We start from the raw sequence: 72,089 nt of genomic DNA on the forward strand, positions 1-72,089 counted from the left end.
ATATGGACTATGTATATATGTTTACTTCTCTTCTGTCATGTTCTCATCACATGAAAAATAATAATCATTATCATCAAGAATCAATAAGCTACATGTCATAGCCATTGCCATTCTTGGTTTTTTAAAGACAATTATTTCTAAGAAATTCCTTTTCATATTTTCAACTTTTGCATAGTGAAACTATTTAATATACTATTTAATTGTAATACATCTTTAAAACAGGGCCAATGTAAATAGAAATGTGTAAAATCTGTGAAATTCATTATGTATCAATGAAACTCTTTGGATTTCTTTAAATTCCTCAGACAACAGTCAGAAGAAAAAGTGGACAAATCTACTTTTGTCAATATCATGTTTATGTGCCTCAAGGAGGAAGGAGGAAGTGAGGCCTCTGCCATTGACAGATGGAAAAGACTCTAAGTTTTATGGAAACTGATGGTAATATCTGAGAAAACAGCTTTGTTCTTCTTCCAGGCTGAAAGTGAAATTTCCACTAAAACTAACTTAGTCAAGGAAAAGCTCATCCTATTTCATAGCTCAAGGCAGACTGTAGCTGGGAGGTCTCACTAAGAAAATTTAATGCAGATAGTCTCATGAAGAGAACAAAAAAGACCAGAACCAAAGATGAAAGCAGAAAGTCAATGAGCCGATGCCAGATATCAGAGAAAATAGATGAAACCAACATTCAATAAAGCAGTCAGAATAGCAATATGCAATTCCAAATATTGAGGAATCAAACATAAAAGAAACTAGAGCGGATTAATGACATTATTGTAAGTGTTTCAAAGTCTACACATTAAACTATTATTATTCAACCAAATTTTTCCCATAACAACTCATCCTGAACTCCTTGTTTATTTTCCATTGAAATCATTGTGACTTGAAATTCTCTACATTTCAAAGCTATTTTAGAGAATCTGAGATGGTCAGGGGTTTTTATTTATTTGCCATTCTCACCATTACCACCATGACTCCCACCCCCACCATACGCAGACTACAATAGCACCAACAGGAATGCCATTTTTCCTTTATCTTGTGCACAAAAAATAATATGCATCTTGTTCAAAACAATATATTTGATATATTGTTGTACCAAATTAGAAATAAATTTTAAACTTAGATGCTGACAATAAATAGTTTTCGTTAGGTAACATATAAGCCCATCTTTAGTTCTTCTACATGGCCACAGAGACATTTTTGAGCCTAGAGAGCAACATTGCATTGCTTGTGAGGATTTCACATATGCAAAGCTCAACAATATATGTAGGCTATACTGTATCCCACAATTCATCATACATTCTTCCTTTTCATTGGTAGAAAAGCAATTCATTTTGCGGTGGAGAATAAAATTGACAAATTCATAACTGACAATGGGCCTGGACTGTCTGGACAGAAGGGGTGGGTTACTGCTGGCATTACTGCCAGTTTGCAACCCACACACAATGTGTGTGCACTGTGGGTGTGCAAGCTGTACAATGTAAATTGTTTTGCGTGCATGCGCAGAACAATTTACAGTGAACTGCGCACACTCAGACACTAAAATCCAAAATAGTGGTGACCAAGCGGCTGCAAGGGAACCAGTTCGGGAGTGTGGCAGGCCCGGGTCACTGCTGGTTCTGCAACCCAGGCCTGAATTCCACTACCAGTTCAGCTACTGGGCTGAACTGGCAACAGCCCACCTCTGCTGGGCAGCTATAATTTTAGGCAGATTATCCCAAGACCTTAGTTTTCATCCCTGCTTTCAGCTTTGCTCAGTCTATTAAAGATAGACTGGCAAACAAACAATAAGCAAACAACTTACCAATCAAGTGAATGGCATAGGGACACAACAGAACTGTTGTGACATTAAAGAGCAAAGCAGAGGGTACATAAAACCTGGTACTGATGCCACAAATGGGTGATTCTTCTGCAATTCTACATTGGTCTAAATGTGAAAGCATCTTTGGTACCAGTTGTAATATCTGTGGATTGCTTAGTTTTGCATATTATTATTGGCAGAGGTCCCATAGTAACCAGAGGATCAAATTAAATCAAATCAAATCAAGTGTATTACAATCAGAGACCAGAACAAATAAAAACACTCAAGGAATATAATAAATATATAACAAACTCAAGGAATATCCAGTTAAAAATTCTAGAATAAAATAATAAATAACAGATAAAATCTATATTAAAATCACAATTTGCCATCAATTTGTCAGTTACACATGGCCTAATTATACTATAATATCAATCCTTAAACTGCGAGGTCCATAGTAATTGAATACTAAAATGCAAAAGAGTAGTCATGCAAAAAAGTTTCCAATGACTCCTCAGCTCTGTTGCACAGAATATAGCCACCTGCACTGTAATCATAGTCTGTTCGTCTTTAAACAGCCACTGGAGATAAGCAGTGTCAGAACAGCCAGGATACCTATCAATTATTGGAAGAATATGGGTTTTTTCAATTATCTCTGTAGAAAGAGCATCAAAGGAGTATGTGTCCAATGGTCTCCATGTCTTCTAAGCCAGAGGAGCAATCTTTCAATCAATGGTATCTTTTAATACTTGCCATACTGGTGTTGTGGCCTGTCAGAGTCAACATCAAGGCAACCTGAAAGCTCTGAGAGAGAAGAAGGAATGGAGGTAGCAGAGAGAGAGAGAGAGAGAGAGAGATGGAGACTGGCTGTCCGTCAACCCTCAGATGGAGAATCAACAGCCCCCAGGTCTGGATGTGAGGAAGAGGAGGAACAACTGGGTCCAGTGCCTGATGCGCGGATGCATAGAAGGCAGAGGAGAAGAGAGCAGTGAAAATCCATGGACCGATCCTTGGGAAGGAACAGCCACTACTACTAGTGAAGCCCCACCCTAGTTCTGGGGATAAAAGGCAGAAGGTGGAGATGAATAAATGTGGCAGACAACTATTCATCCCCTGGCCAGCCGGACTTGTTAGCCTGCAGCGAGAGAGATTTTTTTTTTTGCCATGGCTGCTGGCACTCCTAATAAAGGAATATTTGAGTTAACTTCAGAGGGGTTTGTTGTGTTTGAGAGCTGGGTCAGAACAACAGGACGGCTGATGGAAGTGCATGACACCATGCAAGAGAAAATGCTTTCCGGTGGTTCACCATCTCCAACTGGCTAAGAAAACTGGCAGGAGTAACAACATATCTAATAGAATCTGTGGCCAGAAATAACAGAGTTTTCCCTAAGTCTGCTTGCCACTCGATGTCCTCTACCCTTTGTCACAAGGTTTGTTTTCTTTGGTCATAGTCCAACTTGAGCATTGAGGCTGGAGAGAAGCCTAGTTTGGCAAGACTGGACTTGACAGCCTTGATCCATGAAGAGGAGAATTTGTTAGGAGGGTTAATGGAGCAAGGCCTGTGGGGAAAAAAATAAGCTTTAGCCAAAGATTTAAAGAAACTATACAGATTCTTGCTTTGACTTTTATTAATCCTGCGCAGAAGTGCATTTGAGATGCAATGCACATCTGAAAAATTGCTCTAATAAATTTGGATCGAATTCTTTCCAATGGTGTGAAACACAAAGCTGAGGCTCCGAGCCAGGGGTGGCTTTCAAAACTTTTTACTACCTATTCTGTGGGCATAGCCTATTTTGTGGGAGTGGCTCGCTGGTCATGTGACTGGGTGGGCATGGCCAATTTGATGTCACTCACGAGGAGATGTCTTGGATTGGGTAAAATGTGGTAAAGCTCACTTAATAACGCTCTTGCTCAGCAACCAAAATTTTGGGCTCAATTGTAGTCATAAGTCAAGGAATACCTCTGCCTTCCTCTGCATGGCAGCCTTGTCCTAGTAAACTCCTTCTCCTTTCTGGCAATTTTCCTCTCTGTTAGAGGCACCAAAATAAACCAACCAATGTAAGGTATCCTACTTCAGCAGGGAGTTGGACTCAATGACTTCTGAGTAGCCTTCTAGCCCTAAATTGCTCTGCTGTGCTGTGCTTTCTTTCTTTCTTTCTTTTCTCTTTCTTTCTTTCTTCTTTCTTTCTTTCTTTCTTTCTTTCTTTCTTTCTTTCTTTCTTTCTTTCTTTCTTTCTTTCTTTCTTTCTTTCTTTCTTTCTCTCTTCCCTCTGTGGGAAGCAAACCCCCCAAGCATGTTTTGAATTTAAAGCAGGAATCCAAAGTTTACAGCTTTAAAGACTTCAACTCCCAGAATTCCATAGCCAGGCATGCTCAGTTCCAATTTAAAGTGACAGCATTTATTTTTCTCCTTTGCTGAATCTACCATGAGTTTCCTTCCTTCTTCCTTCCTTCTTTCTTTCTCTTTCTTTCTCCCTTCCCTCCCCCACCCTCTCTTACTTTTAAAAGTTTTTTTCCCCTTTGCCTGACAAAGCTTCTGACGAGAGAACAGGTTCTGGGGTGTGGCCAAGCCACCATTTTTACCACCTATCCAATACGCCACATTTTCACTACCTCTTCTGGCATATCAGACAGGACCGGGAGGAACCCACCTCTGGTCTGAGCAAGGTCCCGTAAAGAAGCTATCTTTGTGACTTGGCCTAAAATAGCTTAATTACAACAGGGACATCATATCCTCCCTTTGTGCAGGAAAATTTGAGAATGAGTTTTGCTGATCGTTGGCCAAAAGCAGCTGTATATTCACCATGTGGGGTGTTGTTGTTTTTTTGAGCCAGTGGCATAGATGGTCACTCCTAGGTACTTAAAGATGGCTCCTTGATCTATATTATCAAAATTAAGTTACCATGTGCAGAGTTTGGGCCTTTTTGCAAAGGCAATAACTTTGGTTTTTTTTTGGTAATTTATGTCCAGTTTATTATAAGTACAGTACTGGATATTTAATACTTAAAAAGCTTGCAAGGCTCTTTTAAGGTATCTACAGGAGTCTGGAGAGGATCACAGCATCATCTGCATAGAGCAGCAGGGTGATGCTTTGGTCACCTATGGGGGGGGGTGTTGTAAATTGGTTTTATGTAACCATTTTACTATGTCATTTATATAAAAGTTGAAAAGCAAGGTGGCAAAATGCATTCCTGTTTAATTCCCTTTTGAGTTTTGATTGACCTTGAGATGGACTCTTACATGTTACATCTAACCTTGAGAGATGTTTTAGTATAGGCACATAATATATGGAAAAGCCTATGATCAATTGAAATGGCTTCCAGTTCCTCACATAGCTTAGTCCTGGTTACTGTATCAAAAGTTGGCTTGAGATCTATAAATGATACAAATCAGTGCTGGGTTCCTGCCGGTTCGCACAGGATAGGGCGATCGGGTTCGTGACCAAACCCAGAAGTAACCGGACCCGGAAGTAACCTGCACCAGCCCTGTTGCTCGATCGCCATTGCAGCTAGCTTGCTCCCCTGCCCATTGCAGCTTGCTCGCTCCCCCGCCCGTCGCAGCCCACTCGCTCCCCTGCCCGTCCGCACTAGGCTAGCCCAGCCCACCGCTCACTGATTGGCTGGAGTCCAGCCAATCAGTGAGCGGGCTGGAGGCGACCCATTTAAAAGTGTGGCACCAACGGCAAACATTCCTCTTTCTCTTTCGGAGACTTCTCTTTTCAAAAGAGTCTTTGTCTGTCCCAAGCAGTCTCGCATTGAACTTGCTGACCAGGTCCTCCTCCATTTCAAAACTGCCTTCCCTTCGCCTTCCAGGAGCTTGTTGCTTCCCTCAGGTAAGCAACTAAGCGCGAGGAGGAGCGGCGGGAGGTGAGTGGGCGGGCAGCGGCAGCCTAGTTTTGCGAGGGAAGGCCTTCTTAAGGCCTTCCCTATCAGAAGCCGTGGCTCGCGTAGGCCTTAAGAAGGCCTTCCCTCGCGGCAGCGGCCTACGGCATGAGGCGGCAGGACTCGGGAGGCGGGGGCAGGGGGCGGCAGCGGCCTAACTTGTGCAAGCCACGGGCTCACGTAGGCAACGCAGCCGAAGGCGGCCAGGCAGGCGGGCGGGCGGTGGCAGCCTAGTTTTGTGAGGGAAGGCCTTCTTCAGGCCTTCCCGATAAGCCACGGCCTGACGTAGGCCACGTGGCTGAAGGTGGCAGCAGCCTACGGTGGGAGGTGGGGGGCAGGGGGTGGCAGCGGCCTAACTTGCGCGAGTCTTCTATTTGAAACATATTTTTCAATCAAATGATGGAGAACTAAGCACTGATTTATGGTACCTCTCCCCTCTCTAAACCCAGCTTTCTTCTCTTCAGCAATCAAATTTTCAAAACCTAGCAATTCCTTTAATCTATCTTGGGGATGTTTGGCATAGAATTTGCTAATTATATTTAGCAGATTTATTGGTTTGTAAAAAAAGAAAATGTTTCCCTTTTAAAAAATTGGGACAACAATTGCCAAGTCCCAGACCTCTGAGACATGATCAGTGGAGTCGAAAAAAGTGAATAATGCCACCAGGACTAATAGTTCAGCAGAAATGAAGTCAGCTCATGAAACTAAGGATCACTCAGGTAAATCCATCATTGTATACCTTATTCTCTCACTGGAGGGGTCTTCATACATTCTCAGAAACTGAAGTTCACCAGTTGAGATACAGTATATGGGGGTCTAATGGGACATTAATTATGCCAGAATGGCAGGCTATTAGATGCCAGAATAAAGAAGAGTTCTTTTGCTTTTGTCTCAATAAGCTGTTCCCAGGAAGATCTTGTGCCGTGTCTCTTCTTACATGCAATCAAATGCTTAAATTGTTTTCTGAGCATGAGGAGATGTTAAATAGTTTTTTTTTATTGCCATTTCCAGTCTCACTTTTGTACATCTTATATGCCAAGGTAAGAGGTTTCTTGGCTTCTACACAGTTTTTGTCAAATCATGGTTTGGAGGCGATAACCAGAGGATCACTGATGCCGCCATAGATAATTGTCTGGCCTGCCCATTCAGGTATTCCAAGAGAGACAGAAAGAGAAGATGGAAGATCAATTGCTTTGGCCTGATGAAGTGGATTCCCTGGCTCAAACAATATACCTCACTGGTATTGCATTGCTATAATTTGTTCTTCTTGTTAATGTGGGTAGAATTTAAGCAAAAATCATTCTTCAACATATTTGTTTCCAGTCCCCTTTATATCTATGAAGTTGGAGAGGTTCTGCTGAAAAACAAAAATGCTTCAGAGCAGTTGTGATAGTTCATTGGTAGGGATGTGGTCCAGAACAACTGGCACAGTGGAGCCACCCTTCATCAGTGATATACAGGGCTGAATGGTTTATCATTTTGTTTACACAAGCTTTCCCTCTGACTCATATTAGAGAAGCCAAATAACTTGTTGCAACAAAGAACAGATTTATTAAATGGTTTTAAAATAGACTTTACAACATTCTAACCTACTTTAAAAGAAAGCTGGCTGCATTTTTTTTGCTAAAGATTTCAATTTGTTCACTTTGTTTTATTAATATTTCCCTCTGAAAACATTGCAGACAGTCTGTTGTATTGTATAAGGATTGTGATGAGAGAAACAAATTTAATATCAGAATATTTATTCACTTATTATTGAATTATATGACCTCCCACTTTATATGAGCTCTGGATAGCTAACAATCATTTTAAAATAGCCAACCACAAACAATTCTTACTTAATCTCAACTTTGATATTATAAATTGAAAAAAATATTTTATATTTGAAATGAAGGACTTTACTCCTTTACACAGCAGATAAAATTCTAGCTAGAGAAACTCTATCCATTCATTGGAATGCATGGGTTCAGAAGTTAAACTTATTCAATCACCAGGACTACCTAAAATTGGAATTTATACTGCTTAACTAAAGGACGTGAAAAGAAACATATTGTTGGAATTTCCTATTTTTTTCCCACTGATTTTATCAGCTCGCTCGCTCCCCCGCCCATCCGCACTAGGCTAGCCCAGCCCACCGCTCACTGATTGGCTGGAGTACAGCCAATCAGTGAGCGGGCTGGAGGTGACCCATTTAAAAGCGTCCTCTTTTGAAAAGAGTCTTTCTCTTTTGGAGACTTCTCTTTTCAAAAGTGTCTTTGTCTGTCCCGAGCAGTCTCGCATTGCACTTGCTGACCGGGTCCTCCTTCATTTCAAAACTGCCTTCCCTTCGCCTTCCAGGAGCTTGCTGCTTCCCTCAGGTAAGCAACTAAGCACGAGGAGGGGTGGCGGCTGGTGGCCGTCCGTCCGGCTGTGGCTAGTTTTGCGAGGGAAGGCCTTCTTCAGGCCTCCCCTATCGGAAGCCACGGCCTCGCGTAGGCCACGCGGGCGGGCGGGTGGCCTAGTTTTGCGAGGGAAGGCCTTCTTCAGGCCTTCCCTATCAGGAATTACCATTACAAAGATAAAACTAATACAAATTAAACAAATAAAGACTAAAGGGGAAAATATAAATTCTAGAAAAGGAAAAATAGAAAAGAAAGAAAAACTAAATATACACTAAAGAATAAAAAAAGAAAGATGCTACATTGGGTATACCAAAAATGGCTGATGTCTTAATAACTAAAAGGAATGTACAAATAACAAGCCAACAGAATGACCTGGATAATTTTCTTATATTGGATTTACAAAAGAGACTTGTTAAAGCTTTGAATAATTTTGTGAGAAGGGACAAAGAAACATGAAAAGAAATCAGGTTCTAAGAGATTTGAAGGGCAAGATTGTTAAAAGTAAAAAAGGTATATAAAAAGAAGGAATATAAAAATTAAAAAAGCTATTTGAAGCGCAAGATTGTTAAAAATAAAAAGAAGGAATATAAAAATAAAAATAGTAATGTTATCATCTCTGATATCTCTTAAAGGACTTTTGTTGATCAGAACTGAAAATTATGATGCTTTGTAGATTTGTTTATAGAAGACATTGAATATAGGAAAAATATGTCATTTGCTGTAGTTCAAAAGGTAGTAAGTTATTAAAATTGTTTATAATTATTGTGATGAAGGTAGGAGGTCATTTATTTACATAATTCTGAAACTTCTCCCTCTGTCCTCTCCATCAGTCATTGATTTCTTTCTTTAGAAAAGGAAGAAGAATTAGAGAGATCATGGATCATAATAATTAGAAAGCTCTTTTTCATTCAGAATTAAGACTCAGTTGAAATCACTTCTAGCGGACATCCCTCCTGGCTATAAATTAACTACACTTCACATTCTTTCTTTGAATGCTCTATTACTATCTATAATACAACATGTGCAGACCCCAGGTGCTCACAGAACTCAGTTCCAAGTTTTCAATGCCATCCTCCCACCAATTCATTCCATTTCCTTTGTATCCTCTCTGCCTTCAGAAAAAGCTCTGCTTAGCATTTGATAACTTTTTCAGAACTTTTAAGCATCCTTTTTGTTATTCCTCAAAACAATGAAGGGGAGCCCAGCAGTGATTCTGTCTCTGTGGCGATATCCCTTCTACTGTAGTTTCAACAGATGCTAAAAAAATGCAATGAGAAAGTAGAGAACCACAGAGGTGTTGGCTTTGTTTTGCCTCATTCAACAAAACTTCTAAGGAAAATATGGCACAATGTGCATTTTTGTGGTTCTCTGCTAGGAGGCTGGAATGATCAATATGTATTTTTTCTTATTAATTAATATTATTTGGGGTTTTTTTCCTGAGGCTTTTTGACTCTGGCTGATAATTTTAAATTATGCTGGTGAAATTCACTCCAGCATAAACCCACCCAGTTTTAGATGGGGTGTACTTTTGATTATGAGGTTATGAACAGGCAGTCTTAAAGCTATTCATGTCATGGACACAGTGGACATTGTACCCTTGTAAGGGTAACTAGACCAATCTCCTGGAAAATATAATCTTAAAAATTCCATATGTACCAATACTTTGTCCTTATGACAAAGGGGTCATTGAATTTATAGAACACTTGTATGCTCTTATTTATAAATACGTTTTATAATCCATTTCCAGGCCATTCAGTTCTGTTATGGTATATTCAGTTTTGTTGTCTGTAATTGTATTATTTTAATGTGGCACCTTTCTGTTTTGTTGCCACATTAAAATAATACAATTAGAACATACTGTAATTGTAAAATTAAATAAGCATATGTACAACTTTATTATCTAATTGTGGAATTCTAACCATAATAAAGCTTTCATAATACAGTTTTTCCTGGCAGTTTTTCTTTGGGCTACTACATGGAAAACTTCCTGATACATGTGACTTCTTCATTCTCTGCCATAAGATTACCCATCGTACCTCCTTGAGTCTGAATGTAAAGGAGATAAAGAGAGAGAAAGTTTTATTACCATGCCCAAGAATAAGCCCTGAAACATTTCATTATATTATATTTTACAAATAATGTTCTTATTTTGTACTGAAATAATTATTTGGGTTGCAACAGCAGCAATCACAGAGCATGAGTAACCAGAGTCTTCCCATAGAAATGGAGATGGGAGAATTCTTAGAGAAAATTAAAGCCTTACTTTTCTCCCTTTAGTTCTTTGAATATGTTCTTTCATTCATTTGAGTGTAATGCATCTTTTAAAAAAGAAGACATAAATGTAATTATAAAATTCCTTTGGATATAAGGAGACATATTTTGTAATTTCCCCTCCAAATTTAAATCAAAGAAACATTCTCCATCCTATTCAGTATATTTCAGTAGGAGGATAATTTATATACTTAAATTATGTAAGTAAATTTGTTTAGATATTAGGTTCAGTATGGTATTTCTCTCCATAAGCTGTCAAGTTATAGCTGTATCATCCTTCCTGTCAGGGCAACCTCCATCAGTAACCAAGAAAGAAACCACTCAACTCCATAGTTCAGAATTAAGAGTACTTTTACTGGTTACGAGTAGATAGCAGCTAGGCAAAGCAAGATCTGAGGCAAAAGCACGCGTAATCATAGATATCAATATGTAACCCAACTCCTTCCCCCTAGTAACCCCATCACCCAGTCCAATCCACACACCCCACAGGTGTCATGTGGGCTGCAGCTTCAAAACCCATCATCAGGTTGGTATGCCGGACGGTTGGCCTTGGCGGCAATTCCACTATCTGCAGCATGCGCAGTAGATGGTGAGAAAACCACTCCTTTCTTCATCCACTCCTGTGCTGAAGCTTCCCCTCCTAAATACCATGTTATCCCCCCTCCCAGTTTCAATGTCAGCCTAAAGCAAGCAGCAAAGCAGAGGCTGACACTTCCTTATTGTATTTCTCAAGTTGATATATAGTCTTGCACCTAATAACAATACAAACTCTCCCTGACAACATCAGTTTTCTGTTGTGTTCCCCTTAATCTAGTCACATAAATATTTAATCCATTTCTTTCCTGGCTGGAAAAGGTCACCTAAAAGATAACATGTACTTGGATCTATGTAGCAGCATCTGTTTTGTCAAGCAAGGGAGGTGATAATGCTTATCTTTGAGATTACATGGTATAGCCCCTTCTCAATAAACCTTGACTGGAGCCAACAATCCTGCTTAATGTTGTCCAGTTTCCCTTTTGAGATTAGACTGTTGAGACAATGCTTTGAGTACCATAGAGGATGCTAAGGTTATGTTTTTTATCCTTTCAGTTACATTTCAGCCACATTTTAGTCTGTGCAATGATTTTGCAACTGCGTTGGTTGTACTTATTGATGACCTCTAGTGAACCTGGGAGAGAATTAGTGCCCCAGCCTCAGTTTTTGATCTCTCAACAGTTTTCAGTACCATCAATCATTATATGCTTTTGGATCATATACTGAGATGAGGAATGGAAGGCATGGTGTTTCAGTGGTTCCTTCAGGAGAGAGTCCTATACCATGAGATGCCTGAGGGCTTACATTTTTACTCCTCCTGTTTAATCTCAGTGTGAGACACAGGGTGAGGTCATCAGTTAGCTTATTTCATGGGCCATTGCTGAAGATATCAAGCTCTACATCTCAACCATGAGCTGTCTATGCATTGTTGTCTTGCCCCAGTGTCCAGAGGTTGTGGGCAAAACCAGATGGCTGTGAATATTGGACCATCCAGGTCTGGAAATTGTCCATCTTTAGTCATGACTATGGCTACATTTCCCCCTTTGGTATTGGTATGTAACTGGGCATGGGATTATTAAATGATACTACCAGGCAATAACTATGTTCAGGAATACCTTCACATAAATTAATTGACTGTGCCTAGTGTACCTACATCTGTACAGTCTGTTAAGTAATTAAACTCCCCATTAGAAGAGCGAGTATGCAGAGAAGCGTAATGAGAGTAATATGGAATAACACACACAAACCAGCATACAGAGACACTGAATAGTATAAAAATATAGTAGTTTACTATGTAGAAATATAGAGGTATTCAGAGTTCAGTTTACAGTCCAAGTCATACACGGTTCAGTCAGTCAGTTATCAATATTCTCAGTTTAACCCACAAAGGAGCTAACAGTAGCAAAACTCAGTAACTCATGATGCAGTATCCGATCAGCGTCTAACAAACAGAGAGAGAGAGAACTAACAACCATTCTGGCTCCCTCTTATAGCTGCTTGAGGTAACAAGCCAATTACATCTCTCTAATATTTAAAGTAACAGTAAAGTAATCATAGCTTATATACATTGCCAAGCCAAGCCTAGGGTTACATCCCTAACATAGTCAGTTATGCTTTAGAAAACTTGTATTTGGAATTCTATAATGTGTTCTACATGGGGTTGCCCTTGAGACCATTTGGAAACTGCAATTGTCTCGAACGCATGTCTAATTCTTTAATTTTCCCCCCTAGTTGTTTGTAATCTCTTGTTATTGTTTTTAGATTCATTGTTGTATCATTGGTCTCCATGTGTAGGAGAAGAAAGCGGTAGAAATCCATAGCAAATTGCAGAGATCACTTCCGGTTCCTGCAGGTGACAGACGTGTTGTCCGCTGCTCGTCTCCCCGGTGGGCTCCTTTTGGGAGCACAGGGGGCCCTGGAGGGGTCTCCTGCCGCAGGGTGGCTTGCTGGAACCCCCCTGATTCAGCGGCAGCCAGCGGGGGTGTTTCCAGCCTCGCCCCAGGTGCCGGGGAGCAGAGGGGGGGCATGACCAGCTTCTGGCAGTCTGCCCTTTCGCTGAATGGGCTCTGGGAGAAAGGAGATAATTGAAGGAAGAGCGTCTGGAATGCCGGTGGGGAGAGATCCTTCCTAATCTCTTTAATCATTGTTAATGGATAAGCAGCAGACTATTGTAAGTTTCTGTTCAATCTATTTGAAACTGGAAGATTAGAGGGGGGTGTTTCTTTTTCTTTACCCCCCCCCCTTGGACAAAGCGGAATTTGAACTATCTCTTTCTATATTGGAATGGAGAGAGAATAAAGGATGACTTGCCACTTGTACTAACTATATGAGAAAGATCGATATCACAGCTGCAAGATGTGATTGCTGAGCTGTTTTATTAAAAGGAAAAAAACTTTATGGAAATCCTTGTTCTTCTCCCTGCAAAAGGAGGAGCCAAGATGGCGCCCCTCCATCTTCATTTTTGTACTTATAAATGAAGCCTGCCTTTTGAAACTATTTTTGAAAAAAAATCTCTGGTATTGTTTTAATAACCCCTCTGAAGGTGTTCTGGACCTCTCCTGTTATGTGGTCTTCCTGATTAATTTTGATTATTTGACTTTTCCCCATTCTGGTGTACCTCTGTGCCTTGGAACTGTGAAGGAGAACTAACTTTTCACTTTTGGATTTGCCTGCCTCCTTGGACTGGCACAGCTGCGCGCTCTACTGATGCCATTCTCTTTGTAAAAGACTTATCATCCCTGAACTCAGATAAATGGGGCCCCAGAAACCCACCAATGGGCAAGTCATTCTCGGCTCCTGCTTCTGCCATCTCCAGTCCAAGCATGCAGCAGACGAAAATTACTTCATTGTTACAACAAGAAGGGACTGGAGAGAGCTCAAAAGAACTATCTCTTACCCAAATGTTTCAGGAAATTATGAGTGGTCAAAATGAGCTGAAAAAAGAGGTGACAGATCTCAAAGATGAACTCAGAGGTGTACAACATCATATAACAGAAAATAAACAAAGAATTGTGGTGTTGGAGGAGGGGGAAGCTGGGTTGGGGGAGGAGGTTAAGGCAGTCTGGAAGGGAAATTTAGAATAGGAAAATTTTATGGCAAAAATAGAACATGAAAGAATGTCCTTTTTTCTCAGATTCCAGAACCTACCAGAGACAGAAAATGAAGATCTTAAAGATATTATGAGTACAATTTTAGCAGAATATAATAAGAGAAACAAAGAACAGTTGTGGTGGGACATGGATCTGGTTTACAGGATTAATTCAGCATATGCTAGAACACACAATGTTCCAAGGGAGGTACACATTAAGTTTCTTAGGAGGATCACGAGGGATGAGGTGCTAGGGGCCCAAAGGGAGGGACCATTAAAATATAAAGATAAAGAAATTACCATTCTTAAGCAAATTCTGAAAAAACTAAGGGAAAAAAGGAGGAAGTATTCCTGCTTATCAAAGAAATTATACAACAAAGGAGTTTGGTTTAGATAGTTATTGCCAGAGGGAATATTGATTTTTTGGGAGGGAAATAGAATTAAAATTAATACAGTGGAGGAGGCAGAAGCCTTCATTAAAAAACATATTTCTCCCCTATAGGACGAAAATAGGGGAGGTGGTGAAAAAGGTAGTAATGTACAAGATATGAAGGAGGGGGGGCTGTGGCTCCACCTGGGAACAGGGAGGAGGGAGCAATATCAAAAAGGCTGAGGTCACAAAAATAAAGGTATTTAAATATTATGGTAATTGTTGATATACTAGAAAGTGACAAAGAAAGAGATGATTGAACACATGGTTGATATAATGTAGAACAAGACTCTGTTTATGCTTATCTTTTATACGTTGTCTTTAACATTGTAAAAATTGTGAGATTTGGAGGGATTTCTACCACTAGCACGGGAGCTGCCAAAATTTTCTATATACCTTTTTACCTTTCCCCATAAATGCTTAAAAACCAATAAAATTCTTTTAAAAAAAGAAATCCATAGCAAATTGCAATGGCCCAGTCATATTTAGACTGCTCTGATTTCTTTTACCACCTGCTCTCATTCCCAGGTGATTCTAGACTACCTTTTCTCATAGACCAATTCTGAATCTCGGTAAATATTTTGTCAGAAAGAATAGAGACCTGTGAAAAATTCACCAGGTTTTATGTTCAAGCTATTTTCATTGCCATATGAAGACTTTCTTTAGGATTTCTATATTAACTTTTAATATTTATGAATATACATCAACTGTATTTTTTTAAATTTATAACTTCTTTATTGCTTTGAATTATACTTTGTTTGTGTACCATATATGAAATTCCTATGATTTGACAACTGTAGAAATTCAGGAATACATAAAAATGGAATAAATGAATTTCTCTCTTTTTTGCATGCAACTTGCCTATCTCTGATGGTATAATTCAGTCCATCTATTTACTATGTAAATAGTAACATCACTGAAGCTTTATTGTGTTATTCAGAATATAAGTGTGCCTTTATCACTGAAATCTTAGGGAGAAATATTGGATTTGCATAAATTCATTTGGATCATTTAACTTCTTGTGTTTGATCATAAGCTCAGGAATTCTAACTTCTCTTCTTCCTAAAAATCTGGTGTTTGCTAACATTCCTAGAGTCACAGATAGCAACCCTAAGGGAATTTATTTCACTATATTTAAGTTATGTGTTATTCATGTCTAGATTGGGACACAAATCAGACAAAGCTTTTGGAGAAGGTTAGGCAACATGATAAGGTGCAGACTATATTATGAATCAATTTGGACCTATAAAAATATATTTTCTTCCCCACGCATTTTCCAACAGTGTCCATTTTGTTAATCTAATTTTGAATTGTTTTGAGGAGAATTTGTCCATCACTCTAGTGATATTAGAATTAGCAGAATGACATACAGTATTTCCAGTCCTGTTTGCAGTGGAGGCAATTTTATTTTTTTATTCTTGAGATGCCAGTGAGAAAAGCCTGAGAATGAGAAATGGAAGCCACGTTGTCAGACTTGCCCCAATCTGATTCCTTAGGAAAGAAAGACCCTTGACTCCATTAGATTGAAGAAAAAGATTCTTTTACTAAAGGAAATTGATTGTAGTAAAGTCAGGCTAATTATAAGGTTTTCCTATGCAAAAAAAAAAAAATACAGAAGAGGTTCCCTTCTCTCCTCCCCCCTATGATTAGTACATATTTTGCCAATCGGAATTCACCAAGATATTATGCGAACACTGAAATGTTGTGGGCAATTCACATTATTTTCCCAGGATTCTGGTTAATAATTATTTTTATGGGGTTCTGGGGTTCTCTGGTTTTTATCACCTGTCATTCCCCCTTCTCTATTTCCCATCATGTACACAAAATCATATTGCCCATTTGTCCATCCCCCTCCAGCCTTTGATGGCAGGAACTGGCAGGAATTGACACATGCTTATACATACATACATACATACATACATACATACACACACACACACACACACACACACACACACACACACACACACACACACACACACACACACACACACACACACACACACACACACACACACATATATATATATATATATATATATATATATATATATATATATATATATATATATAATATTATATACATCCGTCCGGCTGCGCCCGGGAGCTGCGGAGGCAGAAATGTTGTCGGGGCTCCCTGATGACGAAGCCACGAAAGCGACTGGGGAACGATGAGAACCTTCCTGCCTCTGCTGGATTTCGCGCGCTCCTCGCGACTGCAATATGCAGTCGCGAGGAGCGCGCAAAGTCCAGCAGAGGCAGCAAGGTTCTCGTCGTTCCCCAGTCGCTTTCGAGGACTGCGGAGTGTGAGCCGGCGGAGCACACTCAGGAAGGCGGGGAATGGGACCACGTGTGCTGGAGGCTGGTCCCATTCCCCGCCTTCCTGATGACGTCACCAGCCTCACCAGCCATAAACCTCACCGCACATCACTGATGCCTATAATACTTTGTTTCCCCTTTCCCAAAGTAAAATTTGCATGACATGAGTTTGAAAGGGGAAAGAACAACATAAATGTTTGGTTATGTCATGATTTTCTTCTAGCAGAGTTTAACTTCTGGTGACCATGTAGAAGCTAATACTTCCAGGATTGAGAGGTTAATTTTTTTTAATCTAGTTTGCAAACTTGAAACTTCCTGGTAACCTGATGTTACTGAGCTACTCAGTTACAACCAAGGTTTATTAGATAACCTGTTCCTATATACCTGTTCCTATATACCCGTTCCTATGTACACCTGTTCCTATGTACCTTGTGGAAACCTGGAGACATTATTCTCCAGATCAAGAAAAGGCTCCATTTTCCTTCAGTCCACTGTGCTTTCATTTATATATATATATATATATATATATATATATATATATATATATATATATATATATATATATATATATATATATATATATATATACATACATACATACATACATACATACATACATACATACATACATACATACATACATACATATATATATATATATATACACACATACATACATACATACATACATATATATATATATAAATATAAATATATAATATGTGTAATATAACATATATATGCCAGGTTTTTACTGTTTCTGTCACTAATGAGAAAAATCATAGTTTTGTCCAACTCATGTACCCCCATTTTATTTTATTTTTAATTATACTCTCTGTTTTTTTCTATCAACTTCCCATGACTCACATAGATATTCATTCTGTTTTCACAAAAGAAAGATTATACTGGGAAATACTGGTCAAAAGTCAATCAGTGAACTCCAAGGGCTTTTAAACTCTGTCTCCTCAATAACAAATTCATATTTTAGCTTCTGTACCATTCAGAGATTGACCAATTCCAAAGCTGTTCAGTCACATTTCATCAGATAAATAGAAAAAACAAAGTGCAAATGATTCAGGAGTTTTTTTCATTTATTCTCACATATTTGTCACATACTGAACACATATATACTTTTTAAATTGAGGGTATGGATTATTAGTAAATGGAAAATATATGTAGGTGAGGCTATTCCAAGTTTATTCATAAAGAAATACTCGTTTTTACCTTTAATGTAAAAACATTTGAGATAACATAATTGAAGCTGCATTACATAATTAAGAGGAATATTAAATTACAGCCCTTCTTCATCTGCTCATTTTCATAGAAAGAAACTTTGTGCACAGCAGGCCATTCAATTGTATAACTTCTCCCAGTCCCTGCATTAACACCAGAGACCAAAGACATGTATTTCTGTATGCTTAGGCCCATTTAGAAACATTTGCATCCAAGCTAAATTGATAGCAAAATCTAGAGCATGGATGAAAATATTGAGTGAATTTCTATCACATTGACCCCAAAAATGGAGAGTTTACAGCATTCCTTAACAGTCTCTTTTCTGAGTTAACCAGAATTATCTTAGGCATGATTTGAATTACACTTGTCTTCTTGTTTTTAGAGTTATTAAAGTAGATCTATGGTTCTGTTGCTATGGTCAGATGGCTGCCTGATCACTTTTTAGAATGTTGTCTCTACACAATTCTGAATTGATAGAACTCTGGATAAAATCTCTCCATCCCTCCACGTCTCTCTCATCTATTATATTGATTTAATCATAAAATGGTCTCTTCCATATTACTTCTTAGCCTATTGCAAGCATGTTCTTCCAATTCATGCCACAACATATATTCTCATATTTCTACCAGTATTTCAAGGACAGCCCACATATGCAGTCGTCTGATGATGCTTTCTGGTGCTCTGCTCCTAAGGAATAATTCTACTGATGGCCATTATTTTGTAGATTTGATGATCCTTAGTTCTCCTCTTTAACTATTACTTATCTACTTTTGTGGTTATAGAATAAAATATGACTTGTTTTGATCTCCTATTGTTTCTTATGGCAGAACATTAAAACACTGAGTTTTGCTCTCTTATAACACTACACAATTAAAACATTTTGAACAGAATATTTGAAGAGATCTGTTTTGTTTTGAGCTGAAATAAAAACTTTGTGTTTGATTGATTATTCTGTGCACCTCTTTACGGTCATCTGGCAAAGTGCCATGCATGGCTGGGATCTGAGTTTGCTTAGTGGGTCACATGATAATGTTTTCTGAATGATTAGTAACTAAATAAATAATCAGAGCAGCTGCTTCACTGTTGGCCTAAAAAAGGCACTTTTGAAAAGCACATGAATATCTACTGAAAGTTGCTGTAGAACTTCGAAAGTATTTTGTGATGCTGGCTCATGCTGTTTGTAACATATTCATTTTATAGGGACTCATCTTTCAATCTGAAAAGCAATTAGTTGAAAAAGAAACAAATTATGTTGAGCTCATTTTGACCAGATGTTCTTCTACCTAATAGCATTTTCTCTTTTTCTAGCATGTTCAGGAAGGCAACTAGCAATCCAGTAAGAGGGGATTCCAGTTTCAAACACCTGATAAAGAGTTTAAGCTTCTAAGAAGATCCTGAGACATTTTTACCTAGGCATATGTAGACAAGGAGTCAGATTCGGCATCAGAGAAGAAGCCTGGGGGAGTAGAGATACCATCCCCCAGGTGGGAACAAAAGAAATCTTAATCATCATGAAACAGCAGTTAATGATAACAAGAGCAATTACTTCTCCTTTGGCAAATATATTTTTCCTTTGAAGCTTTATGTCTGCATTTTCATAGCACTTTCTCTATTCTTTATCCAATATCCAAGTCTTACATTGCAACCCTGGAAATTACTTTGAGAAAAATCAAATCCTTTCTTTTTCCTAGCATGAGGCATATGGCTAACCTTTGTTGTGACCAGTTTGGAATTGAAACTCCAGTAGCTTCAGTTCTGATGCCTTTTGCTGACCAATCCCATTCTTCCCACTACGATGCACATTATAGGATTATTATTTTCTAGGATCACAATATCATCAAGCCATGGATTGTTTAAAAGTATTTTATTTACAGACATGGTTCACACACATGACCAAATTACAAACAACAATAGTTTACAAACAACTACAGTGAATCTTTGACTTTATATTAAGACAAAATCAACTCCCATTTACTCCACCCCAGGATAGCATAGCATGTTAAATCAATCCTGCTCTGTCTTTAGAAAAACGTGATGCACCATCATTACATCCTATCTTCAAATATCATTCTAAATTATAATGTATAGTAGAGCCATTTGCAATTTAACTTAACATTGCTAGCACTCAAATTTTGGACTGATATTTTCAAAATCCAAGAAGTATAAGCCAAACATTAAAGGTTATTATGGTAAATATCTATCATAATGTTGTCTTTCAAAATCTTTTTCAAAATTTCAAAATATACAATATATACTGTTCCTATCAAATAATTGAGAGATGGATGGACAGATATCATACAGCAAATAGTACAGGAAAGGAGGGGATAGTTCAGCATCTTTTTTTCCTCCCTCTCCCTCCCTCCCTCTCCCCCCCTCTCCTTTAATAACACTTTTCCAAGGATCACAATGTTTTGTTTGTTTTAGAATGAAGTTACCTCAACTCCTACAGTGGTATTTTAACTAAGATGGCTATTCCATTGTCTTACTTTCTTCATTTGCCAGAATTCTGTCATGTAAATAGCCTCTTTGATTTAATTCACGATGAAGTAGCTAAAGGTTATTATTATGTAATTGGAAGCCTTTTATCTGCATTGTCCAGAAAGAATATAGAAAATCATAGCACTTCTGTTAAGCTGATAGTTATTACCTTATAAAAGAGACTTGGAGATCAGCCTGGAAGAATTTATGGTTAAGTAAAGAGAAGGAAAGATGAATATGTTTTGTCCCTAACGTATTTCACCTGTCCTTTCACAAATCCCTTTCACACTTGGAATACTACTTGATACAGAAAACATGCTGTGATCCAGTTCCAGTCCCCATGATATGAAAAACATGCTGAAATCCTATAAAGAGTACTGAGAAACTATAAAGACTATGGTGGCAAAATGTATGATGAATGGTTTATTTTATTTTATTTATTTTATTAAATTTATAGACTGTCCCCTCTCCCCGAAGGGACTCGGTTGAGGCACTATCACAGAGAAGAGGGATCCAAAGTATAGAGGGGGTACCAAAGCGCCTGAAACCAGAAGAAAAAATGGGTAGAAACTCATTAAAGAAAGATCCAATCTGGAACTAAAGAGATATTTCCTGAAGAAGAAAGAAGAAGAAGACTTAATCAGTGGAACAACTTGCCTTGTGGAGTTGTCGGTGCTCCATCACAGGAAATTTTCAAGAAAAGATTGGATAACCATTTGTCTGGGATGGTATAAGGTCTTCTGCCTTGGACAGAGGGTTGGACTAGAAGACCTCCAAAGTTATTTCCAGCTCTATGATTCTGATTCTTACCTTACATTGCTCTACTAAAGGACACTTTCATATTGCACTTCATTACAGTTATTTATTAAGTTTACAAGTGATCTTTAAAAGTGTACATTCATATCTTTTCCTTGTGCCTCAGTTAACATGTTGTCCTGTATGTGTGTGACAGTAGAGAATTAAACTATCATTTTGCTACCTTAATTGCCAATCTCAATTGTCTTTATTATGTACTGTAACATAACAATTTATGTTACATCACTGGAGGTTTTCAAGAAGAGATTGGACAACCACTACAGACTAATCGGCCTGACAATACCTGGGAAGATCCTGGAAAAGGTAATCAGCAAAAGGAATAGATCTACGAACATCTAGAGACAAGCAAAGTTATAACCATGAGCCAACATGGGTTTGTCAAAAACAGATCACACCAAACAAATCTTATTGCATTTTTTGACAGTGAATTTCAGGGAATACTTGAATTTCAGTAATGCATTTGAGAAAGTAGACCACAACCTACATAGTCCACAATGGAACTACATCTACAGGGATAGAGAATGCAGTGATTGAGGTGTGGGGATATACTATAAGTAGCAGTCATCAATTTTTCAGAATGCATCAACCTAGCAGGGATAGCTAATATCCCAGAAAATCAGCTCAAAATCCAGAAGGATCTCAACAGATTTGAACCTTGGCTCTTTCTAACAATATGAAATCTAATGATGAGAAAAGTAAGGTTTTACACAAGCCAGAAAAACTAAATGCACAATATACAATAGGTAGTACCTGGTTCAATAGCAGTGAGAAGGATTTTGGAGTCCTAGTGGACAACCACTTGAAAAATGAGCCAGGGCTAAGCTGCAGCCTCCAAAAAAGTCAAAGCAGTCCTAGGGTTTAGTTACAGAGGGATACAATTAAGATCATGTGAACTGTTAATACTCCTTTATAATGCCTTGGCAAAACCACATTTGGAATATTGTATTCGGTTTTGGTTATCACAATATAAAAAGATAGTAAGACTTTACAAAGAATGCAGCAAAGAACAACAAAGATAATTGGTGGGCTGGAAAATAGAATACTGTATATAAAGAACAAATGCAGTAATTGGTATGTCTAGTTTAATAAAAAGAAGGACTGGGGTGACACTATAGTAGTGTTCCAATATTTGAGGGATTTCCACAAAGATGAGGGGATCAATCTATTCTCCAAAGTAACTAAAGGCAGGATAAGAAGCAATGGAAAATAATTAAGGAGAGATGCAGGCTAGAACTAAGAAGCAGCTAATGAGATTAATGAAGTTGTGAGTGCTCCATCGCAGGAGGTTTTCCAGAAGAGACTGGACAGCCACTTCTCTGAAATGGTATAAATTCTCCTGTTTGATGAGGGGTTAGACTAGAAAACCTCCAAGAGCCCTTCCAACTCTGTTATTCTGGCAGTAAATTAGGGGGATGTCTGCCAGATGTTTACAAATGTTATCTGGATGTTCTAGATTTAGAAAATATTTATCCCTTGTTTCCTTGGCAATACAGTTTGCATATCCTCATCAAAGTTATCTTCCTGGCTCTTTATACTCCATATTCTCTGACCTGACCTGATTTCCCAGCTGGGAGACCTGGATTTTCTGGAATAGTTGACAGTTATATTTATTTGTACTTATGACTCACCCAATTCCAACAGGCTTTGGGCAGTATACAAAACTAGAAATAATAGCAACAATAGCAAACAGATTTGGAACTGGGGTTGCATAAGCTGTCTCTATGTCTGTCCCTGCTGTTGCAGCTTGATGGAGCAATCTTGCCTCTTCTTAGGATGCTTTTGAACATGTTTAACATTCTTTTGATGAGTGTGATGAAATTTTCTATATCCCACTTCTTTGGAGAGCTTCCATTGATCAGGCTCTATTTGGGCTGATCCAGATACTGGAGAGAGGAAGATAGTATCCACTGAACAGTGGGAGAAAATTGACAATAGTGCCAAGAAATGAACAATAATACAACCCCCAATAGCCACGTGAGTGTGCCATTGAGAAAATAATGTGTATCATAATGTATCCATGGTAAAATTGCCACAACTTGCTGCCTAGTTTAATACTATAACAAGTAAGGCAAACTTTAATCTGCCTCCAGTATGGGTATCAATTAGGAGGAAGATGAAGACAATGTCCTAAAAATATGTCAGGAAAAAGTAGGATATGTCTTTCCAAGTTGGAAAGGACCTGAGAGGTACTTAATTGAAAATAGCATATTTCTGAAAAATCTTTGAATTGTTTTAGTTCTTAGCTGAATAAAAAGCCATCTTGCTCTTGGACATTAATCTCGTGGTGTTCCTATTTCTCTGCTAAAATAAGAATTTAAGTACTGTTAGCAAGTGGCAGAAGGCATATAGAAATCTGGAAACTATGCCTTTGTGCACAAAAGTAGAATATGGATTGAGTCATATGTCCTGTGGAACATAAAATAGCCTTGCCTGGGAAAATTTGCAGCTTTTGTAGACTTTTCTAGATTTCTCACCTATCAGCTGGTCATCAGTACTTTTATTATTTTCCTACTAACCAGATATCAATTCAATAAAGTTGCTAGCAGGTACCCAATTACTGATTTTGTCCTACTATCTGCAATACTGCATTACTAAAGCAAAAATAATATTTTTCTGCTTCCTCCTTCCTCCTAGAAACTTTAAGCAGAACAGGGAGGAGGGGAATTTGGTTAGTTTCTTCCTTCCCATTTTTCTACAAAGAAAAATAATACTTTTCAAGTAAGTTGCGTGGAGAGACCAGTTGTTTGTGTGTTCCTTTCCTTCAAGTAACTTTGAAAGCATTCCTTCCCACTCTCTTCTAGCAAGCTAAAGTAGTGTATACAAATATCTATAGGAGTCAAATGGGGCTGCATAGCAGATATATATTAGAACATCCTGAAAACTGCACATCAAATGATGCTATAATCAATCTTAATCATGTAGAGTTTATTTTATGTGTTTCTAAATGTATCCGGTGTAATTAATTAATTATTATATTGTATCAGCATTCAGCAAGGACCACATACATGTATAAAGTTGGAAATTAACAAATTGTCAGTAATCAATAAATCTGTCCTGGATTAAATGATATATAAAGTGTTAAATGAAATAAATCACATTTTGCAAATGCTTAAAAATAAATAATGGACTTTTTAGATAGCTCTGATACATTCATGTTGAAGCATCAAATCTGTACCCTGCTTACTCACTGTACCCTGTTCACGCAGAGAACAATGCAGAATTGCAGAGAACAGTACAGGAAATACATTTATATCAGGCATGCCATTTCACTTGGTAATGGAATATGATAAATCATCTGGATCCATCTAGTCAGCAGAATCATTTGAAGAGAACAAACTACTCACCCTAACCTAAAGTATTTGCAAACCTTTCTTGAAGGAGAACTTTATTAAACAAAATTACAGCACAAAATAACAGTATTGAGAATTAAAATATCTCTGGACCTTCTTAATAATGTTTGGAGAGTTAGCCATTTGCCAATTGGCTGTTGCTGCTATCTCACCCCATTTGGCATACATGATCTTGAAGTCTGATTAATGTGAAAGTGGAGGAAGAGGATAGTGTTTGCTTAAAACATTTAGTGTTTATACTCAAGTACATCATTCATAATGCCAAATAAAAAAGTTTCATCTGTAATTTCTGTCTTTTGACTATACTCGAATGAGTGTTGAAAGAGTTTATTGTTTCACAATAAAAGTAAAAAACATGAATTTTCATTCAAACTCAGGATTTCCCATTCCAAGTGCAATATTCTCTTCCGTAGTGTGGTCCTGCTTTTATTGTATTATTTTCTCATGTTCCATGATGATAACTTCAAATATTGAAATTTATTCAATACTGAAATGCATTGTTTAAAAGTATCTGAACATTTGCTCAGGGGAGAAAAATACCCTGTGTGTGTGACCAAAGTAAATCAGCTTAATGTATCAGAATTGCTGAAAATTAAAAGGAGCAGTTGCCTTAAGAACTGGATCTGATATTCTAGAAATTGTATTCTACTCCAATGTACCTTCATTTCTGATGCTCAAGAAAGATATTTCTTGCTGAGAGGATTCTTTTGTGTATGTTTTCATGCATGCATGTTTCTATTCTTTAATTAAGAAAGTGCTTAATGTAATGAGCAATGTTCCTTTTATCATTTCCTCCTGGGCAATTAAATATTTAGTGTTTCTGTAGTGGAATCCGTTTCATTCATGATCATGCATGACTAGGACCTCCACCAAGTCTCTGGAGCAATGTGTAACAGATCTAGAGATGATATTTAGCAGGTTCTGATCATCTCTGGAGAACTGGTAGCTGAAATTTTGAGTAGTTCGGAGAACCAGTAAATACCACCTCTAGCTGGCCCCACCCCCATCTATTTTCTGCCTCCTGAGTCCCAGCTGATTAGGAGGGAATGGGATTTTGCAGTATCTTTCCCCTGGAGTGGGGAGGGAATGGAGATTTTGCAGTATCCTTCCCCTACCACGCCTACCAAGCCACACCATACCCACCAAGCCACGCCCACAGAACCGGTAGTAAAAATGTTTGAAGCCCACCACTGAACAGATCAACTATTTTCATAAGGAAAAATAAGAGATATTTCTTTTCAAATATGTGATCCTTGCATTCCCTCAATCAACAGAAACCTTGGTGCCCCCCCCAGCCATAATTGCTATTCTAAGTTTGAGAGTGGTTATATAAATTGTTGATCTTCCTTTCCTTCAATCAAGGGTGATTTAATCACAAAGAGTCCTTTAATCTGAAATCGGATTTTTCACCAATGCATCACATCCTTTACTCTCCTCCTCAGCATATTTGATTTATCAGACATGGACTGCATAAATCTGAATTATCACAAAGTGGCAGGAAATAGACATAGAAATGTCAACTAGCCTGTATAAAGTCAGCAATATGGGAAGGCTATATGATATAGCAATGGAATATATGGAATATATCAATGGAACTGCATCTACATGGAGGGAGGTATGCAGTGGAGTACCCCAAGGCTCTGCTTTGGGCCCAGTACTCTTCAACATCTTCATCAATGATTTGGATGAGGGAATAAATGGGAAACTCATCTAATTTGCAGATGACACCAAGCTGGCAGGAATAGCCAACACTCCAGAAGATAGGCTAAAGATATAGAAGGATCTTGACAAACTTGAACATTGGGCACTATCTAATAAAATGAAATTCAATGGTGAAAAGAGTAAGGTTCTACATTTAGGCAACAAAAACGAAATGCACAGGTACAGTATAGGTGGTACCTTGCTCAACAGTAGTAACTGTGAAAGGGATCTTGGAGTCCTAGTGGACAACCATTTAAATATGAGCCAGCAGTGTGCAGCAGCTGCCAAAAACACACAGTTCTGGGCTGCATCAACAGAGGGATAGAATCAAAATTATGTGAAGTGTTAATACCACTTTATAATGCCTTGGTAAGGTCACACTTGGAATACTGCATTTAGTTTTGGTCATCACGATGTAGAAAAGATGTGGAGACTCTAGAAAGAGTGCAGAGAAGAGCAACAAAGATGATTAGGGGACTGGAGACTAAAACATATGAAGAACAGTTGCAAGAACTGGGTATGTCTAGTTTAATAGAAAGAAGGACTAGGGGAGACATGATAGCAGTGTTCCAATATCTCAGGGGTTGCCACAAAGAAGAGGGAGTCAAACTATTCTCCAAGGCACCTGAGGGTAGAACAAGAAGCGATGGGTGGAAACTAATCAAGGAGAGAAGCAACTTAGAACTGAGGAAAAACTTCCTGACAGTTAGAACAATTAATCAGTGGAACAGTTTGCCTCCAGAGGTTGTGAATGCCTCAACACTGGAAGTCTTTAAGAAGATGTTGGATAGCCATTTGTCTGAAACGGAATAGGGTTTCCTGCCTAGGCAGAGGGTTGGATTAGAAGACCTCCAAGGTCCCTTCCAACTCTGCTATTGTATTGTATTGATATAAATAATAATTCCTATCAAGATTTTACTAATGGAAAGTTTGGGAAATGGAGTTTATTTGTCATTCCATTAAAAATTCCTGAAATAATTTCTAATAATGTTTGCCTCCATTCTCTCATTTTCCTTTTTTTACTGAAAAATAAACCTAAGTAAGGTAAGGTAAAATTACATTATATTAAAACAAAGCATTAATATTCTATTTTCAGGAAAAAAAATCTATTTCAGTAACTTGTCTAGAAAAGTAAAAAATGTAGGGTTGCCACAAAATCAGGAAGTTATCACATATTTAAAGACTAATATTTTTATTGGAAATTAATAAATTACTCTCTTATATTAATCAAAGGAAAGTGTGCAAGAATGTAAAAATAGGCATGAGTAAAACTTTTGCCTAGCTAATTCTTAATTTTTTTTCCTCAAATTGTCTCCAACCAAGACCTCCATATCTTCTACCTTGTCTTCTTCATCAGTTGTGTGTCAACCAAAAGTGTAAAATTGAATCACTTTAGCATACTTTCTCTATTCGAAGTAAAGGGTTTGCCTACTGGGAGAAAGGCAATTGGCGTTTTGTTTGCTTGCTTTCTCACTTGCTTTTAGCAAGCAGGACTTTATGCCAGTTTTTTGAGTTCTTGTTATAAATTATATAGAGAAAATTGGGTTAACAAAACGCATACATAAATCCTAGAACCAATCATTTCTGAAAATTACTGAGTGACCAAGTCTGTCCCCTTCATAAAGCCTTGCAAATGCTATAAAAGGCGTGCGGGGGGGGGGGGGTGGAGAATTATGAGAGCGCTTAGTTCTAGATAACCATTAATAATCTAAGAATTTAGTATTTTGTTCCAACTCTTTACAATGCTATTTTCTGAAGTAGTTTTTATAAGCTACTATATATACCTCTTTTAAAATGTCTCAAGCTAGTCACACAGCTTAAAAGCCTGTACCAAGGGACTGTAGCCAACTTGCAATATAATATCTTGGTTTAGGAGGCACTCCAGAAAATGCATGTCTGATTAGAGCACAGAGTCGGCACTGTCCTCCTTCTTTCCTCTTCAATTTGTGCAGCTGAAGTCTGCCTCAGTAAATATACTAAAGATACAGTGTATGATGAGTGGAGCATAATAAACATTTCTATAGCTTATTATGGTTCGTCACACAGTCAGCCAAATGTTCAGACTGGTTTTGGTATTTTTGTCGACTGAACGAGTCCTTCCCAAGGACTAGGGCTAGACAGATGTGGATGTTTGATGGTGTTACAGATATTGTCACAGGATGTAAGCTGTTCCAAGTAAAGCTGTCTTTTTAAATTACTATTATTATTAATCATCACCATCTTCATTATTAGAATTATTTATTTCCATGCAATTTAGCCAGTAATCACAATTTTCTGAACTTTATGAAAACAAAAGCAAAAAATTGGCAAGTATGTTTGTATTTCCACCAGCAGCAACAGGGCAGAGTTTATTTCCGAAGGACTAGAATAGTTTCAGAGAAGGTTTGATTTCCCGTTACTGTGAAATAAATCTGTGGAAACTATAGCTAAGCCTCCAATAGCAATAGCATTTATATAGTGCTATATTAGACTTATATACCTCTTCATAGTGATTTACAGACCTCTCTAAGTGGTTTACAGAGTCAGCACATTTTCCCCAACAATCTGAGTCCTCATTCTCCCAAACTTGGGAGGATGGAAGGCTGAGTCAGCCTTGAGCCCATCACTACTGAATGTCTGGCAGTGGGCACAATTAGCCTGCAATACTGCATTCTAGTCACTGCTCCACAACATAGTAATAAGTTCTGAATATAGTAATAACAGCTATTAGCACTTGAATTTTAAGAAGAATGAGAGATATAACTGGTACACATTTGGGGGGGGGGAGATGAATAGAATAAGATTCAGACTTCATTACCCAAAGTGATTTAGAATCAGCGTACAAGCTTCATTGATTATTATTGTCAGAAAAAGATCAATTACTGCACAATTAGCCTCTGCAATGTGGGCTCCAAGAAAAGGAATAACTACAAGTTAGTCCAGAAAGGAAACAAAAAATATGAGTAAATGGTATTTTTTTTGTACAGTAACAGAATTTTATTTATTTACTTATTTTGCATTTATTTATCAAATTTATATGGCTGCCCATCTGATACAAAGTGAGTCTGGGCAGCATACCAAAAAGTCTTACAAATCTGAAAGCATTTCCCCCCCTACCTGACTTTACTTTCCAGAGACTACGAAGAATGACTTCTGAGACACTTAAAGGTAAAGGTAAAGGTTCTCCTTCGACATATGTGCTAGTCGTTCCCGACTCTATTCTTCCTTGGATTTATCCTGTTTAGACTAGTTTCTAGGCTGCAGCTCTTCTGCCTATTTCCCAAGGTTATTCTCGCAGATTATTCCAATAATCTGGCACACAATAAACTTTACCATAAAAGTAGAAACAACAGAGTCTCTAAGAAGCCACAATCACATCAAATTGACAAAATATGCAACTTGTTATTGTGTAATATTAACTTCCATTGTGCCATCTGATCCAAGTATATTGATGATGTTACAAAACGTGTGGTCATTTGCTCCCATTTGTTTGGTCAAGGGGATTTGTTTGGATAGATCCTGCTATATACCTATTTACCCATATTCTAAATATTTTTTTTAAAAAAATGTCAGATCAGTTTTTACCTCCTCTGCATTAAACAATGCATGTTCAAACATTTAACTTTAAATGAAGAGAGACTCCCTTTCACAATATGCCTAAAATTCAGCTAAAGCCTACCATAAATTCCTTCCTCAACATGGAGTTATTATAATAATATATAATATTATATTATAATAATAATATAATATATAACATAATATTGGTCTGTTTATAGACTGCTCTTTTCTACCCACAAAATGTATGGTTCTAAATATAACTGTGAATGATAACTGTGTTTTCATTAACAAAGAGTGCATATTTGTAGTAATTTAAATATTGTGGAAAATACATAATAGTTTATACACTTCCTTCCACCCTTCTACTTGGTGGTCCTTTTTTATCTAAATCATTTAAGCCCCCAAGTTATGGATAAGTAGACTCCCTGGAACCACAAATTCTAATCCCAGCAGAGTTGACTCAGCCCTTCTGTCCCTGAATAGACAAATTTGATATGATGTAGTTTACGTTGTCTACTAAATAAGACAAACAGTATGTTACACATCTATTTGAATCTTACAACACTGAAAATCTTGAGTGGCTTGTCTCATCTACAGACACAGACATGCAACATACACCAGCATTTCATTTGCATGGTGGCAAACATTTGCCACAAGTTTTCTTTTCTTTTTTAAAACATCATATTTGGTGCAATTATACAAAAAGATGTGAAAATAACAATTTGTATATTGAAAAAAGTAATGATGGTACTCAGTTCAAAATTATTACCTTTTGTTATTTACTTATTTATTTTTCCAACTCCAGCACATTATAAAAGAAGAACATGGTTCCATTATGTCATAGAAAAATAAATATTTTCCAAAAATATTTTTAAGGGAAACAAAACAAAATTCACAAGGTGAACTGAATTCTATATTTAGAATATTTAGTAAGCCAATAGAAGAAATAATAGAATGCAACAAGAAATCTTAAGATAGTTGCTGGAATTAATTGTTTTTATTTTATTTGTTTTTATTATTATTATTATAATTTTTGTGTTTTATTGATTGATTGATTGACTGACTGACTGACTGATTGATTGATTGATTGATTGATTGAATTTAGAAACTACCCAGCTCTCTCATAGAAGGACTCTGGACAGTGTATAAAGAGATATAAAAAGTATTAATATTAAAAACTGTGAATGTTACAATAAAAACATTTTAAAACAAGGATTAAAAGAGCAGAGGAGTGGCTTTAGCAAGCCCATGGCTTCCTGCTCCTTTGTGGGCCCCAAGAGAATCAACAGAGCCAATCCTCCAGCATTTATGAAAGTTCAGGAGAATGGGGACCCACCTCACTACTACTGGGGGATGAGAGTGAAGAATATTCCTCATGGTGGGTGCAATGGCACAGAAGGCTCTCTTCCTGCATCCTAACAACCAGAATTCTTTAACTGAAAGCATCCACAGAATACTTTCTCTGTTTGATTGAGCGGGAAAAGTTGATGTAATAGGGTGGAGATTTGCTCTGCATGTAATGTGGCTTCATGTCATATTAGGGCTTTAAAGGTTTCCTTTACATCTTGAATTGGATCTGGAAGAAAACCAGCACCCGATGCAAACTGCATGGAAAAGATGTTATATGCACTATTCTTGGGGTGCCTATGATTGTTCACAGGGTCACATTCTGAACCAATTGAAGCTTCCGGCTACATTTCAAGGATAGCCCCATGTAAAGCATTCACAGTGGTCCAGATGGGAGATGACCAAGCAAAGTGCCTCCAATCCAGGAAGGGGCATAACTAATGCAAAACACAAAGTTGAACAAAGGCCCTCCTAGCCTCGACTGCCACTTGCTCCTTGAACAGAAGCTGAGTCTAGGAAAACCCCCAGATTATGCACTGGGTCTATCTGTGGTAGTGCTACCCCATCCAAAACCAAAATAACAAACTCCTGGATGCAGAAGATGTCCCCACCTATATCCATTCCAACTTATCCCTTCTTGTTCCCCATCCGGCCCACTCAACCTTTAGACACTGCAAAATAATATACACAGCATCACTCATTTCACCCAGGATAAAAATATAAGCATAGTGTCCCATGTCTTGATAACAAAAGTGAAATGCTCTGAAGTCTGCTACCAGTTCGCTTTGCACCACAGGTGCCTAAGAAGCAGGGGTAGGTTCCTGCCGGTTCTAACTGGTTCGCTAGAGGAGGTTCCAGAAATCTAGCGAGCCGTTTAGAACCGGTTTCACCGGTGAAACCGGCCCTGCCCTCTTGCTCGCTCAGCCCTGCCCCTCCGGAGGGCCACCTGATCACTCACTCCCCCCACCTGTCCACACTATGCTAGCCCTGCCCACCGCTCACTGATTGGCTGGAGTCACCCTGCCCGCCTTTAACAGCCCATTCAAAAGTACAGCACAACAGCCCACTTACTTCTTTTCTAAAGAGTCTTTTTTCAAAAGAGTCCTTTGAAAAGAGTCTTTACCTGTTTGTCTGTTGCGTAGTCGCTTGCTGATTGGGTCCTGGATTTCTTCACTTTGCTTCACCTTCCAGCAGATTGCTGCTTCCCTCAGATAAGCAACTAAGTGTTGGGGCGGCGGCGGCAGCATGCGGTACGTGAGACTGGGGCCTTCGCAAAGGAAGGCCTTCCTTCGCGAAACCCGCGGCCTCACGTATGCCTCATGGCCGGGTGGGTAGTGGGTGGTGGTGGCAGCCTGCATTGCATGAGGCTGCGGCTTTCGCAAAGGAAGGACACACGGCCTTGCTTTGCAAAAGCCACAGCGTCACGTATGCCTTGTGGCCGGGTGGGTGTGGGCAGTGGCGGCAGCCTGCGTTGCACAAGACCGCGGCTTTCACGAAGGAAGGACACACTGCCTTCCTTCGCAAAAGCCGTGGCATCGCATATGCCTTGTGGCCGGTGAGGGGTGGGTGGGGGTGGCAGGAAGCCAGCTGCAGTGGCCGCAACAGTCTCTGCACTCTGGGCGAGTCTGGGGATCTTTTAGGGCCTTCGCTCCAGCCGATCCCCAAGCTCGCTTAGACTGCAGGCCCATGTGGCCCTCGGCTGAGACCTTCCTTGTAACCCCCCACTCACCCAGTCCCCAGCCTCGCCTGAGGACCCCCTTGCTGCTCCTTGCTCCGTGCATCCATCGCATCGGAGAGCTGCTTATTCTGCCCTCCGGTAAGTGACCTGGTTTTTTTCCTTTATGCTTTTAATGTTTTTTAAAGAATATTTTATTTATTATTTATAAAATATATTTAATGGTTTTATTTTAATGTATTTTGGATAGAATATTTTTTTAAATGGTGTATGTCTTTTTTAAAAAATAAAAGTATTGTGGATAGAATATTTTTGATGGTTTTATTTGCATGTATTGTGGGTATAATATTTTTTGATGGTTTTATTTTAATATATTATGGATATAATATTTTGATGGTTTTATTTTACTGTATTGTGGATATAATATTTTTTTAAATGGTCTATGTCTTTTTAAAAAATATTCTATCCACAATAAATTAAAATAAAACCATTAAGAATATTCTATCCGCAATACTTTTAAAAGTATTGTGAATAGAATATTTTTTGATAGTTTTATTTGCATGTACTTTGGGAGATTTGTGTGTTTCTGTAGTGAAATAATAGGAGAAATAAACACAAAATCTCACAAAGCTGCCTTGCACCTATCTGGCCTGCCCATAGAAAAGCAGCCACTTTGAGACACATAAAATTTATAACATTTTTTCCCTTTTCTATGGGCAGGCCAGGTTGGTGCAAGGCAGCTTTGTGAGATTTTATGTCTTTCTGTGTGGTACCTGGTTGTTGAGGTAATTGTGAAGTGGTTGGTTCTTGCAGCAATAAAAAAGTTACTCCATGACAGTTTTCATATGTTGAGTTCTGCTGCTTTGGGAACTCCTGCAGCTTGATGGGTTTTGCTGGTTTCTGATTGTCCTGTTTTTGTTTTTCTGTTTTCCTGCGTTACTCTTGGTCCCAGGTCTTTTGTCTTTCCTATCCTGGGGATTAGTTCTGCCAGGAAACAGGAAAGGGGAGCCAGGCGAACTATTTGTCTTAATGGGTGTATTTAAAATTTACCTTTAAGCTGGTGTTTTGTCTTGTGGTTTCTGGTTCTGTGAGCTTCCTGGCACTGTCCTTTATAACTTCCCACAATGCCTTCATGGCTTTTATTCCAGTGTCTTTGTCTTTCCTGTCCCTAGGGTTAGGAAAAAAAAAACTGGTTTTATCAGCAGTCTTTTGGAGGAAAACTGCTATTCTTTTGGTGTTTTCCTGGCACTGTCATAGTTTGTGTGCATGTGTGTGTAATGTCCCGCAGTTATCTACACATTAATAATGATCAAGTACTAACATTTCCTTATACATTTTAGTGACCTTTCCTTACATACTTAGTGTTTTCTTTCACACTTTTAGATTTCTAATTTCTGTTTCTGTTAGTTAGCCATTGGTAAAACAAACCCCACCCTGTACATTGTTGGGTGAAAACCGAGGTGCCTTCTGTTACCTGTAGTCCTCAGCTTACAACCACAATCGAGTCCAATATTGTTTTATTTCTTTTGCAGTTACTATTATTTGCTAGGATGAAGAAGAGGCAACAGAGTATGACCACTTTCTTCTCTAAAAAAACAAGAGATGAGGAATCAGCTGATCCACAACAGTCACCAGCACCACCAGCACCAGCACCACCAGCACCAGCACAACTACTTCCACAACTTGAGGTCGGAGAAAGCAACAAGTCCATCTCCTCCACTGAAGTTCCACAACTTCCTGACTGCTGGAGTTCCCAGCAATACAGAAACTTCCAGGAGAAGTATGATGGACTGGCAGTATCTGACAAGATTAGGTTGTGAGTACTGTATGAAACCCGTGTTCTCATTAGAGAAAGGTATTCATGTTTCTAGAGAATGGAAACATTTCCAGGTTGTGCCAGCAGGGAAAACTAAGGAGACAGAATAAGCATCGCTCAGAAAAAAATTAAAGGAACATTTTCAATCAAAAGCACACCTTCTTTGTTTAGAGAGCAGTAAACAACAGGAGCAGGATGCTTTAACCAAAGCCGTAGATAAGTCAATTGAGAAACATTTATCCAGTATTTGCAAAATATTTTCTACTGTTTACAATCTGGCACAAAGATGCAATCCATTCTCAGACATCGAAGCGCAAGTAAATTTGCTAACTATGGTTGGAGAAGATGTGGGAGTTGGCTTGCATTCATGGAAATTTGTGGTGAAAATAGTTGAATTCATTGCGAACGAAATCGTGTTTTCCAGGATTATTGCAAAGAATCTAAAGGTGTGCCTAATAAACAATGAAGCTTCAACGCTTTCAATGAAAGCAGTTCTGCTAGTTTTTGTTAGAGATGAGGATCCAGAATGCCCAGCAATCATTTTTGTTGAGCTGTCAGAATTAGAGAAACAAGATGCAGAGACCATATGTTCTGCAGCGATGGGAAGCTTGCGTAAAGTTGTGTTTACCACCGAATATCTGCAGAAGAATTTAATAGCTTTCTGCTCCGATGGTGCCAACGTTATGCTTGGGAGAAAATCTGGAGTCAGCATCAGAATTGCTCAAGACTTCCCAAATCGGAATTTGGCACTGCTTGAACCACCACCTCCAACTTGTGCTGGATGGTGCAATAAAAGATATAAAGCATGTCAACCACTTCAAGATCTTCCTTGATAAAGTACACACCACCACAAATCCTGCAAGAGCCAGAATGACCTTTTCCAAAATATCTGAACAATTAGGCATTGAAATTGTGAAGATTGACAGAGTTTTGGGACCAAGATGGGCTGCCTGTAGTTTAAAGGAAACCTTGGCTGTGTGGCATGCTTATCCAGCGCTACATCAGTTTTGTCTGGGCTATGAAAGATTCCCAGGCATGGCTCCCCATTTTGAAAATCTAAACTTTTTGTAGGATTTGGCCTTCATGATCAACATTCTAAATGAAATTTCTCTTCTGTCAAATGCCCTGCATGGGAGAGACACAGATATCATCAAGGCCGAAAAGTTAGTATTGTGAACAATTAAAGCTTTTGAAGTGCTTAGACAGAGAAAGGGCACATATGAAAACAACATTGATGCAATGTTAAGAACAAGCCTTCCAAAACATAAATTTAGCTCCAAATCAACGATTTGTTGCCTTTCCTTGTGAAAACCTTCTGTCAAGCATCATCACCAATTTGAAGAAAAGGCCGATAGATTGCAACCATCTAAAAACAGGTAGCCAATTGCCAGCTGCAAACAAGTTACACTTTATCACATATTTGGAGCCAGATTACTGGAACATTGAAGATACAGTCATTCCATGGGCAGAAGCAGAAGCAGCATTGATTGAATTTGGTGAAATTTTTAATTACGAAATTAATTTGAACGACTACAGAGATTGTTTGGAAAATGTGCTCAAAAATAGATAGTAAACACTGACACTTTATAGAATCCAAGGCTCTTTTCCAAACAAAGTTAACAGTTCTCTTTCCAAGTTCATTGCAATCTTTCAACTCCAGGCTTTTCACTCCAGTCCAACTATTGATAGTACCCAGAGGAGCACCTGTATAAACAATCTGTGCTCATCCCACCATTATTTTCAATAAACAAGCTCAGAGTCCTTGAAATGTTTTACTTTGTACAAGATTATCAAATGCTCAAACAAAGAAAAGAAAAAATAATATTTCCAAGCTTCTAAGATTAATCTCGCCACTTGACCTCTTCTGTCTTCAATTTTAACTTTATTTTTAATATTTTGGGGTATTCTTTCATCTAATAATAAAAAATATCTCACCAATTTGATACACTTTCTCTCCAGCTTGCTTTCCATTTCTGGAACTGTCCCAACTTTCAGCAGCTTTAATGGCTGCTTCTCTGTCACCGGAAAAAAAGGGCTTCTCCTGGATCTACCAGGGACTTTGCACTGTCCCTGGGATCAACAGGATGTGCCCTTCTCTATCACTTTACGGGATTGTTTATGTCCAAAAGGACCATCCAGCAACAGAGATATCAACGGCAATCTTGGAGCTTCAAGATCGCACGTCGTACTGTCATGACATCAGCCCTGCCTCTCATTTTTTAGAGAGCTTTAAAGGCCTTTCCTTTGTAGAAAACCCAAAAAGTATTATTTGTTGATTTAAAACCCAAAAACTTGTTTTTCGTTAATTGAAATTACATAAAGAACTTAGGACATTCCTAGCACCATATATATATATATGTAAAGTAGTGAATGAAACATTTATTTAAAAGAAAATACTGCACAACATAGAGACAAGAATTTTTAAAATGCATAATACAACAATTCACAAGTTGCTTATCATCTGTTATGATCCAGATAAAATGTATTTACACTTCAATTTCTTGGCATCTAAATCAGAATTGAAAAATAGAGAGTAACATTTCCAGCAAGTTCACACTCTAGGAAACCTACACTCTCTTTTTTCATAAATCACTTTGTTTAACATGTTTTTAATAAACTGTCATACATATTTATTCAAGATTATATTAATACCTGGAGATTAACTGCAAAATAAAATTACAACCATTTTTCAAAGCCTGGATCTTTCTCTGATATTTTTTCATAGTCTCTCATGTCATAAGTCTCAAATGGTTGCACACAACGTCTGATAATAATCCTCATTATGTAAAAATGCATTGATAGAAGTCTAACTGTATCAGTGGTGGGTTCCGGATCCCATTGCAACTGGTACAGTGCAATGGGGCCTGGCGTCCACCACATGAATGCGCTCAGCATGCACATGCATTCTTATCTCCTGCAATGCCTCTGTGACACTCCAGCTGCTTGGCGGAGCGTTGCGCAGGTGCTGTGTGCTCCATGCGCATGCGTGGAAGCGCCAAAGAGCTCAAATACAGATAAGGATGGCCGGTGGGTGGGTGGGCCCTCCAGAGCACCGTACTGGAATGGTACCCAGTGCTCTCGGCAGGCACCATTAGGCCTGTATTGGGGTATACCGCCTGCAACCCACCACTAAACTGTATACATATCATAATGCTTTAGGATGAAATTCAATACATACACAAATTTAGCCCAATCCACAGAAAAATCTGAATAGACCTATGCTATTACAGATATCTGAAAAGCTTATTATAAGCTATTCATGATTTACTTGCTTCTCCCCATTTCATTATTTCTATAAAAATCTAGACAACTACTACATGGAAATGAAGAAAGGAAGGAGGAGTTGGATTTTGTTTTGTTTTGTTGAAACCTAGTGATTCTATCTAATTTTTGAAAATCAAATCAGAAAATGCTGTATTTCATTAAAATAAATGAAATTAAATGGCTATTATATTCTCACATTATTCCTGCTGGTCTCTACTAGAAAAACAAGTTTTTATTCTTATGAAAGCCCTGTGAGATTAAAATGGAGTAAAAGTTGAAACACTTAAGAGTGAAAAAAAAGTCCATTAAAACTACGATATGCAAAACTGTACATTGATAAATCTAGATTAGATACCTATATAAGATTAAATAATACTAACATTGCAACTGAATAGTCCTAAAAAGAAAAAACAAAATTGCTTGCAACTTTCTGTTCAGACTGCCTGAATAATCTACCTCTTCAATATGCAATTTGCTACTTTTTCCTTGCAGGCAGAGTAAGAACAACAAGTCTTTGGAATAGAGTAGAGCTGGAAGGAACCTGGAGGTCTTGTAGTCCAGCCCCCTGCTCAATCAGGAGAACCTATACCATTTCAGATAAGTGATTGTCTAGTCTCTTCTTAAAAACCTTCATTGATGAAGCATCCACAATTTCTGAAGGAAAGCTGGTTGATTGTCCTCACTATTAGGAAGTTTCTCCTTAAATCCAGTTTGCTTCTCTCTTTGATTAATTTTCAAACCACTGTTTCTTGTCCAGCCTTCTGGTGCTTTGGAAAATAATTTAACTCCCTCTTTTTTGTGGCAGCCCCTCAAATCCTAGAACACTGCTATCATGTCAGCCCTAATTCTTCTTTTCTTTAGACTAGCCAAACCCAAATCCTGCAACCATTCTTCATGTGTTTTAGTCTCCATGCCTTTGATCAATTTAGTTGCTCTTCTCTGACCTTTTCCCAAAGTCGCAATATCTTTTTTGTAGTATAGTGACCAAAATTAGTTGCAGTATTCCAGGTGTGGTCTTACTAGGTTTTATAAAGCAGTACTAATATTTCATGTGATCTTGATTCTATGCCTCTGTTTATACAATCCAGGATTGTATTATCTTTTTTGGACGTGGCTGCACACTGCTGGCTCATATTCAAGTGATAATCCACTAGGACTCCAAGGTCCCTCTCACAGTTACTGTTTCTGAGCCAGAATCTGTACTTATAACTTTGATGTCTCCTGCCTAATTGTAAAACTTTGCTTTTCTCCACACTAAAATTCATTTCGTTGGATAGGGTCCATTTTTCAAGTTTGTCAAGATCTTCTTGGATCCTGAGCTTGTCTTCAGGGGTGTTGGCTATTCCTGCCAGTTTAGAGTCATCTGCAAATTTGATGAGTCCCCTCCTTCTATTCCCTCCTCTAAGTCATTTATGAAGATATTGAAAAACACGGAGCCTAAGATGGAGTCTTGTAGTATCCCACTACTTACTTCTCTCCATGTGGATATAGTACCATTAAGGAGTATGGTGTGTCAGCCAGCTACAAATGTATCTGGTGGTGATGTTGTGTACTCCACATTTTTCTAGCTTACCAAGAAGTAGGTTGTGGTCTACTTCGTCAAATGCCTTACTGGTGTACTAATTTAGTCACTTTATCAAAGAATGAAATAAGATTGGTTTATCATGATATATTTTAACAAACCTGTGCTGGAGTCTAGTATAACTTTATTTGGTTCTAGATGTTTGCACATCTGTTTTTTGATTATCTTTTCCAGGATCTTCCCAGGAATTGATGTTAGACTGATCGGTCTGTAGTTTCCTAGCTCTTTTTCCTTTCCTATTCCCCCGTCCCCATTTCTTGAAGATGGGAACCAGGATTTTGGGAAGATATGGTACAACGGTTCTAAGATAACATCTGCCAGCTCCTTCAGAATTCTGGGATATAATCTGTCAGATTTATATTCATCAAGGTTAGATAGGTGTTCTCTTACCATTTTCTTGCTTATTTTAATTTTTATTTCTAGTTTGTTTTTTATAACTTTTAGTTTTTTTGGTATGTTGGATTATAATTTCTTTTTGCATGAAGACTGATGCAAATAATGAGTTAAGCCGCTCTGCTTTCTTCCTACAGCCTGTTACTTCCTTGTCATCTTCTCTCTTTAGTGGACCTACTATTTCCTTGACTATTTCCTTGTTATTAATATGCTGAAAGAAACTTTTTAAATTATCTTTGGCTTGTTACAAGTTGTTGTTCATTCTGAGCCTTTGCTTTCTTAACTTCATCTTTGCACATTCTGGCTATCTGCTGATAACATCGATCTACACATTTTGGGAAATTATTGACCTCTGAGATAAAATGTGTTAATTTTACATATATTGATTAGCTGAATTAGAAAACAGGTAATAAAGATGCTGATTGGCTAAATTTTTCAAGATATTTCACAATAAAGATTTATACACAGTTGATTATATTTGCCTACAAGGGAGGGAGGTGTCGAACAATGAAAATGGTACCACATGGAAGTATCTTCACTTTGAGAACAGCAAGGCGGATGACTATGAAAAACATTTTCAGTGGTATTGGGCTGGACTGGGATTTTATGATCACATTTTTCAAAGTTTCTCATGCTTTTGAGGTGCTTTCCTCTTTGCAATTTGCATACACGGAATCTTTCCTAGGCTCTCTCCGATTTTTTCTCTCTAAAAATAAACTCTTAAAGTTTTAGACACTGGTTGAATTATTTTCTATTGCTTTTACATTATGTTGAATTTCAGTATGATGTGGTTACTTTCCCCAAGGTTCTGGCAACTTCAAATCCCTTTATCACTTCTTCTCTATTAGTAAGAATTAGGTCCAGTATAGCTTTACTTCTAGTTCCCTCCTCTACCTTTTTCAGCTAGGTTGTTAGGAATCTGTTTGATCTCCCACTTCTCCCATTTGTCTCCTAAATGATATCTGGATAGTTAAAGTCTCTCATTAGCACTGTGGTATGTTTCCTACATACATTTGTTAATTGGCTGGCAGATAGTTCATCTCTTTTTTCTGATTGTTTGGGTGCCTTTAATATACACCTATGGCAATGTTATGTTTTGCGAGAATTTGTAGTTTGAAATCATAGCCTTGAAGGAAAAATGAAAATAAAAGCAAACAATAATTTAATTTCCCAACTTTTTGCAATTAATCATCAACATATATCAGTAAATGAATAAATAATAAATCCAATTCTGGTATTAAAATTATAAAAGGCTGAACTATGAAATATTGCAGTCTTCCTTCTTTTTGTCATTGTCATTGTCAAATCCTCATTTTTAACAGAAGTCTGCCAAATATATTCGCAGTCATTTTTTAACAAAATAATTCACCTTTACTTTTAAAATATATTTCCTCTAAAACCTTTAGAGGAACCTTTAAATCTTTAAACCTTTTCCTTTAAAACCTTTCCCTTTGATCAGGAATCAATAATAGCAATTGTCATCAATCTTATCACGTACCCATATTAAAAAAATACACACAGAAACTCATATACAAATAAGATTCATTTGCAGTTATACTATCTTTACCATATTTTAAAAATTCCCATAGCATCTATGTCTTCCTTTTCAGTGTTTTCCCCCCTTGGACACTAATATTTACAGTATTTGTTTCAACTTAATTCTCTATTATACCCCTATTGTTCCCATTCAAATCTCTAAAATATTCCTTCAGCATTCCCTCAGTTTCTTTTAATTGCAAGTTATTTCATCCATTTTTAATGCATTCATTCTGCTGGAGGCTTCTTATGTAACTTTTAACGATTTCCCCAAAACAATGCTTTACTTCTATCAACAATTTTCTCTGCCTCTTTTAATCCTATATCTTGCTTTCTTTAATTGCTTGTAAATATAGCTTTCTGTCTCTAAAATATTTTTCCTTTATATAATATGGTTAACATACTTTCATTTTTCTATAATTATTTTCCATGGCCTCTCTCACGATCATTCCACCAAATATCCTTTTTCAAACTTTCACATTACCATAGCTCTACATTAACTCTATACTTTGTACAAAAATTGTTTCCAACTTTAGCTCCGAGCAGTTTCCATATATTTCTTATGTACACTTTCCACTCATTCTTGTTGGAAAATCAATAATCTTCTAATACTTTTTACACTCAGAACTTGTGCTTTCTCTTCCTGCAGTTGATCTACTTCCATTTTTATTTCTTCCACTATCATTTTTTCATGTTTATTCCCCCCCCCCCAAATCCATTGGGGAATATCAGTCCCACATTCAGGATCTCTCATCATTGTTCATTAATTCTCTCAATATTTTGTCATAATCAACCAGACCAGGGGTGGGTTTCAACCAGTACAGATTGGTACGGCCATACTGGATGGTGAAATTTAGCATGCCTTCCTGTACCCATTGGTCAGGATGCCCCATACCGGAATGCTCCCTCCCCTTGTTAACTCTTTCACTCGCCCCACCCGTCCTCACCATGCTGCCAAAAAGTTCTCAGAAGAAGAACCAGAAGAAGAAAGAACTGGTGAGTGGCTGAAGTGGGGGGGGGGGGGTAGGATGTTGGGGAAGAGGGAAGAGGCAGAGGGACTGCTAGAAGAGTGTGTGAGTTTGCACAGGCTGTGGGTTTTAAGAAACGTCTGAGTGAATCCAGGAGGAGGGAAGAGGCAGAGGGGCTGGAAGATACTATAGGAACACACGCTTCCAGCCCCTCTGCCTCTTCCCTCTTCCTGGATTCACTCAGACATTTTTAAGACCCACAGCCTGTGCACAGCACACACTTCCAGCCCCTCTGCCTCTTCCCTCTTCCTGGATTCACTCAGACATTTTTAAAACTCACAGCCTGTGCATGCACGCGCGCGCACACACACACACACACACACATTCTTCCACTCTTTTAAAAGAGTGAATCCAGGAAGAGGGAGGAGGCAGAGGGGCTGGAAGTGTGTGTACTGTGCACAGGCTGTGAGTTTTGTGGTCAGTAATGTTGAAGACTGGCAAAGACAGCCATATTTCTTCTCTAAGTAGTTGTTTTATTGTTTTGTGTACTTATTTTATTCTTATTTAAGTAGTAAATGCACAAAATAATAAATTTCCTTTGTTTATATCTTCTTTTGGTAGGTCATTCTTTGGAGCAAAGAATTCAGTGACATTGACTTGGCCACTCCCACCCAGTCACATGACTGCCAAGCTACTCCCATCCAGTCACATGAACACCAAGCCACTCCCACTACACTGACCACACCTACAGAATAGGTTCTAAAAAAATTTGAAACCCACCACTGAACCAGACCAATCTTGCATTAGATTTATGTTTATTTATTTATCAAGTATACATATGAACATGAAAGTTCATTGTTTTCTCTTTATTAAGGATAAAATAGAAATTAACCCATTTCATTTCCAGATGGTTATTCCTGATGAGTAAATCACAAAACTGAGACTTTTGTGAGGAGCTTGTGAGTGGAGCAATTTATAGATTTGTAGACTAAATAATTTAAGTTATTTGGAAATTTTCAAAAAAAGCGGGATAATTAAAATAACATCAGAAGCTTAATATTGTAGAAAACTTCTCTTTAAAAGAAAATTTAATTTTTTGTGAATCTGTATTACTAACATATACCAGTAGTTCCTTTATTTGGAATTATAGTTAGCATTTCATTTTCCCATAATGCTTTTTTGTTCGACTTTAAGGGCTGGGAAATGGACTGTATTTTTTGTGGAGATACTTGCTGACACCTAATGGCAATTGCCTGTAATTGCAACTTTAAAAGTGAGCATTTTGTCTGCTTCACTCCCCTCCACTTTTGCGGGGTGTGTATGTGTTCATTTTTACTCTTTTGCTTTTTCTAAATTTACTACATTTACAACTCAAGCCAGTTCCAGAGGAGGAACTGTTCCAGATGAGGGTATTAGAAGAAACATTGTTCGGACTCTATCACATATTTTAGATTTGCTGGAGGATGAAAATGGAAAGGAGACTGATGGGAAAAAACATACAACTGACACCAAGGACATTTCTGTTGACAATTATGCACAAGATATTGGGAAAATATGCCCAGTTGTGGAAAGGCTCAATAATTCCTACAATGGAAGAATAGTTGAATTGACGGAGATGGCTAAACTGACAATCTTACTTGGAATAAAGGTGTCAATTAACTTAAATGCTTGATGGAACTTGTGGACGTTTTGCCTGAAATGGAAAAAAAGATTAAACTATCATGTATGGATATAATGATTACAAGTTATCCTCAATCTATGACCAAAATAGAGCCTGGAATTTGGTCATAGATCATTGAGGTTGTTGAGGACACCACATGACCTGACTCGTGTTTATTATTGCAGCATGGCTTTCTCAGACGTGATTGTTAAATGATCATGTAGGTAATTAAATGGAGCACAGAGTGCTTTAGAGGTTCTGGTACAGGTCATGTGCAATGTATGGGAGTGCAGCAGCATGACATGAGTTAAAAGATATCTTGCCCAGGAATCATAAAGTATCTTCCCTAGTGGGGCATGAAGTAGCCACTCCTCTCAAGGACTGAACATCTGGGATGTCTTCACAGTGGGGTACAAAGCAAAGAAACTCCAAACACCCAGGAGACTTCAAGGGTATGAAGCAGCCACATACCCGTGAGGCCCAAAATGGCCAGAAAGCTCAAGTATAATCACCCTCACTGTTCTCCTCGAACTGACTTTCATTTTTTTATTTCTCCTACACAGCTGCTCAAACTGATGAAAGGAGGAGGAGGAAGAGGAGGAGGAAGAGGAGGAGGAGGAGGAAGAAGAAGAAGAAGAAGAAAAAGAAGAAGAAGAAGAAGAAGAAGAAGAAGAAGAAGAAGAAGAAGAAGAAGAAGAAGAAGAAGAAGAAATTTAAATTTATTAGGCGCTCCCTTTCCAGACAGGACTCGGGGCGGCGTACAATGGAGTATATAAAACATAAAACATGTATACAAACACATAAACATACATATATACAGGACATACATGCACGGAGGAGGTAACAAATTACATCACATTGGACAATTAAAAGTCACCATTAAAATACCCCAATTGTAAAAACACAATTTAAAATTTAAAAATTTAAAAGAACTGTCAGGAGGAGTAAGAAAAATTTACGGTTGAGCCAGGCCAGATAATTGAAAGAGGTGGGTCTTCAACTGTACACGGAAGGAGCGGAGATCGGAAGTAGTCCTGATGTCACGGGGGAGGTCATTCCATAGGGCTGGGCCCATCACAGAGAAGGCTCTGCTCCTGGGTGTCGCCCCCCGACACTGTTTGGCGGACGGCACCTGAAGAAGTCCCTCTCTGTGTGAGCGGATTGGTCGTAGGGATGTATGGGGCAGGATGCGATCCTGCATGTAACTAGGTCCTGTGCCATGAAGCGCTTTAAAGATCATAATCAAAACCTTGAAACGCACTCGGTAGACTACAGGAAGCCAGTGCAGCTCGCGCAGGAGAGGTGTTACAGGGGAGTATCTAGTCCTCCCCATAATCACCCGCGCGGCCGCGTTCTGGACCAACTGCAGTCTCCGAGTGCATCTCAAGGGAAGCCCCATGTAGAGAGCATTGCAGTAGTCCAGGCGAGACGTCACTAGCGCATGGGTGACTGTGCGTAGGGCATCCCAGTCCAATAAGGGGCGCAATTGGCGCATCAGGCGAACCTGATGGAACGCCCCCCTTGCCACGGCTGTTACATGGTCATCCATGGACAGCTGGGCATCTAGGAGGACGCCCAAATTGCGCACCTGTTCCATGGGGGCCAGTTGCACGTCCCCAATGGCCAGAGATGGAAGCAACTGGTTGAACCGGGAGGCCGGAAGCCACAGCCACTCCGTCTTGGAAGGGTTGAGTTTTAGTCGGTTGTCATCCATCCAGACCCGTACGGCCTCCACACACCGGGACATCATTTCGACGGCCTCATTGGGGTGGTTCGGGGTGGAAATGTATAGCTGAGTATCATCAGCATACAGATGATATCCCACCCCAAAACCACGGATGATCTCGCCCAGCGGTTTCATGTATGTGTTGAACAGGAGAGGCGAGAGCACCGACCCCTGAGGCACCCCACATGTGAGTGGCCTCCGGGTCGATCTCTGCTCCCCTGCCAACACACGTTGCGTCCGGTCAGAGAGGTAGGAGCCAAACCACCGTAGAACGGTGCCCCTGACTCCCAGCCCCTCTAGCCGGTGCAACAGGATACCATGGTCGATGGTATCGAACGCCGCCGAGAGATCTAATAGGACCAGGATAGAGGAACAGCCCCTATCTCTGGCCCTCCAGAGATCATCAACCAATGCGACCAAGGCCGTCTCCGTGCTGTGCCCGGGTCAGAAGCCGGACTGGCGCGGGTCTAGATAATCATTCTCCTCCAGGTGACGTGGGAACTGTTGTGCTACCACACTCTCTACAACCTTCGCTAAAAAAGGAAGGTTGGAGACTGGACGATAATTGACTAGGTCCATTGGGTCCAGGGAAGGCTTCTTGAGTAGGGGCCTCACCACCGCCTCTTTCAAGGCGGTCGGTAGAAGCCCCTCGCCCAACGAAGCGTTCACTAGGCCCAGGAGCCAGTCGCGTGTAACCTCCCAGGATGCCAGTACAAGCCAGGAGGGACACGGGTCCAATAAACATGTGGTAGGTCGCAGACGTCCACGCAACCTGTCCAAATCCTCGATGGCAACCGAGTCAAACTCCTCCCAAAGCGGTCCCTCAAGACTTGCCGCGGGCGTCTCAGCTGGACTACTGAAAGGGGCCCATCCCATCCGGATTTGAGCGACTTTGTCCTGTAGATATTTCCCAAACTCCTCTGCTCTGCCCTGTAAAGGGGCTTCCCGCGGTCTCTCAAACAAGAGAGAGCGAGTCACCCGAAACAGGGCGGCAGGGCGGTTATCTGCGGACGCAATAAGAGCGGCACAATATTGACGTTTGGCCGCTCTTAATGCCACAAGGTACGTCCTCAAATAGGCTCGTGCCTGTGCTCGGTCAAATTCGGAACGGGAGGATCTCCAACGACTCTCTAGGCGTCTCTTGTGGCGTTTCATCACCCTTAGCTCCTCGGTGAACCAAGGGGCCAGGGTGGTTCGTCGCCGCAGGAGAGGCCGCAAAGGCGCCACCCGGTCTAGGGCCCCGGTAGTCGCACTATTCCATGCGTCTACCAGGTCCTCCACTCGGGGGCGGGTCAGATCCACAGGAGGTGGCCCAAGCTCCGTCTGGAACCTATCTGGTTCCATCAGGCGCTTGGGGCGGAACCATCTAATACCTTCCGGTTCCGCCTCCCCGCAGCGGGGTGTAGCACCGGGGAAGTCAAGCCAGAGAAGTGAGTGATCTGACCATGACAGGGGAGTAATAATTGGATCCCCTATTCCCAGATCACTCGTCCACTGGCCAGAGACAAAGACAAGGTCCAACGTGTGGCCTCCCTCGTGAGTAGGGCCCTGAATTAACTGGGTCAGGTCCATGGCTGTCATGGAAGCCATGAACTCCCGAACCCCCTCAGACGCTTCTCCCATCGACGGCAGATTAAAATCCCCCATCACTAAAAGTTTGGGGGTCTCAACCGCCACCGATGAGATCAGCTCGAGGAGTTCAGGCAGGGCCGCTGGTGTATAGCGAGGAGCCAGGTATACTATCAGCAGGCCCAACTGCCTCCCTGGGCCCCATCTCACGACGAGGGACTCACACCCGAATGTCTGTGGCACAGTGAACTCTCTCGGCTCCAAGTCTTCCCGGATAATCACTGCTACCCCACCGCCCCTTCCCTGGGCCCGAGGCTGGTGAAATGCTCGATAACCTGGCGGGCACATTTCCATGAGGGGTAAACCTCCCTCGTGGCCCAACCAGGTCTCGGTTATTCCTGCGAGGTCCGGCTCCCCCTCCAAAATTAGATCGTGGATGAGGGGGGCCTTATTGACAATGGACCTCGCATTGCATAACAGCAGTCTCAGGCCTTGGGTCTGTAGATCCTGACCACCTAGTATGCAGGGGTTGGTACAAACGACCGGGAATGACCAAAAACCCCGGTCTCCCTGTCACGATGTTAAAAAGTTTGCTAGGCCTGAACTGCCTGAACTGACACTCAAGAGTTAAACTAAGAAAGCTTTATTGCGCAGGTCATAAAACAAAAAAGGGTTCTTATCTGAAAGTGATTTATTGCGCACGCGTTACACATTCCAAAATTCCTCTCTTCTTTGTTCGGCAGCCAACTTTGGCAAACGTAGCTTTCATTATCAAAATGTAACCAATTAGTTATTTCTGTTTCATTTACTTTATTTTATTATTAAAGTTTGTTTATTAATTAGAATATTTTCTTAAAGAGTATTTCTTTTCTAAATATCTCAAAAGATATGCTGAAGGGAATCAGCCACGGTCCATCGATCTCTAACAGGGTGTTTTTTCCCCTGACAACTTGGTATGCAGAGTTTGGCTTTTGATGATACCAGCTGAGATGGTTACAATTTATGGCTGTATTTTCCCTTCATGCTATCTAAAGATAACCGACTAAGCCTAATTAGCAATGTCGGAGAAAAAGAAAAAAAAGAAAAAGAAAGATGGGGCGAGCACAGATGGATCAGCTTCCTCTGACAAGGAGGCTCCCTCGGACACAGAGAAGCAAGATCAAAACGTGCTTCAGGAACAACAAATTCCTTCAGGTGCCGAGCCAAACATGGGAGAAGGAGCTACAGGACGCGACATCCACGAAACGAGGTCAGTGGTTCCTCCTTCTAAAATATCTCCAGGAGATTATGAATTTTTGGGGGCCAAGCCAAAACTTCCCACTCTGCCAGAGCCACTCCATTCCCAGACCCTCGCAGATTATCAAACGATTGATGAATGGCAACTGCCGGCACAGAAAAAATCCTCCCACGCAGAAAGCAGATTTTATAACATCTCCCCAGATGGTGAGCAAGAAATGCAAAGCTATCTAGATCAAATAGAACTGTTTGAAAAATATGCTAGGGAGGCGAGAGTGTGTTTTGAAGAGATAAGGCGAAGTAGAAGAAGCTCCCCCACTCCCAAAAAGTCTGAGGACGCCATCTTGTCTTCTTCAAAACAACAGCCTAAGACACACCCCACAGAGTTCATTGGTCAATTAGAACAAAGAGACATGTACACGTCACCGAGGTCACGTGGTCCCTTTGAGTCGACTGAACTTCCGCATACGTATAGAAAGGAGAGGCAGCCAAAAAGTGAAGCTGCACTGCCATCTGCTGGCGGAGAAAAATTATTACAGCAAAAGATTAAGCAATTGGACCAGATTTTCAGAGATCTGTCTATGAGTCCTTTAGAAGCCAAAACTTTGTCTCCAGAGGTTAAGTCTTCAACACCCCCTGGCGGCGTTGAATCCTCCCTAGATGAAAAAAGGCAAAGCCAAAGGCGAATTCGAGGAAGCCAATTTGATGTTGCCACGCAAAGGCCAATGATGCAACCCCAGCATCCCCTGGTTCAACAACCAGATTTGCAACCAGAGCAACAAATTGTTCCTCAGCAGGTATTCACAGTCACCCCCTTGACTGGTGAGTCCAAATTAAAGGAGTCAGGAGAGAATTATAAAGCCTGGGTCAGTGAAATTGCGCTCTTGCTTCGAAGAGAAGGCACATATTCCATGGTTTTTAATCCTCCTCCTCCACCCTGGACGCCTGCAATAAGAAACCTTGAAAACAGAGCTATCACGACTTTACTCATGTCAATGGAAATTGAGATCCAAGGTATCTTTCCACCTGATGCAACTGCCCAAGAAATATGGGCTATTTTGGAAGATTGCTACAGGCCCGTTTCAATTGAATCCTCATGTTTGCTCATGTCTGAGTTCCATGGTTCGAAGTTGAAACCTGGTGAACGAATTGGTGGACATTTGACCAAACTGAAAAGAATGAGAAGTGAATTGAGACAAAATGGCCATGTAATCGATGATATCCAAATGATTAGCATCATCATTAACTCATTGAATTATGAATGGAAAGATGCTGTTGCAAAGATTAACTACGTGCCTATTGCTCAACGCACAGTTAACCACGTTTGCAGACTTTTAGTGGAAGACGAAGCTATCAGGTTAGCTACCCCACATCTGCAACGGCCTCCAGCACCAAAGGCTCCAGCCAGACGTCCCTTCCGAGGAAGAGGCTACGCTCCAAGGATGCCAAAATGCTACACCTGCAACCGTGTGGGACATGACACCCGGGATTGTCCCCAACGAGTTCCAGCTCCCGCCACGTACCAGCCCAGAGGAACAGATTCCAGAGGCAAAGGTAGAGGCGGAAGACAAGGTCGTCGTGGTCCAAGGCGTGATTCACAAGCTCCGCTTGCAACACTGGCCATAACCAACGTTCCACAACCTGATCCAAAGTTTGACAGACGTCTTTTGTGGACTTTAGATAGTGGAGCAGCTGTGCACGTTACCCACAGAAGGGAACTTTTCACAGAGATGGGCGAACCAGAGCCCGAGTATCGAGAACTGTATTCCTTCACCAACCACACTTGCAAGGTTATGGGAAAAGGAACTGTTTACATTGAAGAGCTCGATACACACATCCCTGATGTTTATTACATACCTTCAGCAACCAGTAATTTGCTTAGTCAAAGTCACTTGTCTAGAGATTTAAAGTTCCAGGTTCACCACCTCGAAAAAGCAAGTTACTTAGTTAAAGATGGTGATATTGTTGCTGAAACCATGCTGATTGGTGGTGTTTATTACTTAAAGCCAAAGCCTAAAGGGCAAGCACAGGCAAGTATGCAAACTCCAAAAAGGCACAACGCAAACCCAGAGAGAGTTGTCCCAGAGAGAGAAAGCGTTACTGTGCCAAAGGCTCCTAAAGCCAACAAACAGACAAAACAGAAACAGATTGCTCAAAGCAAGCCTGAGGGTCCTCATGAAACTGTTAATGTTGAGAATTCACTAACTGGTAAACCTTTGCATTCCAGGTGTATTCACAAGTGGCACAGAAGATTGGGGCATGCCAGTTTCCGTGTTCTTAGAAAGATGCCGGAGTTCGCAAAAGGTTTGGATCTAAAGGGGTGTAAGGTGTTTTTGGATTGTGCGGTTTGCAAAAAGGCTAAATCCAAGGCGGCTGCAATTCCCAAACACGCTACACGCCGGTCAACACGCATTTTTGATTTGGTACACACTGACATAGTGGGTCCTTTCCCACCAACACTTGGTGGCAGAAAGTATTTTTTAACAATTGTAGATAATCATTCTAGATATGGATTTGTATATCCTATGAGAGAGAAATCTGAGACCTTTCAGATCTTTAAAGACTTTGCAGCGTTTGTTTCTACACAATACCAAGTTCGCATCGCCAGAATCCAGAGTGACCGTGGTGCAGAATTCATGTCTCAGCGTTTCCAGGACTGGATGCGTAAGAATGGAATTCTTCATCAGACATCTGCTCCATATACACCGGCTCATAACGGAGTCGTAGAAAGAAGACAAGGGGTTCTACAAACCATGATGCGTTGTCTTCTAGAAGATGCCAATCTCAGTAACGCATACTGGGGTGAAGCAATCAAATATGCAAATTACATTGTCAACCGTACTTGGAGCAGTGTAATCAATCAAACTCCTTTCTACATGCTGTATGGCTACAAGCCTAATCTCAAGAACCTCCATATTTTTGGTTCATATGCTATGGTGAACACTCCCTTAAGTCAAAGAAGAAAGGGAGGTGCAGTAGCAAAGAGACTGAGATTTATGGGTATTGATGATAATTCAAAATGGTACAAATTCATTGATACTAAACATGTGATTGTCATTTCACAATCTGCTAATTTTGAGGAAGACATTGACTGGTCCAGGATTCATTCCAATGATCCTGAAGTTTATTTTCCTAGAGATGGTGTTCCAGATGCCACGCAGCCTGATGACAATTCGCAGGCAGATATTCCTTCTACCAGTTCTTCACAACCTGATGTTCCGTCTTCTCAAGCCGCGGATGCTGATGCTAGCGACGAACGTGAGGACGAGGATGATGATGAAGAAGAAGAAGAAGACTGGTCTGTTGTTCCTAGACGCTCCAAGAGGGCCACAAAAGGAATCCCTCCACAACGTTATTCATGGCAACTGACAAAATCACCAGTACCTTTGATTTGCAACGTTACTCTTCCTCCAGAGACATTCACACAAATCAAACAGCTTCCTGATTCAGAACAAGACAAGTGGTATGATGCAATGCAGGATGAAATGGACAGTTTAAAGAAACTTAATGTATTCACACCTACAAAACCTCCAGCAAATAAGAAAGTCATTGGCACCCGATGGGTCTACAGAATCAAGAAGAAACCGAATGGTGAGTCTTTATACAAAGCCAGACTGGTAGCTCAGGGTTTCGCTCAATGTTATCCTGAGGACTACACAAACACTTACTCACCAACAGTCAGAACTGAAAGTGTAAAAATTGCCTTAACCACTGCAACTATTCTTGGTTTAGAAGTTTTTCAATTTGATGTGGACACAGCTTATCTACATGCAGACCTAGATGAAGAGATCTACGTGAGAAGCCCTCCAGGATTCCGAAAGCAAGAAGGGGATACCTGGTTCCTGAACAAAAGTCTTTATGGTCTGAAACAGTCAGGTTTAATGTGGTATTTATGTCTTACTGACAAACTAAATTCAATGGGCTTTATTAAGTCCGAAACTGATGAATGCGTGTTCACAAAAAGATCTAACAATGCATATGAGATAATTCTTGTTTATGTTGATGATATTGTTTATATTGGTCCAAATAAGAAAATGAGTGAGATTTTTGCCAAAAGTTTGCAGAGATACTTCACACTAAAATCTTTAGGACACATTAGCACTTATTTAGGTGTTCAAATTGAAAAGACACAGAAGGGGTTTAGTCTTTCACAAGAGGAGAAAATTGACCACATTCTACATCATTGCAACATGAAAGATGCTAGCACAACAAAGACACCCATGCAAACAGATTTTCACAACTTAACACATGAACCAAGTCCTGAGTTCGAGGATCAAACACTTTATCGTTCAGTCATTGGTTCACTATTATACATTAGTAGTTGGACCAGACCTGACATCGCACTTAGTGTTAATCTTTTATCACGACACGTAGGTAAGGCAACACAATTTCATTGGTCATGCATTAAGAAGTTGTTGAAATACCTAAAACACACTAAGCACATGAAGTTATTGCTAGAACCAACACACACTGATCAACCAAAGCTGATTTGTTTTGCCGACGCCGACTGGGCGAGCGACAAGAAGTCACGCAAAAGCACTTCTGGTTACATGATGTTCCTAAATGGTTGTCCTGTTTACTGGCAAGTGAGAAAACAGAGTTTTGTTTCATGTTCATCTACTGAAGCTGAATATGCTTGTGTTTCAGATGCTTGTAATTCTCTAACGTGGTTTGATGCTTTGATCACAGATATCTGGACACGTCCGATTCGACCAATCACCGTGATGGAAGATAATGTATCTGTTGTTTATATTTCTGAGTCACATTTCACAGGTTCTAGGTCCAGACACATTGACATTCGTTATCAAAACACAAAGCAATTAGTTAAGCAAGGTTTTGTTAAATTGCAATATGTTTCTACACATGATCAGATCGCAGACATGCTTAACAAACCACTTGCCGCAAATCAACACGAGTATCTGCGAAAGAAGATGTGCCTTAATTGATGATTTGATGACGTCAGCCCAGACTAGCAAAAGAAGGGGTGTCACGATGTTAAAAAGTTTGCTAGGCCTGAACTGCCTGAACTGACACTCAAGAGTTAAACTAAGAAAGCTTTATTGCGCAGGTCATAAAACAAAAAAGGGTTCTTATCTGAAAGTGATTTATTGCGCACGCGTTACACATTCCAAAATTCCTCTCTTCTTTGTTCGGCAGCCAACTTTGGCAAACGTAGCTTTCATTATCAAAATGTAACCAATTAGTTATTTCTGTTTCATTTACTTTATTTTATTATTAAAGTTTGTTTATTAATTAGAATATTTTCTTAAAGAGTATTTCTTTTCTAAATATCTCAAAAGATATGCTGAAGGGAATCAGCCACGGTCCATCGATCTCTAACAGGGTGTTTTTTCCCCTGACACTCCCAACCGACTACGCGCTCTTGATCTGTCCTCGCACCTGCCCCTCCCCACGACCGTTGGTATCAGGGAGCCCTGCGCAGGAATGCTATCTTCCCTCTCCTCCCCCACTCCGCTCCCTCCTCCTTCGACCACACCTAGGTGCCTGGCTCTCCCATCCATCCTGACCTGTTCCCCCCCCCCATCCCTATAACCCCTTACAACTTTTAAAAAACATTTAATTAAAAAACCCCTCAACGTGCGCTTCCTCCACCTCTCTGGGTTAATGAACCCGTCCTCAAGGTGGGCCCTCGAAAGGGCAGGAGGCCATAGCTGCGAGAGGGGGGGGACTCTCGTAGCTGTAGTTGGTCTAGCCTCGTGTATAACATAATTAGACAGGGCCAAGTTCATCAAGTGGGAGCTGTAGATGTTAATATGTATCAGCAGCCGCAGTTCCCACTAAGGGGATGGTCCTGGCAAGAGGATAGTCCAGGCAAGGGGATAGGCTGATGAAAATAGTCCATATCTGGATGGAAATGATGGCTGGTGGAAATATGATAAAGTAGCCAGCTGGTGGATAAAAGATTGCAGCTAAGAAGTAGTTCGTAATAGATGGTAAGTCATAATAGGCGGTAGGCCAGATAGCCCGTAGTAAGTAGGTGGTAAATGAGTGGGGGAGGGGTAGTTGTGAGCACAGCAAAGCACTGGGTCTGACCTTCTGCATGGGCCTCTGATGTTCCAGGCCTCCGTTCCATGGCCTGCCTTAGTTGAAAATAGTCCTCTGTCCATTTGGCAACCCATAGGCGTTGTTATTGGGCCCAGGAGGGCTGCATCGGCCTCCCTGCGGCCTCCCTGCAGCCCTTCCATCATTCTTTCAACTCTCTACTTCCTCCGGCGCCTCAGGCCTCACTCTCCTTCCCTTCTTCCCTTCGGCGCCTTGGATCTCTCGGGCCTCCCTCGGGCCTTACATTCCTTCCCACAATCGCCAGAAGAAGAAGAAATAATACTCTCACTTTCTGCAAAGAAGTACAGCTTCTCAGGGATGTGCAGAGCAGCCCCAATTCAAAAGCAAAAGATTAGCATTTTTTAAAATTCTGTGGGCTCATGTCAACTAAGCCTGAATGTTTTATGAAGTTTTGGGTTGACTTTCCTGGGTTAAAATTATCAGGCACACATTCCTATAGATTGGCTTCAGTGAAAGTAATCATGTATGTTAGGGTTGCCAAACACCCTACTTTGATCATATGACTATCAGGGGGCTGCAACTTCTGTAACTTCAGGCACATGTGGTAAGGCTCCTTGTTCATCATTATTGTAATTTTGAACAGTCAGCAAACAAATTATTGTAAGTGAAGGACTACCTATGGTAATATTAATAGATTATTTTAAAAATAATCCATAGGTCAGCAATTATGATGCTAGGCTTGTTGGTTGGAAAATCAGCAACCTGGGTTTGAGACCAGAACTCCACATATAGGTGAATTCCCATCCTCAGCCCAACTCCTGCCCACCTAGAAGTTCAAAAGCATGCAAACCACTGTTACAATAATTTCCTTTGTAATTATGGATTAATCCCTTGATGAGAAAAATTTTCCAAAAGAAATGTAGAATACAAATCTGTTGAAATGTTTCAAATGAGAAATTTATTTATATGCATTTTGGGTTAAAATGTTAGTTTCTCCCCCTTGACTTTGGTTTTAATATCACAAAATATTTTAAACTTCATCTCTCTAAGAAATTCCACTTCAAAGGCAGAGCAATTTTTTTAAAAAAAGCAGAAAGGCAAAAACCATCTGCTAACCAGTTTCCAGTTAGGAATTTTCAATGTTTGTTATATAAATATACATTCTGTATTTGTTAATAGTATTTTTGGGCCTAGTACTCTTCAGTATTTTCATAAACAATCTATATGAGGGAATAAAAGGGCAGCTCATCATATATGCAGATGATACTAAACTGGCAGGAATAGCCGACACTCCAGAAGAATCTCGACAGACTTGAACACTGGGCCCTATCTAACAAATTGAAATTCAACATAGAGAAAAATATGGTTTTACACTTAGGCAAGAAAAAACAACTATACAAGTACGGATTAGGTGAAACTTGGCTTAATGTCAGTAACTCTGAGTGGGATCTTGAATTCCTAGTGGACAATCACTTAAAACACCTGAAGGCCAAACAAGGAATAACGAGTAGAGATTGAACCTAGAAATTAGCAGAAATTTTATGACAGAAAAATCAGCCAAAGTAATGGCTTGCCTTCAAAAGTTGTGGCAGCTTCATCACTGGAAGCTTTCAAGAAGAAACTGGACTTCCATTTGTCAGAAATGATGTAGGGTATTGTGCTTGGGTGGTGGGGGTGGGGGTGGGGGGAGGGGTTGGACTAGATGAACTACAAAGTTCCTTCCAACTTTGTTATTCTATTCTATTCAAATTTGCAGTTGAGTCAACAACTAGATGGTCGGTTCTGGCTGCCAAATTTTTTTTTTTAAATAAAACATAATAAGATCACCAATGCTTCAGAGAGTTGCTTCTCATGAGTAGGCTGCAGGAACTTAGGTTCTTTGATTGGGGTCATGAGCTAGGCAGCTGGAATTGAAGTATTTCAACTAAAGCTCACAATGAACAAAGAGGTTTGCCAAGCCCAATTTCTTAAAAACTTTTAGAAATTGTTTTCTAATTGCTATTTAACTATTAGGAATCCTTATAATGGCAACCTTGGAGCCCTAGATGAGTCTCTTTCAGTAGCAAAAGAAGATATAAACATAGGTTGTTCTGAATTCTTTAAAAAAAGAACCATGATAGGATGGACCATTGAAGGTTCAACACTAAAGGGAACCAGAAAGAACTAAAGATACAATTAAAAGAGAGAAACATTTTAATTGGATATACCAATACTCATAAAAATGGAGCAAATACTTTAACATTAAATATATTGAAATATATGCATAAGCAATGGATACAGAAATTAATTTTAAAACATCTTTGACTATAGATAGACTATATTCAAAAGAAGTTATGGAAGAAGATCAGGTTTTACAGGAAAACATAGAGACTGGTCTGAAAGTGGACTTAATAATAATAGGCAACAAGAATGATATGGGAAAAGATGCTGGACTTGATGTACAAATGAAATTGGCTGATGTCTTAATAATTAAAAGGAATACAATAATAAAAACCAAAAAGTGAGCTGAATAATTTTCTTATATTTGGGTTCATAAAAATATTTTTAAAGTTTCAAAGAATTTATTTTATTTTTTATATTTTTTAATCTTATATTTATTACTTTTATAAATTGTGAGAAGGGAAAAACAAAAAACAAAACTAAGTTCTAGAACAGTATTTGAAGAAGCAGGGGTGGGTTCCTGCCAGTTCTAACCTCTTCTATAGAAGGGGTTCCACAAATTTACAGTGCCATTTAGAACCGGTTCCAGCTCCCTCCTCCTCCTGTCCACACATCATCAAGATGAAGAGCGAGAGGAGGAATTCTGGGAGTTGAAGGCTGTCACTGCGTTAAATTGTTTGCTAGTAGAACTGAACTGAATAATTACTGAAAGAGTTACTGCGCAGGTCATAAGGTCTTATCTGACAATGATGTACTGCGCATGCTTAACATGTTTATTACTTCACACATTCCAGAGACTTCTTTTTCCTTTTGATCTTTGTCCGTCTACCAGGAAACTGGTAGACAAGCTGTTCTTGCCAAAATGTAATAATTAGGTAGATTTGTTTTATTTCTTCATTTCTTATTTTTGTATTAAAGCTTATTTTTAATTAGAATATGTTTCTCCAGAATTTTTTATTTCTTTTCTTCGCACCTTAAAGATAATGCAGTTTGGAAACGCCGCGGTCTAAGCCTCATCTAGTTCAGGGTGAAATCTTCCCCTGACAAAGGCCACAAGTCTTAAAGCTGTCAACCCTGGGTTTTTTTTCTAAAGGGTTAGGGGTTCAAAGGTCTTGTAACTTGACAGTTTTAAGACTTGCGTGCTTCAAATATCAGAGTTTCTGAGCCAACAATTTGGTTGCTAAGCAAGAGCATTGTTAAGTGAGTTTCACCACATTTTACAAGTTGGCCATGCCCACCCAGTCACATGGCTGGCAAGCCACTCCCACCCAGTCACATGGCTGGCAAGCCACTCCCACCTGGTCACATGGCTGGCAAGCCACTCCCACAAAGCAGGCCACACTTACAGAAGAGGTTCTAAAAATTTTTGAAACCCACCACTGATTTGAAGGGGTTGAAAATCAAAATTGTTAAAAGTACAAGGATGGAGTATAAAGTTGGTTATTTGATCCAGATTAAAATAGCTATGTAATTTTAGTATATCTGGCAACCTTAATGAGCTATTCATTACTAGGACTGAATGATGAATTGCTAAAGATTTGTTTAGAAATAAGATATAAGGTATAGATCATTTGATACTTTTTAACAGAAGGTGATAAAGTACTAAAATTGTTTATACTTGTTATGAAGGGGAAAGTCGTTTTTTTAAATATCTGTTCTTACAATTTGTTCTTAAAATTTTTATTTTTTTCTATTCTATTTTTATTTTTTCTCTTTTTTCACTGTTTTTTCTTTATATTCTTTTTTAGTTTGTATTATTTCTTATCTTTTTAATTATAATGTTTAATAACATTATTATTTTAAAAAGGACCTATTTATTCCAGTTTTCAGATAGGCACATTATATGCTGTATACCTGTCAAATATTCTTACAATTATTGCCTTTATCAGGCTCAATAAGAAAGGCAATACTTTGGTGAAATGCTGACCATTGTTCAAAGCTATTCATGTTTACTTGCTCTACTAAAACCACTGATAATAACAATTAGGCTGTACATGCTAAGATTCATTTTGAAGCTGGAAGTCTGCCAACACCCAGAAATTTGCAAGGGACATGGGGAGATTGGGTGGAGATAACCTTTAGCCACCTTAAAGGATGTTTCAGAGACAATCCTTTTCTCTGAAGGACTGCTTGAAACAGATGTTTCAATTGATGAGTTGATTCCTACAAGAAAAAAATCAAAGGAAATGTTTGTGGGCTGGTTTTTTATGATATATTTGAGAAAACAAGGGAATTTCCCAAGTAGAAACTTCTAGCATCTTCTTTCATTATCAAACAATGTTTTACATGACACTCAAAAGGACAAGTTTCATATTGCTTTAACAATGGCTAGATGAAGCTAGGAGGCACTGGAAGTCTCTAGGTCTCTTTGAAATATCTTGAAAGATCTTTAAATTGTAACTTAGACTGTGCCTAAACAGTAATACTGATCTATTACAATTATTAGAAGGGAATGATTACTGGATATAATATGTCTCTAGTTTATATATATCATTTATTCATCCTTAGTTGTTGCATCACTGTGGATGTCCTTGTCACGGCTAATTATGCAACACCTTTACCAGAAGATAAAATGGTGTACTCAGTTTGCCCCATCCCTCATCATCTTTCATTTCAAGATATTCCCTGCTCTCCAAATTACATTGGAAAACTTTATTTTTGTAGTAATTGTTTTCCAAACAATATGCAATGGTGCAACAATTTCTATTTACCTGCAATGCTAATAATGCATTCCAGAGGCTTTTTTGAGGACTCAGAATTTAGTGTCTGGGTATTTATTTATAGGGGGAAAATGTCTAAACTAAATGTAATTTTAAATGTTGGATTTTTCCCTTACCAGAGGGAGCCCCCTTGTGGAGTACTGTGAAGCCACTGCCATGGCAACTCCACTGTACTTTACAGGAGAATCCATTTTACAGCAGTACAGTAGAATCCATTTTAAGGCATAACAGGCCGTATCTTAACAGAACACATATACCGTGGGGTGTTAGGGGTATGTTACTGCCACAGTATTTTTTTTTCCAGATAGGAAGTTGGAAAGTATTCTCCTGAAGTACTGCAACTCTAGCCTTTTATTAACATAGCTGACTCTAACCTTTTATTAACATAGCTGACAACGAACAAAGTAATGAACTTAACTGCCAGCCTTTTATCTATGGCTGTCAAACTGTTAGCCAATAGGAAGCCTGTCCAACATTCCATGAGCCTGCACTCCTGCTGCAGTCAACGGATTAACTTTGCCCCTTGATTGGCAAGTCTTTCTCTAGACCTCAGTACATAGCACTCCTTCCCCCGGGATGGTACACACATAGTCTCTAAGATATGTTGGTTTCCTGGAGATCCTTTCGGAGTGCCATACTATGCTTTGTACCTCTGGAAGAGACTCTTGTTCTCGCCTTTTCTCTGATGTTGCCACCTCCTTGGCAGGCCCTTCCCCAGACCCCTCTCCTGCTGTAATGCAAGGTTCAACAGGTAAGGGCTCCTGCGACAAAGATATAGGCAATGTAGAAGTGTTGAAACCGGATTGATAACAGGCTGGCCATACATTGATGTTCTCTGCAGGCTGTGGCAAGGATGAACAATTGTGCGATGGGGTACTATCACGTTCAATTCTCTGTTCATGGCATCACCGCAGTTGATCTATGTGGCATCACCGCAGTTGATCTATGTGGCATCGCCATTGCCGACCATCATCTAACTGGACCCTATAAGAACATGGGCCAGTTATTTGAATTACCTGACCTGGTACCCATTTAGGATCACCTATACAATTTCTGGCGTATACTCTTTCCCCCACGTTAAAATTACGAGTGTGTTCTGTATTCCCTGGATCAGAATTTGTATGATAGTGTGGATGCAACCTTTCCAGAATGGTGCAAAGACGCCGTCCCATTAATAACTCAGCTGGACTTTTTCCAGTTGAAGGGCAGGGAGTTGAATGCTGTGCTAATAGATACTGATTTATTTTATGTTCCCAAGGACCTGAACCCAAATGTTGCAAAGTGTCTTTAGCGGAACGGACTGCCTGTTCCACTCTACCATTGTTGGCCGGGTGATATGGTGCTACTAATGCGTGTCTAATTCCTAGCCCTGCTAAATAAGCTTGGAGCACCGCTGAAGTGAATTGAGGCCCATTTTCAGACACTAAAGTGTCCGGTAGTCCGTGTGTGGAAAATAGTTTCTGTAATTCTTTAATAGTGGCCTCCGATGTGGTTGTATTCATTGCTACAATTTCCACCCATCTTGAAAATGCGTCTACCACAACCAAAAAAGTATGCCCCTTTACTGGCCCAGCAAATCTATGTGGATTCTTGCCCATGGAGATTGCGGTAACTCCCAAACCCTAGAATGAGCCGCTGCGGGATTAGGGCATGATTCTTGACAGGGAGAACATTTGGCCACCCAATTTGTTATTTCTGTATCCAAATTGGGCCATCAGACATAACTGCACCCTAATGCTTTCATTCTACCTATGCCGGGATGCCCTTCATGTAAATGATGTAAAATTTGTACCCTTAAATTTTGGGGAACTACTACTCTGTTGCCCCATAAAAGACAACTTTTTACTACTGACAGTTCTAGCCTCCTCTTCCAAAATGGCAAAAACTGTTCTGATTGCTCTCCTGGAGGCCAACCCCTAGTGACCCATTCAATAACTTGAGATAGCATAGAATCAGTTTTAGAATGGGCTGCTATATCAGAAATGAAAATTGGTCATTCCAAGTCTTCTATTAAAAACACTGCTGCAGGTGGAGCTGGATCTTGAGCTTCCTGTGGCAATGGACAATGACTTAAAGCATCAGCATGCCCCATGTGTTTACCTGGTCTATATTCCAACTGGTAACTGTATGCCACAAGGAATTCAGTCCATCGAGACATACGAGGTGACAATATTGCAGGAGTTGGCTTATCTCCTGCAATTATGCCAAGCAACGGTTTATGGTCAGTTTGTAATGTAAACAAACACCATATAGATAATGATGGAATCTTTTAATTCCAGCCACCACTGCCAGAGCTTCTTTGTCCAACTGTCTGTAATTTCTTTCCACTTTTGACAATTAACGGGAGAAATACGCAATTGGAGCCTCACTGCCATTTGGGCAACGATGGCTGAGTACTGCCCCTATTCCATATGGAGAAGCACCCACTGCTAATATTAAGGGTAATGCTTCATTGTATTGAATAAGGACAGCGGACGATGTTAAGAGCAATTTGACAGCCTCAAATGCTTGTTCCTCGTGACTGCCCCATTTCCATTTTGCTGACGCATCTAACAGTCGATGTAAAGGTTCTGCTACAGAAGCCTTATGCGGTAAGAACATAGCATAAAAATTTAATAGACCTAAAAAAGCTTGTAGCTCTTTCTTATTGTTTGGAGTTGGAGCTTTCTTAATAGCTTCTACTTTTGATGGGGTTGGATGAATACCCCGGGCGTCAATATGGAATCTGAGAAAATCTACCGACTCCACACCAATATGACATTTCTTTTTCTTCAATTTCAGACCTGCCTTTCAGAAACGGAGGAAAACTGTTCTAAGTTTATCAAGTAGTTCCCCCTGACTTTGTGCTGCGATGAGCACATCGTCAAAATATGGCAATACACCAGGCAACCCATGGATCAGTCATTCCATAATGCTCTGAAAAAGGCCAGAAGCCACGCAGACTCCAAACTGGAGTCTACGGCAATGGAATGCTCCCCGATGGGTGACGATAGTTTGGGCATCTGTCGTGGCATCATCTACTGGTAATTGTTGATAAGCTTGAGCTAGGTCAAGCTTAGCAAAGAGGCGTCCACGACCTAACAAGTGCAAAAGGTGTTGCACTACAGGTACTGGGTAGAGATGAGCCTGTAATCCTCTATTAATTGTTGACTTGTAGTCCACGCAGATCCTTATGGATCCATCTGCCTTAATTAGTAATACTATAGGAGTCTCCCATTTTGCATAGTCTACTAGTATACCCTGTCTAATTAACTTATCTAGCTCTGCATCCACCTTTTCTTGCAGAGCAAAAGGAACTCGCCTAGCTTTAAGTCTAATGGGTGCTACATTGGGATCTGAATTAAAAGAAATTGGTTTCCATTATATTTACCCAATTCATCGCTAAAAATGTCCTTGAACTCCCGCGTCAGATCTTCAAACCCGGCAGCAATATCAGTAGAGTTAATTTCTGAAATAGAGGACCCTATTGCCTCGAAACAGTCTAACCCCAATAATGAAGCCAGCGGCCCCTCTACAACAATTAACGGTAGTGTGCCCTTAAATTTGCCATGCTCTACTTTAAATTGCCTGCTATCCACAATTGATATAACCCTCTTTTGATAATCCTTCAGAATGCAGCTAGTAGGGTTTAACTCTGCTCTAGAAATTGAGGGCAGAATTCTTTTTAGGCTGCCCCAGGAAATAATGGATCTCACCGACCCCGTGTCTATCTCCATTTTACAAGGAGATCCCACAATTAAAACAGTGGTAAACATCTTCTGGCTGCTGCTCTTTCCCTCAGAGGCTGTGTTGACAGTTTCTTCTTCCTCGCCATCCCGGTCTATGGCGTTGCAGGTTTCCTTAGTACCGACTGATCTTTACAGGATGACCAACATTTGTGGCAGGCAGGATGGCACAGCAGACATAGGCTAAATGACCTGTCTTCCCAAAACGACGGCAAATAGCTGATTTAAACTGGCAATTGGACCTCAGATGGTTACCTCTGCAACTCAGGCACCTTGCCTACGAAGCATTCATGGCTGGCTTCCATCTGCCATCCTCTGCTAACTTGATACGAGCTACTTCATTAATTGTTTGTTGTTCCTCGGCCTCCTCAGCAGATTGCTGATTAACTACGACTGCTTCCAAGGACGGCATGTGGGAAGCTTGACATTTTTGAATTACAGCAGTGGACTGGGCTGCCTGTTCATCCGCTCTAGCTTCATCTAACGCAATGGCTGCAGTTAACTCTGTTTTAGCTAGCAGGCAGCGCTGAAGCCTTAAATCTCTGCAGCCATAAATTAGTTGTTCTAGCAAAGCCTCGTCGAGATCTGAGAACTCACAATAAATTGCGGCTTGTCTGAGAGCTACCATAAATTGGCTGGTAGACTCATTTTCCTTTTGAACACACCAGCGCAAAGTGAAGCATCTAACAAAACGGGATGGCACCGGTGCATAGTGCCCCTTTAGCTTGGCCACTAAGACTTCCCAAGGCACTGTATGCACTGAGTCAGGGGCTGCCAATGTCCGGGCCATTGAAAACATCTCTGGGCCACATAAGCTCAAAAAATACCCTCTCTTCCTTTCTGTGGTTATCCCCATCAAGTCATGGGTGATAAGAAAACATTTGAAGCCCTGGATAAACGCCTCCCATGACTCTCTCTCGGGCATAAAAGCAGCAAATGGAGGTATAGCCGTCATACTGTGGATCGTTATCAGACGTTATCTCTGTGCTATCAGATATTCTTCGTATCCTACCTCCTCGTCGCCAGTGGAAAGTATTCTCCTGAAGTACTGCAAGGAGACAATGTAACTCTAGCCTTGTATTAATGTAGCTGACAATGAACAAAGTAACGAACTTAACTGCCAGCCTTTTATATGTGGCTGTCAAACTGTTAGCCAATAGGAAGCCTGTCCAACATTCCACGAGCCTGCACTCAGGCTGGAGTCAATGGATTAACTTTGCCCCTTGATTGGCAAGTCTTTCTCTAGACCTCAGTACATAGCAGAAGTCATCTGTGTACCAAGTGTGGTTGAAATCGCTTGAGGTGTTCTAGAGTTATTCCAAATGCTCTTACTCAGCCATGCCTAATTTCAGAAGAAAATGATACAAAAAGTAGGCCTTCAAGGATCTGTTTAGAGTGGCCTTTAGTCTGGAAGGACAATATAGAATTGATCAAATTTACCACCCACTTATCCCTAGTCTTCTTTAAGATCTTCCAGTGTACTCTGCAAACATTGCAGTAAAATGCTTAAAACATGTTATGTAGGAAAAATAGGCAAGCCTGAAATAGTGTAAAATTCATTAACTTTAAGAACTTGTATATTAAAATCTGATTTTCTTTCAAGATAATTGCAACAGATGAATGAAATATGTTTACAAACATGAGGCAATGGAAACTTCTATGGTGCCTAATTTTAACAACAACAACAACAACAACAAAAAGCATATCCTTTATGCCAGGGAGAAGAAAGACAGAATTCTTCTTGGAATTATTATTGGTATTATCTTGACTGACCCAAACCACACTTATGGAGTATAAAATGTGGGCAAGTTAGTGGGTGGGCTGTAAAATCCCAAGAAAAAGGAGAGGAACTTTACAAATGAAGACCATGTTGATATTCAGAACAGCTTGAGTCTATTGAACAATAAAACAAAATTGTTAATCTAATCAGTAGAGAAAACGTAACAGCTGTCTCATTGCCTCAAACAATCTGTGTGTTTTCTAGCTCCCTGATTGTTACTAATACTAAATACTACAAGTAGTCCTTAATTTATGACCACAACTGAGCCCTAAATTTCTATTGCTAAGCAAGACAGTTGTTAAGTGAGTTTTGTCCCATTTTAGGACCTTCATTGCCATAGTTTTTAAGTGATTCACCACAGTTATTAACTTAGTAACATCATTGTTAAGTGAATCTGACTTTCTCACGAGGGTGGGAGGTGGACGGCGGCAGGAGTCTAAGGTACACGAGCCTGGGGCCTTCACGAAGGAAGGCCTTCCTTCACAAAAGTTGCAGGCTTACTTACACCATGTGGCCAAAAGTAGGTGGGGGGGATGGGCAGTGATGGCGGAAAGCCAGCTGGAGCAGCCTGCCGCGGCTCTGTACTATGAGTGAGTCCGGGGATCCTTTAGGGTCTTCATTCCAGCCGATCCCTGAGCCCATGTGGCACTTGGCTGAGGCCTTTCTTGCAACCCCCCCCCCCCCCGCACCCAGTCCCCAGCTTTGCCAGGCGATGAGCCTAGCTGACTGGGTTGTCCCTGTGTTCTTCCAGTCCAGCTTTCCTGCTTCCTGATCGCCTGCCTGCTCCCTGCATCCATCGCATCGGAGAGCTGCTGATTCTCCCTGCTGGTAAATGACTCGGTTTATTTTCCTTTATGCTTTTAATATTTTTTAAAAGGATATTTTAGTTATTGTTTATAGAATATTTTAATGGTTTTTTTAAAATGTATTGTGTATAGAATATTTTTAAATTGTTTTTTTAAAATTTATTGTTTGTAGAATATTTTAATGGTTTTTAAAAATATTGTGTATAGAATATTTTTAAATTGTTTTTTTTAAATGTATTGTGTATAGAATATGTTTAATGGTTTTTTTAATTTATTGTTTATAGAACATTTTAAATGGATTTTTTTAAATGTATTGTATATAAAATATTTTCAATGGTTTTTTTAAAATTTATTGTTTATAGAATATGTTTTTAAAATTGTTTTTAGAGAATGGTTTTTTTTATTGTTTTCAGAAAATGTTTATTACAAGAAATGTTATTGCTTTTTGGAAATATTTTATTCGTGATGCAATATATTGCTTTTAAGTGCGGAGGTTGGTAAATGGTTTGGAAGATTTGTGTGTTTTTATAGTGAATTCACTACAGAAATAAACACAAAATCTCACAAAGCTGCCTTGCACCAACCTGGCCTGCCCATAGAAAAGGAGCCACTTTGAGGCACATAAAATTTATATGCCTCAAAGTGGCTGTTTTTCTATGGGCAGGCCAGGTTGATGCAAGGCAGCTTTGCTAGATTTTGTGTGTTTCTGTGTGATACCTGGTTGTTGAGGTAATTGTAAGGTGGTTGTTTCTTGCAGCAATAAGCGACTCCATGGCTATTTTCATATGTTGAGTTGTGTGCTGCTTTGTGAGCTCCTGCAGTTTGATGGGTTTTGATGGTTTCTGATTGCCCTGCTTTTGTTTTCCTATTTTCCTGGGTTAATCTTGGTCCCAGGTCTTTTGTCTTTCTTGTCCTGGGGGTTAATTCTGTCAGGAAACAGGAAAAGGGGAGCCAGGCGAGCTATTTGTCATAATGGGTGTATTTAAAATTAACCTTTCAGCTGGTGTTTTGTCTGGTGGTTTCTGGTTCTGTGAGCTTCCTGGGCCTAAAACAGAGCTTTGGGGTACTCCACTGCATACCTCCCTCCATGTAGATGCAGTTCCATTGAGGACTACATATTGAGTGTGGTTGGTCAGCCAGTTACGAATCCATCTTGTGGTGATGCTGTCTAACCCACATTTTTCTACTTTATCTAGTAGTAGGTCATGGTTTACTTTATCAAATGCCTTGCTGAAGTCCAAGTAAATTATATTGATGGCATTCCCCTGGTCCACTAATTTTGTCACTTTGTCGAAGAATGCAACAAGATCCTTGTATTTCTTTAACTTCACCCCTAAATATTTTTTTAAAAAATTTCTCCTAGACTCTTTAAATGAAATTCCTTTTTAAGCTATTTTGAAAATATGTAAATTTGTAATTGTTCTTTTGTTGTTCCAGAAGTAAATTTAATATTCCCAGGTACTCTTGTGGCTCATAAAAGATACATACTTTTACCTCACCTGCTGTGAATCTTTCAGGAGGAATACCTTCGTTTGATCTTTCAGACCTTCTTGGAATAAATGCTTTTTGTTTTACTGGAATCTCGCTTTCTAAACATTTCTTTGAGCTATTGTCAGACCCTGAGCCACTCTCAGACCTTTGTTCAACATGCCTGTATGAATGCTCAGCCACTTGAAACCTCTGACTAACAGGCATTAAAACTTTAATATTGGCATGTATCTTTTCCCAATTCTCATGTTCCGAAAAAATTGCAGAATGTGAAATAATAATATTTTGTAACCATCTGTAGACCTATATGCCTTTGATCTTGAATGATAACCTATACATTTCAATTTCCTTGCCTTTGGCTGTCCTTTCCTTTTAATTGTTTTGGGAATGTACAGTATATCCGGGCACTGCTGCCAAAGATTCTTAAATGTGCCAAACATGATTATTTTTCCATATAACATATAATACGGAGTTTTATTAATTGCTGGACTCCATAGTCTATTAACCAAACAATTGGCAGTTAAAATTGCCTTGCCCCAATACAGCTTACTCATTCCTGCAAGCAATGCATCTTTCATAGTTTGTAACACACCACTGCTATATTCAGCAGCTCATTGTGCTGAAAAGTATGAGTTTGTTCTTCTATGTCTTGTGCCATTCTTTCTCAGCCACTGACTGCTGGAACATGTTAGTCATGAATTCTGTACCTCTGTTTGTTTGTAGTTGAGATACACATTGGTACCTCCTCTCTACAAACATTATCTACTGCTTAAATTGTTTAAACATTTCAGTTTTGCTTTTTAGTAAATAGAAAAATCTATATCTAGATTAATCAACAACAATTACTAAAGCAAACTTGGTCCTTCTCATTGGGATAGAGAGCCAATTAAATCAGCATGTACTAACTGAAAAATTCAGTCAGATTTCTTTTCACTTCTTTTGCTGACAAGTATACTTTTGATTTGGCATCTTTGCAAATAGTGTAATCCAAATAATTGTCACAATCCTTAACATTCAAACCTGTAGCCAGGTCAGGAATTTTCTGAAATACTTTAAAGCAGGGGTGTCAAACTCAAAGCCTGTGGGCCAGATCTGGCTGCAGGGTGCTTAGATCTGGCCCGCACCCTGGAAACAGCAAAGGACCTGCAAGCAGTACCTCTGCCAGCAAAAATGGAGCTTGGGAAAGCCACGCGCAGCCCTTCCGGGCTCCATTTTCATTAGCAGTGGGCTGCAGGAAGCCATTGCGCATGGGCCCTCCAGGGCTCTGTTTTTGCTGGCAGTGGGCTGGAGGAAGCCATCACAGCCAAAAACAGAGCCTCAAGTGATGTTGAGCTAGCCCCCCCCCCCAGATCAAACACAATCCTGATATGGCACTGCTGCTGCTTTAAAGCTTGTATAACCCAGCCTTCTGTGTAATAAATCTGCATATTTATTAAGTTTTGGTTCATTAAAAATGATTGTCTGCACACTGCCACCAGTTTTCTTGTGGTCCAAAACATATAAATTGTTCAGTTTCAAACATGTGGACATACTCTGTTTTTCTTTATGATCTTGCATGTACCTTTTGAAAAAATTACCTCCTAGTCTTAATTGTCTAAGTAAGATGCACTCAGTAAATTATGATCTAAATAATTTACATATATAAGGTACATATAAAACTTTATTAAACTATTTTTCAATACATGGTACAGATATTGTTCCTTGCCTCTGTACAAAAAATGATTACCATTTGCCAGGCTTATATTCCTGGGCATCTGGTCCCAGATTAGAAAAAAGTTTTGGGTTATTTATAATATGTTCACAAGCCTCACTGTCCAACAACCAAATATCTTTGTTGTTTTTGTTGTTTGCCTTCACCACAGAAATCCATGTGTCTTCTTTCTTCTGTCTCTGTGCCTTCTCTTTCCTGCTTGAATCTTTTAATCTTCTTACTGGGCAATTTCTCTGGATATGTTGAGTAAATTCACATGCAAATCAGTGTTTCATTACACAAACTTTCTCTTCAACTTTGTTATCTCGTTGGAAAACAGTTCTTTTCTGACTGGGTGGAAAATACTATTGTTTCTTTCTAGCTTTTTATGTTTTTCTTCCAAAAGTCTCCCAATCACATAGCTCATAGTTAAATCATGGCCATTCATGGACTCAAGGCGTATTACTGATACATCCCATGTATCATTAAGGGAGCTCAATACAACATAATTTTTGTATGGTTTTTAAAACACCATTCCTCAATCTTCTAACTCAAGGAAGGTTTTCCTCAAAAACTGGAGGTGATCTGACACAATTTCTCCAGACTGTAGCCTTGCTCTATAAAGTTTTCTGGCAAGAATAACTTTGCTGCTTGCAGTTTCCCTTATATACATTTTGTGTAAGGCCAGCCAGCATTTTGTAGCAGATGTAAGCCCACACACATGCATTATCTGACTATCTTCCAAGCACCAAATTATGCTGCTAGTGCTTTTTCATTTTGTCTTTGCTCCTACTTATTCAGATCTACTGGAGAATTGCTTCCAACTGTCCACAAATCCTCCTCTCTGCAGAAACATCTCCATCTTTAGACTTCATGAGGGATAATTCATCTCATTAAGACAAGCCACAGGAAATCCTCCTCCCATTGCTGTAACGTATAGCATCATGCTGTTTTTACAGGCTAATAGTCCTCAACCTCCCTCAGACTCACAAAGAAACTTTTATCTCAGAGAAATACTAATAGTGGTTCAGGGCGCTTCTGGGTCCATAACCTGTCAGATAATTGTGCAGCCAATGGCCAAATAGAGTCAGAAACACTGATATGAATCATTTACATAAATAAATATATTTACAATAAATAAGATAGGTAAAGAGGATCATTGTCAGGTAACTCAACACAGTTTGAACATCATAAATCATATGAAAACATTAGAATTGGCTTCACTACTTCTGTATCTATGATAGCTAAGTAAATTATACTTTTGGCACCAAAAAAATGGCCCAGGAGTTTTATTTGCTATATGCACTGAGTGGGATGGTTGATATTAAGCCAATTCCCACAGCAATAATATGCCTTGACCCCACCAGGAGATTTGAGCAATGATGTTGACCACAGAGAGGAGAAAAAGAGAATGGGAAAAAGTCTGGCTAGAAAAGCACCACCACGAGCCCAGGGCAGAAAAAGTGCTCGGACAGCTGGGGCATGCCGAAAATTGAAGCCTGAGCAAGAACCCATGGTAGTTACAGGACAGCGAGGAGATGCCCCCTGAAGACCCGGTGGTCAGCAGGAGTGGGGAAGTTGGCAGAAGCCAAGGAGTTCCTTCACTCTCCAGGAGTAAATGTGGTATGAGGGAGCCAGTGGAAGACTTGGTGAGATGCTGAGTGGGATGACCCCACCAAATGGAAATTCCAGTCATTACTCCAAGCCCAACTATGGAATAGCTAATAGAGTAGTTCAGAGGGATAGAGGTTCATGCAATAGCAAAGCTAGGGGAGAGTCAGGACTACCACAACTTGTGTGGAGACTTGCTACTTTTCTTCCTCCTTGCCATCTCCAGCCAATGGTCCCAGCACCATCACCAGCTCCTGGGGCCCTATCCCAGGGATTTTAACTGGTCTATGAGGAGTGCCAGCAACCCCCCCTCATGGCTCACTTCAATGGGTGCCTGAACTGCCTAACCCACTTCTTTGGTCAGGCTTGCACCACATGGAGCACTATGGAGTAATGTACCCATGTGACCTGGGTCTATGCCATCATCATCACCACCAACCTGGAAGAAGCTCCTCGGAATGGCTGGTGCCACTGCATGATGAGGATGCTCCAGAGCTGATTGATCTCAATGCCTTTATGCAGCCCTTATGCAGCTTCAGGGACCCTTTGGTAGCCCTTTGTACGAAAACCCACATCCAGGATTTGAAACAGGGGAAACAACCAGTAACCAATACCTCCAAGACTTCTGTTGAGTTGCCAGTCACCTATGGGGCTGGCCTGAGTACCTACTGGTCACACACTTTAGAGAGGGACTGAATAAGGAGTTATATCATACCTGTCTGTCTTGAGGAATGCTACAAACATGCAGACATGATATTAAATGGCCAGTGAGGTGGAAATCAGCCTAATACTACTATGTATTTCAAGGTATGAGGTCATATCTAGTATGGTTTGTAGTTCTCTAATTTGATTGGTTTACAATCAAAACTGATACTTTTGTCTTCAACAAAATATTTTTGATTTATGACATTCCTTATTTTGCCTTCCCTTTATCCATTATTACCTGAAGAGATAGAAATTTCCAGAAATTAACTTACTTTTTATAAATCAAAAGTTTCTGAATTTATATCCATTCTTCTGATATTCACTGTTTTTTTAACAAAAAATCTGTGTCCTTTGGGCATTCTATTTATGCTTCCTCTCTTAGTTTCTTTCATAGATGTGTATCATGTCATTCTATGTCATTTTCATATAAAGTAAAAAGCTTCCTTCTAGCAGTACTGGCATAAATTGTTGATACACATCAGTTTTTGAAGATAAAACAGAATTTGAAAAATGGCAATATTATCAGTGTTGTGTTTGATTCTCCAGAAAGACAAGTGCAAATTCCACATGTGCAAATTAATATAGCTTTCTTTCCTCTTATGGACAGTTTAAGATTGATGAAGCAGTTTAAAAAGCAGAATTGGAGACAATTATCAGGATATTAAAAGATGTCTGTTGAGGATTAATGCTCTTAGAATCTGCTTGGGGCAGCTGAGTGGTTAGACGCCATGCTTTAATCACAGATCTTATGTGTAGTTTAGTATTAAACATAATGATGCCCAGAGATTTAA

The sequence above is a fragment of the Natrix helvetica genome (genome assembly GCF_964273705.1).
Source record: "Natrix helvetica genome assembly, chromosome: Z".
NCBI lineage: Eukaryota > Metazoa > Chordata > Lepidosauria > Squamata > Natricidae > Natrix > Natrix helvetica.